We start from the raw sequence: 70,884 nt of genomic DNA on the forward strand, positions 1-70,884 counted from the left end.
GAAAGAGAAGAAATAATTTAATTGAACATGTACTTTTGTAGAGAAACATGCTCAAGAACGTCAACAATATAAAAACAGAAGGATGAATATCCGGAAGTGCCTCTTGATCACGTGGTATTTTTAAGAAAATATTTAATGAGAAAATCCCTGCACGACTGGTGCAGAGATTGTACCAGCATCTTGGTGAATGCCAAACGCACGCCATACCCCTGACCCACAACATGCAGAAAAGCTATTAAACCTCGGACGCTACTGTATTACCAAAGGATTCTGCAGATCCCAAAATATCCCGCTATTGCAATTTCCTTCTGTATCTGAGACCAAAGTAGAAGAGAACTCAATACCTACTCCAGTGTGCATGAGATCTATTCTTAAAATCAGTTTGTGGCAAAAGGAAGGGGACATACAGAATTCTTAAAGGACACAATAGTCTCCCGGGTTAAAATTGCATCTTAACATGTGCCTCAGTGGTTATCTTGAGGTTATCTTGAGATGATTTCGGGGCTTTTTAGTGTTCCCGCGGCCCGGTCCTCGACCAGGCCTCCACCCCCAGGAAGCAGCCCGTGACAGCTGACTAACACCCAAGTACCTATTTTACTGCTAGGTAACAGGGGCATAGGGTGAAAGAAACTCTGCCCAATGTTTCTCGACGGCGCCTGGGATCGAACCCAGGACCACAGGATCACAAGTCCAGCGTGCTGTCCGCTCGGCCGACCGGCTCCCGATCATGACACTCATGGTACTCTGGTCATGACACTCTGGTACTCTCTACTGTCAGAGCGGTACCTCTTGCACTGTGCCAAGATTTATTAAAGCTAGACGCCCCGACCATGTTTTGTACGTACCCAATAGCAATTTCAATTAAAATGGCAAGGAGCCGGTGGCTGAGCGGACAGAACACTGGACGCGTGATCCTGTAGTCCCGGCTTCGATCCCGGGCGCCGGCGAAACACAAGGGGCAGAGTTTCCTTCACCCTGATGCGCCTGTTACCTAGCAGTAAATAGGTACCTGGGAGTTAGTCATCTATCACGGGCTGCTTTCTGGGGGTGGAGGCCTGGTCGAGGACCGGGCCGCGGGGACACTAAGCCATGTAATCATCTCAAGATAACCTCAAGAAGGATACCTCAAGCGAATCGGCTTCACCCTCTAATAGAGGGTTAATTCTGATTATTTGTGTGTTATGAAGGTAGAAAATGACCAGGTCAGCAGGGAAGACCTAGACACTTGTTAAATGCGAATAACTGCCTTGAAGGGGCGACATATATTAAAACAACGACAACTTACACCTCCTTCATGGGATTCCTTCTATCCAGTGTGAAATGTAAACATGACAAATTCTTCTCGAAGATTGTTACTCCCTACCATAATCTACATTAACTTATGTGAATTCCGACTAACTCCCAAACATACTTACTCACAATCTGTCTCTTGACTAATCCACAATTTTTATAAAACAGCAACATTTAAATACCACCATTAACGCCACCCCTCATCTTTGCCATCATAAGTCCATTTATACTTATATGTCTATTTTTTTTATTATCCTCACACAAATAGAAGACATCGATACTTCCAACATCTGCCAAATTCTGAACATTGACGCACCACTGAAAGTGCCGCAAATATCAACATCACTTGTGCAGTCATCGAAAGGAAAAACCTTCATGCAAGCTGCACATATCGCGAAGAAGAAGAAGAAACACTAGAGAAGCTACCAATCATGCTCGCAGGTTTAGACAAAAACTATACCTAATGTCTTAATGAGTTTCTTCCATATTAATATGTATTTAATATTTACCAAGGTTTGAGACTAAAAGTTAATATTTATTTTAATCACGCATTGCTAATATTTTCAATACTTTTAATAAAAGAATTTTGATCTTCAAAACTAACTCAAATTAACATGTCCATCCAATTTCAGCACATGCACGAGCTACAGAAATGACAGTAACAACCTTCCTCAAGAATTTGTCATGTTAACATTACACACTGGAGAGAAGGAAGCTTATGAAGGAGGTGTAAGTTTTCGTTGGTTTTTATATATGTCGCCCTGATGCACCTCCTGGGAGATTTTATCCATACCTTCAGCTCCAAGACTATAGAATTGAAGTAGAACGAATTGGGTAGAACGAAATCACTGAAAGTCAGTAAGAGATAACAAGGAAACTTTCAGAAGTTCTGGGGCAATGATGTCTACTCACGTAAACTCGCTGTCATTCGTTCTAATAGCATGAAATTGGAAGAAATACTTTCCACCGTTGAGTGCTACAAATTCATCTGTCGCTGGATCCCATCCACCTCCTACGTTCGTTAGGACATCCTGTGTGAGGGAAGGAATGGAGAGAAGAGAGTAATTAAAGAAGTACATGAAAATCTGCTACCATTCCTAAGAACTTTTATGATCAATTTGAAACATGTAATATTTATTAAATGTTTTTATGCTAAAAGTGTATGCTCCTTGCTAAACCTAAAATGGATACAAGCGAAGTCACGAAGGCTTTCTGTAGCTTTCGTCACGCAGAATGGAACTTTGCGACCACTGGGAAGAATGATTAAAATTTTCTACCTGACGAATTAAAAAAAATCTACTATTCGGTAAATTGAAATGTTTAAGTAAACTTATGTCAAAGCGGGAATAGGCAAAATCGATATAGCTTCTGCCGGCACTTCCTTAACCTTTATGGTATGAGGTCTAATAGATGAAACCTTGAATAAAGAAGACGAAGCATTAAATATAGTTGGCTTAGGTGTAGCCGTTGCATTAGTAGTAAAGCTGGAAACCGATGCAAGTTCCGTAGTATGATGGGTAGTGGTAGCTATAACACGGGAAGGCTTTGCACGTTGGGTCTATTGTGTGCGATGCATAATGGGAGTAATCTCACGAATTATTGTAGTTTTACAGACGATGAGTCACAATAACATGGCTAAAGATATGGTGATCAAACTACTCATCATAAACTGAAAAAAACGACGACATTTTGGTTCGTCGTGGACCAGGACTTTATAATTATCCAGGACAGACCGAAACGTCGTCGTTTCTCCACTTTCCGATGTGTGATTGGGTCATCATGTAGACGTTTCGTAACAGTTCTCATTATAGCAGGAATACAAGTAGTATCTTGTATACAAAGAGCACTCAGGGCCAGAAACATCAGCATCTCTCCGCTACACATTTGCTGGAACAATCCCATTAAGTGCCCCTCCATAAATGAACAAGGTTATATTAATTTAGTTATGTAGTCAGAACTAATGGCAAAAGTTGTGTTACGGTAGGAGAATTAGAACTTAGAATTTAATACTGTTAAACTAGCAGATATAGAAACTAGTTAAATTGATAGAAATCTAAATTAGTTTCCATCAAGTCTTATCCAGCAAATCTATTATTTCTTTTCAAATATATAAATTAGAAGAAACATGCCATTAAATTCTTTGAAAATGCAGTACCAAATTTGGTTTAAAATTAGACCTCCAACTTAAAGACTACCAACAGACAAAATAAAACGCTAAAATATAAATTTACAAATGCAGTGGATTAATGTACCGACCTTTACGAGAGATATATATCACACTAAATATGCAAGACACAACTTTTCTTCATTTAACCAGAATACTCGGAATGATTAAATGAATGAGATGGTCTCGCCTTGTTAGCTCGCACCAAGATCACAAAATACAGAAATTTCCAATACGGTATAATTTGCTAAGTTGGCATAAACCAAGAATAATGATAATAAAAATATGAACAGTAATAGCATGAAATCGTTACCTTTTGAGCGAATTGAGATTTAAAAATAATATAAAATGTTCTAAGTCATTATGCTTTGTGAGTTATTACTTATCTAAAATTTATGGAACGTATTTCCTAACAGTTCTATCATATCATTTATTATACATTTAGTAATTCAATACCAATCTTTCATGTTTGATAAGTTATATGATGGAAAGGTCAGGAAATACGTTCCAAGAATTTTAGATATGTTCTACCTCTAATGACCTGCTGCATTTTCTATTATTTTTAATTCTCCATTCGCTCAACAGATGGCGTGTTGACGTTAATAATATTTTTATTATTATTATTATTATTATTATTATTATTATTATTATTATTATTATTATTATTATTATTATTATTATTATTATTATTATTATTAATGTTATAAGCCAACTTGGTAAATTATACCGTACACAAAATTCCTGACAGTTGTCCACTTGATACGAGCTTACAAGGAGTGACGGTTACAGCTGTTTGATCATTCAACGTCCTCCTGTCGTGAAAAGAAGAGCTTTGTGTATTTTGTTTAGTGTGATATTACACCGCGGTAAAGGTCAGTAGTTTGGCTGGATTTGCCGCTTTTGACTTAATTTGGCTTTGCTTGACGTTGGTCTTTAATTTTGAATTTAAGGCGATTTTGGCTTGCAATTTTACTATTTTAGTTTTTCTAAACTTGCTAGCAAAAAGATTTTAATGCTGGTTGATTTTTTTTTATATAGTACTAAAGTGTTTAATTTTTCTCGTCTAGGTAAGAGTTAAAACTTGTGCCCGTTAGCCTTAAACTACATAAGATTCTAATGATTACGCTTCATCTATTGATATTTAACAGATGCAGGTGTCTACCGGAGAGATACTAATGTTCCTGGTCCTGGGAGTTTCACTTCTGCACCAGAGTAGTTCCATTCCTGCTACTGTAAGACCATCTAACACGACAGTTCGTAGGACCACTCCAGTTATTCACCCAACGAAACTGACCAAACTTGTTAGAACTGCCAGCGTTACTGCTACCACACGCCGTACTAGGGTACTGCCATCGGCTTTAAATCTTACTGTTAACGCAACAGTCCCACTTAAACCAATTACACTTAATACGTCTAGTGTGTTAAAGGCTTCCTCCACTAAAGGCCATACCATAAAGGTCAGGGAGGCACAAACTGAAGATCTTTCAGCTTCACCTGTTCCCGCATTGGTGTAAGTACACTTGAGCAAACTTAACTTGACATTAGTAAAAATGTGTTAAAAGTATCGAATAACCCTCTTATTTTTTCCCCAGTGGTCGTAGAGTCGCATTCAGTGTGGCAAAGGCTACGGAACGCCTCCATGCCTTCGCTCATGTCCACTTCAGGGTAAGCATGAAACTTTAACTTCGCTAGTATTTAATGCAAATTAAACTTTTAAGTTAATGGCGAACCCGGTAGCTTTTTTATAAACTTTACTCCTTAAACTTTCCTGGTATTTAGCTCTTGATTACATCCACTCCCTCCCACAGGATGTCCTGACAAACGTAGGTGGTGGTTGGGACCCAGCGACAAGTGAATTCGTAACGCCCTATGACGGAAAATATTTCTTCACATTCCATGCTATTGGGGCAAACGACAGTGACTTTACGTGAGTAGACGTCGGTTTAAGAACTAAGTTTCCTTGTCTTGAGCTAAAGTTTATTTTTAATGACATTTCTTCCATAGAATGTCTCTGACGAGGAATCGAATGCCTGAGGTGACTGCGTATGGAACGACTACTACCTTCGAACATGGTTCAAATTCCATAGTCTTGGATCTGAAGACAATGGATAAGATCTCGCTGGAGCTCCATCAGGGCGCAATATATGAAAACCCTGGCAACGAATCCTACACTTCCTTCACCGGTTTCCTAATTTCCAGTGTGTAATAAGATCTCTGCACGAAACTCTGGTTGATTTATATAATAAACTAAATTGTAGCATTAAATGTGTTAATATCCAAAAGATTGAGTTGCCACTCGGTTTTTGGTGCTTGATTAAAGCGCCGATCTCGATTAGAGTAGGCTTCTTGGCTCTTAACAAATGTAAATGTGGGTTCGCTAATGCCTAATTATTAAATTAGGCTCTTCAGTTTTAAGTAACGGTTTAGGGTGTCAGACAGAATTTGCTAAAAATAGAGCATTTAAAATGCTATAGCTTCACTAAATAAGGGTTGGTAATTTCTTACCGGTAATTAGCCTCAAACATCAACATTAACCTTTGTCAGGGGCATTGGTAGATAAATTTAAAAGTGATAATGCTGGCTTCGGTAAATTTATTTATTGCGTAAACAATTTTAAATTTTATTTAGTCGTGCCAGTTTGCTTTTGCCTCATGGTAATCTTGGGTTTTCGTAGGAAGAAAATTAATATCTTCAGTAAACTGGGTAATGTCCATGAATAAACTCGTCTACTTGAGATTTGCTTTTCGTAGTTCATGATTTGTAATCTCTAACTCGAGGAATTTTGTCCTTAATGGTTTGGTGCTTTTTGATTACTTTTTCTCCTTAAACCCTACCCTCAAATGCTGCCACATCTTGATAATTTTAGTTTCGTCCTGCCGGCTTCGTTGCATAGTTCCCGGTTTTGTGCCCTCTTCTGATACTTGCTTATTTGTCGGCTTCCTTGCACCCCATTCAGACGTCCCATACTCTAATTTTTTTTTTTCGGGTAACGGTACATGTATGGATTTACAAACATAACGTTGGATTACTAGATAACTAATATAAAATGCCTAAAGCCACTAATACGCATAGTTTCAGGCAAGGTAAAGGCCTACTTTTTGGGCATACTTCCAGTGTTCCTACCAGTGGAAAATGGATGGCAAAGGAGTGCGATTGACTCATAAAAAGCACACGTGAACACGGTGTTGGCAGAATTCTCGAAATACTCGAAATCTACTGGTCAGTATCTTGCATTCTGGTCAGGATGCTACAATTAAGTGAATCTGTTAGTCACTGATTACTACATCGGTGCGTTAGGAAGCAACCCTAAATACCGTGTTCTGTAACTAAGAACAGTAGGGCTTTGGTCAAAGATGATGACATTTTTCAGTTCAAATTCTCCCCCCTTTTCCAGTGCGTTCCCGTCGTGATGGGACTTCGTGGACGGCTACAAAAGTGAGGCTCCATGAGTCTTCTGTCCTTTCGACCCCCCTCCCCATCCGGCCCATTGGCGCCGTGATGGGCTTACTGGACGGCTGCTGGTGTGATGCTCCGTGGGACAGTCCTGTCCTTTTGTGGCCTTGCACTCCTGCTGCTGTCTTCTTCTAATTGTGCCGGATCACTTTAACTTTTTTTAGTTTTTCTCCCCCCCCCCCCCCCCCCCCTCTTCTCCTATCTGCTTGTCTTTTTCCTGCCGACCTTTTGCTTGTTTTGGTTATTCCTTTGGACTTTTTCTATTTTGACGCCCGGGTGCTTGAGGAGGCATACTCTTGTACCCATAGAACTGTAGTACCTGACGTCTCGAGCCTTTTATTGGTTCCCCTATAAAAGGGGAACCTTTTATTGTCAATCCCCCTTTCGTCGCTCCAGCCGATCTCGACGGACTGACGGTTCTTAAGGTGGCGTTTGTGGGGCATATACTCACGACGCACCACTAGGGGGCCCCGGCATGATCGGCAATAGCTTCCTGTTGGGTGTCCTGCCTCTAATTGTGGCTCCATGGTGGGTATGGGGGGCACATTTGTGGATGAATTTCTTTCTCTTCGTCTATATGTCGTTGAATGTTGTACCCTCTCAGGCTCGTGGGGTGGGCGACCAAGCCCCCGAGTCGGCCTGTATTGGAAGACCGGGCTCTGTAGCCCCCGCTGCATTAGGCCCCGACCTTGCTCCTTTGACCGTCCTGAATTCTTCCCCCAGCTCCCCTCCCTCCTCTGTGGTTGGGTCGAGCCTCAAGCCCCCAGTGGTGACCTCTTCGTCCCTTGGTGCGGCTAAGTCTAAGTTGTGACTACTGCGCCTTTTGACCCCTCTCTCTCTTGGGGTTCTCAACGCCATCAGCGCCACGGCCGCACTCGCTCGTTTCCTTCCTGTACTGATGCGTATCAGGCCTTATTTGGTCCTGCTTCGTGGGCCAAATACTTTGATCTCCTCCCTCTTGATTCTGCGCCTCCTGACTCCATCGGCATCTCGTTGATTCAGTGGATGCGTCTGTTACTTTCAACACCACTCGTCTCGGTACACTCTTCGTTGCTGCTCCTTCTCAGGATGCAGCTTCCCGCTTGGCTGCCTTATCCGGCCTTGGCGAGATCCCTGTTCGGGTCTCAAAGAAAACTCGGTTGAATGCCAGTGTTGGCACTATTCTCCTCCCGTCACATGTTGCAACCAGTGTTCGGAATCTGCGGGACTGCCACGATGACATTCATTATATCCTTGATGCCCAAGGCCATTCTGTCCTCCAGGTAGACAAGTTTACTCGTCCCCCTCGTGGTCGTCGCCGTCAACCCCTTCGAGTTGTGAGGATCACCGTTGATGGTAGGACCCTTCCATCCTCTGTCATTCTTACTGGTGCCAGGTGCTCTGCCCAGGAGTATATTCCTTCTCCTCGGCTTTGTAACAAGTGCTGGAGGTTTGGGCATGGTGCCCTCCGCTGCTCTAGGACTGTCTCTCTCTGTTCTTTGTGTGGGGGCGAAGGTCACTCTAAGTCAGAGTGCACTTCTCCCCAAGCTCGCTGCCTCAACTGCAGTGAGGCCCATCCTACCTTCTCCCGTGCCTGTATCCATTACAAGCTTGAGGCAGCCGTCCTCAACTTGAAGCACCGGGAGCGTTTATCTTTTCCTGAGGCGAGGCGCCAGGTTCGCCGGCTCCCGCCTTATGCTAACGTCTCTTATGCTCGCGTGTTGCGCTTTTCCTCTCCTCGTCCTTCCCACCTTCATCAGACAAACAACCGTTTCCGGGCCTTGGACCCTAATATGCCCACTGCCCCCTCCTCTGTTCCTTTGAGTTCTGTCCCGAAGGGTCCCCCTCCTGGTCCTCTGTCTGGGGTTCCCCTTCTTTCTACCCGGTCTGTCATGTCTCCTGTGTCTTCTTCCTCGTCTCCCTCCAATCCTCCTTCCCATCCTTCTTCATCTATTGACTCTCCCCGCCACCTGTCGGTGCAGGCGGATGTCCATCGCTCTCCTAACGGCCGTCATGTGTGCTCTCGTTCAGCCTCTCCTGTTGAGACACTGGAATCCGTTGCCCGATATGTAGTTGCTGGGACACCAGTCTCTTTACAACAGAAGCGTAAGCCTGGCTCCTCTCCTTCCTTCTCCCCGGTAGGTAAGAAGGCTTCGCTTTCTTCCTCGGCCCCTACTACTGGCTCTATTGCTCCTTCCCCTCCCATTTCAGTGGTTGCGCCCCCTGTTCCTGCTATGGAGGTTTCTTTGGCTCCTGCTTCCCTCTCAGTTGCTGCCCTTGCTGAGGTACGCTCCCTGCTTTCTACTTCCCCTCTTCCTGCTGCTGTCCTTAACTGCTCCTCTCTGTTGTCTCCTCCGCTTCCTCCTCCTCCGGACCCCGCCCGCCCACCTCTGATTTGTTCTCCCGCTTCCTTTCCTCCGTCTTTGTTCAGTTTACCCATGCCCCCTAACCCTCACTTTGCTGACCCTGATATTCTTTAATGTGCTATGTTCCTCTTTCGCCTTTGTTTGTTTCTTGTTCTCTGTTGTTGTCCTTTCTCTTCTCGTCGATGTCTATTCCTCAATGGAACGTTCGAGGTTATTACGCCAATTTCCTCGAACTCGAACTTATAATTTCGCGGTTTTCGCCCCTTTGTGTCTGTCTCCAGGAGCCGATGCTTGGTGCTCGTCCTGGTCGTTTTCGTGGCTATTCCTTTCTCTCCCCTCCCCCCAGCCGTTACTGGGGTTCCTAATTCTTCTGCTCTCTTGATTCGCGCTGATGTTCCCTTTGTCCCCTTACTTTTTCCTTCGCCTCTCCATTGTTCTGCTGCTCGTATCTTTGTGGGGAAATGGTACACAGTTTGTTCCATTTATCTCCCCCCGGGTGTCCCGCTTTCTCTTCCTGATTTGAAACACCTGGATTCCATGCCGGAGCCTGTGTTCTTGCTGGGTGATTTCAATTGTCGTCATTCTCTTTGGGGTGATGTTCTGACGAATACCCGGGGTCGCCTTCTTGAGCCGTTTATCCTCTCTTCTTCCCTGTCTCTTCTGAATTCTGGTGAGCCCACTCACTTAGACTCTCGGACTCGCACCCTTTCCTGTCTTGATCGTTCTCTCTGCTCTTCTTCTCTTTACTTAGATATCACGTGGCATGTTTTTGATTACCTCCATGGCAGTGACCATTTCCCCATCCTTGTTTCCTTTTTCTCTTTTCGCCCTTCCCTCTCCTTCCCTAGGTGGCAGTTTGCTAAGGGTGACTGGAACCTATTTACCCTCAGTGCTGCTCTCTCTGACCTCTCCCTTCTGCCTCTCCCTCGTGCTCTCCTCCTTTTTCATGACACTGTCTTCGACGCTGCCCTCCGCTCTATTCCTCGCTCCTCCTCTCAGGGTCCACGGAAGTGCGTTCCCTGGTGGAATGCGGACTGTGCTCGGGCTGTCCGCTGTAAGCGTGCAGCCTGGAAGAGGGACCGCCATCGGCAGACGGCCGATTCTTTTCTTTTCTTTCGGAAAGCGAGTGCGGTGGCCTGTAGGGCCATCCGTACAGCTAAACGTGATTGTTGGGCATCTTAAGTCTCCACAATTACGTCCGAGACTCCCCTGCCACAGATCTGGAAGCGTATCCGCATGGTAGCGGGTAAGTTTGTTCCCGATGTTTCAAAAGTCCTTCCCCTCTGTGGTACTCTTGTGATGGACCCGTTGCAGGTTGCTACCGAAATGGGTTCCCACTTTTCTTCTGTTAGCTCTGGTGTTCATCTTCCCCAATCTTTCCTTCTTCGTAAACCTGTCCTTGAGTCTCGTCCTTTAGATTTCTGCACTCGTCTTCGGCTTTCCTATAACGATCCCTTCTCTCTCTCTCTGAACTTTGTTCTCCCCTGGCCCTTTGCGGTTCTATGGCGGCGGGCTCCGATGGTATTCATTATGAGGTGCTGCGCCATCTCCCTCCGTGCACGTCTCAGTATAATCTGTATAATCGGTCTGTATAATCGGAACTGGGAGTCGTCGTCAGTCCCTGAGGACTGGCTCGATGCCGTTGTCCTCACTGTTCGCAAACCAGGGTCTCTGGGAACTTCCCCTAAGGACTTCCACCCTATTGCCCTCACAAGTTATGTCTGCAAACTCTTTGAATGTATAGTTAACTTTCGTCTGATGTGGTTCCTGGAACACAATCACCTCCTCTCCCTTTCTCAATTTGGTTTCCGCAAGTGCCGCAGCACGACAGATGTCCTGGAGAACTTGGAGGTCTATATTCGTACTGCTATTGCTATGAGGACCTCCGTTGTTGCCGTCCTTTTTGACCTGGAAAAGGCTTACGACACCACTTGGCAATATCATATTCTATCCCAGCTTCATTCTTTTGGCCTTCGTGGTCATCTCCCTCTCTTTCTCCGCAGCTTCCCCTCTCGTCGTTCCTTTCGGGTGCACCTTGGTACTGCTCTCTCTGCCTCTTTTCAGCAATACGAAGGTGTGCCCCAGGGTAGTGGTCTGAGCACTACTCTTTTTCTGGTTGCCCTCAATAGTCTTCTTTCCTCTCTTCCTTCAGGTGTCTTCTCTGCTCTCTATGTCGATGATCTTACCCTTTGCTGTCAGGGTGATGATTCGCCTCTCCTTCAGCGCCGGCTTCAACTTGCGATTCATGCTGTGTCGTCTTGGGCCACCGATCATGGCTTCAAGTATTCTACATCTAAGACTTGTGCCATGTCTTTTACTCGGAAACGGGTCGTTCTTCGTCCCTCTTTGTCACTTTATGGTCATCCCCTTGAGTACAAAGTTTCTGCGAAGCTTTTGGGGCTATTCCTTGACACTCATTTGTCCTGGTCTCCCCATATCTCTTATCTCCGTGTTGAGTGCTCTAAGGCCCTTACCCTCCTTCGGGTATTGTCCCATACTTCTTGGGGAGCGGATAGGCGCACTCTCTTTGCTTTACATTCCTCTCTCGTCCTGTCTAAGCTCGATTATGGTTGCCCTGCTTACTCGTCTGCTTCTCCTTCTACTCGTCGCCGTCTTGATGCTTTGCACCATACTGGGTTGCGCCTCAGTTCTGGTGCCTTTCGTTCGACTCCCGTCCTTAGCTTGTATGTTGACACTGGCTTCCTGTCTCTCCAGGACCGCTGTGATCGCTACAACATCCTTCCTCTCGCCTCTGTCGTGCTTTAACTTTTACCCCTCTTGCAGTTCCTGCTCCTCTTCACCACCTCCCTCTTTCTGTCCGTTTATCTCGCTTACAGGATTCTCTTTCCGTTCGTGTTTCTAATGTTTCTCCACGTGTTGTTCCTTCTTTGCCCCCGTGGAGAGTTCCCCATCCGCAGTTTTGTACATCCTTGACCCGCATCATTAAAGCTTTTCCCTCTCCTATGTTTCTAAAACGCCTTTTACTTGAGCACTTTTCTTCTCACTCCCGCTCCGTTTCTGTCTTCACCGATGGGTCTAAGTCTGCGGACGGTGTTGGCTACTCTGTTGTTTTTCCTGATCGCACTTATATGTGTCGCTTACCTCTGGAGACTAGCATCTTTACAGCTGAGCTTTATGCTATTCTCAATGCTCTTCGTCTCCTGCTTTCTCGTTGTCAGTCTTCCTTTGTAGTTGTTGTTGAATCTCGTAGTGCCCTCATGGCTCTCGGGTCCTTTAATCCGGTTCATCCAGTAGTTGTCGAGATCCAGCATTTGCTGTTTCTTGTTCACAGTAAATTTAAGTCGGTTGAGTTTTGTTCGGTTCCCAGCCATATTGGTGTGTCTTTATATGAGCGTGTGGATGCTGCCACCAAGGAAGCTGTCCGCTCTTATCCCATCTCTCGTAAAGGTATTCCATATTCTGACTTTTACCCGGTTATCCATTCCTCTATCCTTACCCGTTGGCAGGCTTCTTGGTCGTCTGTTACTGGTAACAAACTACGTACTCTTAAATGTTGTGTCTCCTCATGGCCGTCCTTCTACCACCGTAACCGGCGATGGGAAACAGCTCTGGCGAGGTTGTGTATTGGCCATACTCGCTTAACCCATGGTCACTTGATGGAGCGCCGCCCTGCTCCTTATTGTTCTAATTGCATTGTCCCTCTTACGGTCGTGCATGTCCTTCTTGAATGTCCTGACTTCCAGGACGAGCGTGTGTTTTGCTTTCCGACCGCCCCTCGCGGTCGCCTGTCCTTCAATAGAATTCTTGGTGACTCGGATAATTTTGATATCATTCGCCTTATGCGTTTTTGTTCTCGTATTGGCATTCTTGGTGATATTTAGTGCCCTCTGATTATTCCGCACATTTGATGGTGCTACATAGCCTTGCCGGTTTGGTGCCTTCTTTGGATATTTACTTACTTACCTGCTTTCCGACCGTCCCCCACGGTCACTTGTCCCTCGATAGAATTTTTGTTGAATCGGATACTTTTGATATTGTTTGCCTTATGCGTTTCTTTTCTCGTATTGGCATCCTTGTTGATATTTAGCGCCCTCAGTTTATTCCGCACATTTGATGGTGGTACTTAGCCTTCCCGGTTTGGTTCCTTCTTTTGATAATTACTTCTTAGTGGAACGAGGGGACATTTTCATCGTCAATCTTTGCCTTTGTTACTGAGCCTGATCTCGAGAACTGACAGTTCTTAAGGTATATGCCTTAATGATTGCAGGGCGTATATCCACAATGCACACCTGGGGGGGGGGTGCCCTGTCTTGTTGGCTATCCTATCCTTTAATATTGGCACCATGGTAGGCATGGGGCCTTATTCGCAGATGAAAATTGTACCTGTTTATTTGCCAATATCTGACCCTCTTTTAACTTCTCACTTGTAGGGTGGACGATCAGGCCCCTGAGTCTTACTGTGATGGAAGGCCGGGCTCTGTAGCCCCTGCTACATTGGGCCCAGACCTAGCTGCTGCTGATTCCCGACTGCCCCCATCCACTCCGCTCCGACTTCTTTGGCAGGGATGAGCCCCAAGCCCACAGTTTTGCCCCTCATCACCTGGAGCGGCTCAGTCTCTTATTGTAAGAACTGCTTTCAACCCTCTTACTAGCGGTGCTCGGCACCGTCCCCTTTGCACTAGCATGCTTCCTTCCAGTTTTAATAATTTCCAGTCTGTTTGGTCCTCCTACGTGGATTTAGTATTTTGATCTCGATCATGTTGACTCTACACGTCCTGATTCACTCCTCCATAAACACAACAGTTGATTCGGTGGATACCTTTGTCACCTTAAACCCTACCTCTACTGGTACACGGGTCGTTACTGCCCCTTCTCGGGAAGAAACTGATAGCTTAGCCTCGTTGTTTTGCATTGTGGAAACCCCCTGTTCGGTTCTCCAAAAATGCCTGGTTAAATAGTAGTCGTTCACCTTCACCATGTTGTGAATGGTGATAGAAACTGAGACTGCCACGAGGATATTAAACATATCCTTGAGGTCGAAAACCAGAAATCTATCCTCTAGATTGTTACGTTCACTCGATCCTCTTGTCGTTCTTGTCATCAACCTTTTCATGCAGTGAAGATCACTTTTAATAGTAGGCCTCTTCCGTCTTCCAGAATTCTTGCTCGTGACAGAAGCTCCTTTCAGAAGCAGGCGATGAGTCACAATAACGTGGCTAAAGTATTTTGACCAGACCACACACTAGAAGGTGAAGGGACGACGACGTTTCGGTCCGTCGTGGACCATTCTCAAGTCGACTTGAGAATGGTTCAGGACGGACCGAAACGTCGTCGTCCCTTCACCTTCTAGTGTGTGGTCTGGTCAACTCCTTTCAGAAGCACATCCCCTCTCCTCGCCTCTGCAACAGGTGCTGGAGATTTGAGCATTGTCCCTTCAAATGCACAAGTGAGGTACCTCTATGCCTCCTTGTGTTGAGACTCAGGTCATTCTAAGACCTGAGTCTTAGAATGCTCTTCTTCCCAAGCTCACTGTATCAATTGCGGTGACTCCCACCCTGGCTTCTCCTGCGCATGTGTGCACACCACAAATATAAGGAAGCCATCCTCAATTTGAAACATCGTGATCATTAATCTTTTAATGAGGCGAGACGCCAGGTTTGACATCTGCCCTCTTTCTCTGGCATGTCTTATGCTTGTGTGTTGCGTTCAACTTCATCTCGCCTTCTCCCGCTTTCTCAGTTTCACACCCGTTTCCAGGCCCTGAATCCGAACCCTACCACCACCCTTTTTAGTGGGGAACGTAGTAAACACCCACTCTTTGGCGTTCTGAGCAAGAGGGTCTTCCTCTTGGTTCTCCGTCTGGTGTTTCCTTCCTTCCCTAGTCTTCCTTGTTGGCTTTATGATCTTTCCCTTTTTGCCCTAATCCCTCTTTTCAGCACAGACTCTTTCTTTTGGCCCTTCTCAATGCCTGTCCGTCCAGACTGTTGCCCATCCTCCTCCCAGCTATCTTCATGTTGACCGCTTCTGTTCTCCTTCTGTTGAGACTCTAGATGCTGTGGCCCAGTACACTGCTGTTGGTACTCTCTCTCTGGTCTCTCTCCGTCAGAAACGTAAGCCTGGCTCCTCTTCTTCTTTCACCCCAGTACGTAAAAAGGTATCGCTCTCTTCCTCTCCTTCCGACTTTCACTCTATCTCTCAATTTCCTCCCATTTCAGTGGCAGAGGCGTGTGTCCCTGTTATGGAAATTCCTTTGGTCCTTGACTCACTCTCTGATGCTGCCCTTGATGAGCTGCGCTACCCTGTTTGTGTCCCTGATTTCCTTGACCGCCCTCTCCGATGCCTCTTCCCACTCCAAACTCTCAGTCTGTCGCCAGTCCATCCTACTGCTCCTTTGACTCCATCGTCTTTGCTTGATTTACCAATGCCTCATAAGCCTGATTTCACTTATCCTGATCCTACCTGGTATACTGTGTTCTCTTTGCCTTTGTTTCTCTCTTGTTCTTTCTATTCTTGACAATGTCTATTCTTCAATGGAATATTTGTGGATTTTATGCCAACTTCCACGAACTCCAACTTCTGATAACGCAGTTCCCACCGCCTTGTATTTGTCTCCAGGAGCCGATGCATGGTGCTCGTTCTGGTCGCTTCCGTGCTTATAACTTTCTCTCCCCCTTCCAGCTTTTGCTGGGGCCCATACCTTTAGTGCTCTCTTAATCCGTCACGATATTCCCTTCGTTCCATTACTTTTTCAGTGGCACATTCAGTGTTCTACAGCTCATATCTTTGTGAGTGAATGATTTACAGTCTGTTCCATTTATCTCCCCCAAATGTCCCACTTTCCCCTCCTGATCTTAAACTGTTGAACTCCTTACCAGAGCCTGTGATCTTTTTGGGTGATTTTAACTGTCGGCATACCCTCTGGGGCGAGGTTCTGAATAAACACTCGTGGCTGCCTTCTCAAACCATTTGTCCTCTCTTCTTTTTTGTCACTAATGAATTCTGATGAACCCACTCATGTTGACTTCTGCACTCGTACCCTGTTCTGTCTTGATCTTTCTCTCTGCTCATCTTCTCTTTATTTCGACTTCTTATGGCAGGTTCCTGATGCCCTCCATAACAGTGACCATTTCCCCATTCGTGTCACATTATTATCTTTTGAAACTTCCCTCTCCTTCCTTACCTTCTTGGGACGCCTAACAGCTGAGCGGACGGCGCTTCGGACTCTTAGTACTGAGGTTCCGGGTTCGATCCTCGGAGAAGGTGGAGACAAATGGGCAAAAAGTTTTTTCACCCTGATGCCCCTGTAACCTAGAAGTAAATAGGTACCTGGGAGTAAGATAGTTGCTTTGGACTGCTTCCTCGGGGTGTGTAACAAAAAGGAGGACTGGTCGAGGACCCAGCCACGGGGATGCTTGGCCCCGAAATCATCTCAAGTTAACCTCAAGATAATTAATACCGACACACCTTTGTCCCAGATCTGGAAGTAAATCTGTAAGAAGATTGGGAAGTTTGTTCCCGATGTCTCGCCAGACAGTCACCTCCGTAGTTCTATTGTGGCAGATTCGGTGTAGATTCGGCATTCCCACTTTTCCACAGTTAGCTCTGGTTCTCATCTTCCTCTATCTTTTCTTATTCGTAACCCCTTTCTTGAAACTAGTCCTTTAGATTTTTGTACTCGTCTCGAGTTTCCCTATAACGATCTCTTCTCTCTCTCCAAACTCCAGTCTGCCCTGACTCTTTGCGGTTCTGCGGCAGTGGGCTCGGATGACATTCATTAAGAGATGCTTCACCATCTACCTCCGTGAGCGTTTCGGTATTTACTCAATCTGTATAACCGTATTTGGGAGTCGTCGTCAATCCCTGAGAACTGGCTTGAAGCTCTTGTTCTTTCTATTCGGAAACCAGGGTCTCTAGAGATATCCCTTTAGGACTTCCGCCCCATTTCCCTTTCGAGTTGCGTCTTCAAACTCTTTGAATGTATGGTCAATGTCCGTCTTATATGGTTTTTCGAACACTATCACCACCTCTTCCCTTCTGAATTTGGTTTTTGCAAGTGCCGCAACACGAATGATGTCTTGGTGAACTTGGAGGTCTATATTCTCACTGCTTCTGCTGCGAAGACCTCTGTTGTTGCTGTCCTTTTTTTACCTGGAACCGGCATATGACACGACATAGTTATACCATATTCTGTCTCAACTCCGTTCTTTTGGCCTTCGTGGTAATCTCCCATTCTTCCTACAAAGCTTCAAGCTTCCTTTCTAGTCGTTTATTAAGAGTGAGGCTTGGTAACACTTTCTCCGCCTCTTTTCGGCAATACAAAGTTGTGCCCCAAGGTAGTGTTGTGAGCACTACTCTTTTTTTTCCTGGTTGCTCTCAATGGTCTTCTTTCCTCCCTTCCGTCTGGTATCTTTACCGCTCTCTATATCGACGATCTTCCCCTTTGCGGTCGCGGTGATGACTATCCTTATTTCAGTGGAGGCTTCAACTTCCGATTGATGCCGTGTCGTCGTGGGCAACCATTCATGGCTTCAAGTCCTCTACAACTAAAACTTGCCTATGTCGCTTCATGTTAATTTTATGTACAAAGATTCTGCTAAGCTTTTTGAGTTAATCTTTGACACTTGGTGGTCTTGGTTGGCCTATAACTGTTTCCTCCGAGTTTAATGCTCTAAGGCCCTTAACTAACTTCAGGTCTTGTTCCATACTTCCTGTGGAGCTGATAGGCGCACGCTCCTCTCCTTACATACCTTTCTCGTGTTGTCTAAATTTGATTAAGGTTGTCCTGCTTACTTGTCTGCCTCTCCTTGTACTCTTCGCCGTCTAGATGCTCTGCACCATACTGGATTACACCTCAGCTCTGGTTTCTTTCGTTCGACTCCTACCTTAAGCCTGTATTTTGAAACTGGCATCCTGTCTGGACACGGTGGCCGTAATCGCTGCTGTCTTCGCTATCTTGTGCGGTCCCTACAACACCCTCACTCTCGTTTATGCCGTACTTTGAACTTTACCCCTGCAATTGTCCCTGTTTCCTTTCGCCACCTACCTCTTTCTGTACGGTTGTTTCGCTTGCCTGGTTCTCTTTCGGTTCGTGTTAGCAATATTTCTCCTCGTGTCGTTCCATCCTTACCCCCATTGAGGGTCCCTCTTCCTAAGTTTTGTATAACCTTGACCCACGTGACTAAAGCTTTTTACCCCTCCTATTGTTCTGAAACGTCTTTTCCTTTCACACTATTCTTCACACTCCTGTTCCATTTCCATCTTCAAAGATAGGTCTAAATCGATGGTGTAGGCTACTCTGTTGTTTTGACTACCTATATGTGTCGCTTGCCTCTAGAGACTAGCATCTTCATGGCAGAACTTTATGCTATTTTGTATGCTCTTCGTCAACTGCTTTATCACTGTCAATCTTCCTTAGTTTTTGTAGTTGATTCTCACAGTGCTCTTGTTACCTATCGTACGTTACGGCTCGTGATCCTACAGCAGCCAAACAGTAATAAGTCTAGGGATACGACACAACTGCTGTTCTCAATAGCGAATCACCAGTATAACCCCTTAATAAGTAATGAGCACAAAAATAGAATCTTCATAGGACTGAAGAATAAAGACAATATCTTATCTATATATATTAAATAAATCTCAATAGCAAACAGATGATTATATGGTCACAATATATCACTTTAAAAATATCACTGTATCTTCCAGACATTAAATCAATAATAATATATGTATGGCTATGACAGAACAAATGAACTTAACTTCAACAAGTTGTTATCTCCCTGGTTCCCGCTCAGCTACTGAACAACAAAATGCGAGTCAAAAAACACATTGCCTTGCCCCGCGAATAAATTGCCAAAGTTACAATATTTATTATTTCAACAATGGAGCACTACATTGTGACAAGAGTAATCTTAAACTAACTTAATGAATAATTAATACATATTGATATACAAAAATTAAAGTAATTATTCTTTACATAGTAATTAAAATATGCATACAGAAGGAAATAATGGCATGCACACCCCAGCAACGGACGATCCCACGACAATTTGCCAGATACAGTTCACTCAATTATTATTTCACTCTGTTACCCACTTATGATCACATATAAATCATTAGTTCCCATGGGAAAACTGATCACACAAAGAAATAACAATCATTCCCACGATACGCTGGGCCTAACGCCAACACTGTAACATGAATGTGCATTTGCATAGAACATATAAGTATAACAATATACATGCTTGTAATTTACATACAATTATAAATGTACATATTAATATATTTACTTACGTATCTTATAAGGGTACGTAACGCTTCCACCTCCAAGAAAAAAAATGCAATGGATTGAAGATCAATGGCATTTTTTCAGAAGTAAAAATGTTAAGTAAAAAGAAACATTTCATTTATGGTACATCAAAACTTCTTGACAAAGCATCAGCAATAACATTTTGTCTGCCTGGAATATGTTTGATTTCTACATTAAATTCCTGCAAAAACAATGACCAGCGCAGAATTCGTTGGTTCTTGACTTTCATCATATTTATAAAGATAAGGGGGTTGTGGTCTGTAAATACTAACACTTTATTTCCTGATAAGTAAATCTCAAACTTCTTAATTGACAATATAAGACCCAACGCCTCCTTTTCTACCACGGAATAATTTCTCTGAGCTGCATTAAATTTTCTAGAATAGTAATACACAGGATGCTCAATCTGGTCTAAACCAACTTGAATAAGCACAGCACCTATTCCAACATCTGACGCATCAATGTGTAATATAAATGGTTTATCAAATTGGGGACTAGCAAGAATAGGTGAGGTGGACAATATGCCCTTCAGGTTCTGAAAAGCATTCTGACAATCTTGTGTCCACTGAAACTTTACTTGCTTGCGTAACAAGTTTGTCAAAGGAGCAGCTACTGTTGAAAAATTTCTACAATAACGCCTATAGTATGCACACATACCAATAAACCGTTGGACTCCTTTCTTATTGGTCAACACTGGGTAGTCCACAATGGCTTGAATCTTATCTTGTAAGGGGATAATCTTACCTTGGCCTACCTCGTGTCCAAGATAAGTTATCGTACCTCTTGCCCAACTACACTTATTCATATTTATGGTTAACTTTGCGTTTTCCAACACTGTAAACAAGTTCTTAAGGCCTAAGAGATGATCTGCCCAATTCTTACTGTACAAAACAATGTCATCAAGGTAGGCCCTACAATCTGGCACATCCTTGAGTAAGAAATTCATGAATCTTTGAAAAGTAGCAGGTGCATTTCTCAAACCGAATGGCATGACATTAAATTCATACGCACCATCAGGTGTAACAAAAGCAGTAACCTCTCTAGCATACTCTGTTAATGGAATTTGATAATACCCTTTTGACAAATCAAGCTTACTTACATATTCGGCATGACCTATGGACTCTATACATTCTTCCAACAAGGGTAAAGGAAAAACGTCCACTGTAGTGTTCTTGTTCAGTTTCCTGTAATCCACGCACAATCTCCAGGTTCCATCTGGTTTTGGCACTAACAAACACGGAGAGCTCCAAGTACTTTGACTTGGCCGAATGAAATCATGCTGGAGCAGATATTCCACTTCTGCTTGCATAATTTTCCTCTTTTCGGGATTCACTCGGTACGGATGTTGTCGAATGGGGGTGCTGTCCAGGAGCTGAATGTCGTGTGTGATGAGGTGGGTCTGGGTAGGAACCTCCCCAAACAGAGATGTATGGTTGTCCAGCAGAACCTGGAACTCATCACGTTGTTCCTCCTGTAAATGACATAGCATCTCCCTGCCATTGGAACTGGAACTGAGAAGTTGGATATTAACATCATGTCTCTCACTACAATTATCCTCAGGTGGTAACTCTTCCCGACTAAAACAAGCTACTACACCAGGTCCAACATAAGCTTTTAATCTGTTAATGTGTACAGTCATTTGGGGTTCTGAAAGATTAGGGTTAATTAGTTTATAAGTTAGGTCTCCCACCTTGTCTACCACTTGGTAGGGTCCTGCGAACTTATGGGACATGGAAGTCCCCATACGAGGTTTCAACACCAACACCAAATCTCCGACATCAAACGACCTTAGCTTAGCTTTGAACTTCTTGTCATATCGTACTTTCATGGCTTGTTGAGTCCTTCCCAGATGTTCTTTCGCCATCTCACGAACCCGACACAACTTAGCCTTGACCTCACTCAAGTACAATCCGCTCTGATGAACAGAGACATCTCCCAACAACTTTTCTTGTAGCATTTTAAGAGGACCTCTTACTTGGTGACCAAACACTAGTTCAAAGGGTGAACAGCCCAATGACTCTTGTAGCCCTTCTCTAGCAGCAAACAACACAAAGGGGAGATTCTCATCCCAATTACGTGGATGAGTTTCTCCGGTTGTCTTCAGCATTTGTTTCAAAGTCTGGTGGAAACGTTCAAGTCCACCTTGGCTTTGGGGATGATATGGACTGGATAATTTGTGCCGAATCCCTCGGGATTCGCAAAAAGTTCTGAAAACTTTAGAAACAAAATTTCCCCCATTATCACTCTGAATAACTCTAGGCATTCCAAACAACGAAAAGAATCTTTCAAGACACTTGATGAGATTATGAGCCTTGGTATTCCGTAGAGCATAAGCTTCAGGAAATCTAGTAGTCATACACATGAGAGTGAACAAAAACATGTTACCCGATTTAGTCTTAGGTAAAGGACCCACACAATCAATTACAACATGAGTAAATGGTTCATCAGGAACTACAATAGGTTGCAATGGTGCTCTAGGTACAGATTGATTTGGTTTACCAACAATTTGACAGGGTATACAGTTATGACAATATCTGACCACGTCTTTCTTTAACTTTGGCCAGAAAAAATATTTACTTATCTTATGGTACATATTCGTGATACCTTGATGACCTCCCATGGGGTCATCATGTGCAGCCTGCAGGACCTGCCTACGATAATCATTGGGGACAACGAGTTGGGTTCTAATCTCACAATCCTCTGAAGAGGGAGTTCCCTTGGGTCTCCACCTTCTCATCAGAAGTCGATCCTTGAAGAAGAAACCCGTCCCTTCCTCCAATGCATCAATATTATCAGGAGCCTCAGAAATACACTTACTTAAACTAGGATCAGTAGTCTGTACAACACTTAAGGGCAATGACTCAGACTCAGCAGCGAGCGGGCAAGAACCTAGTAGCTTGATCTCTTTTCCCGATTGATCAGAATAAAATGGAGTCATAGCTACTTCGGCCTCACTCTCGACAACTGGCGCACTGGAGACAAGCGGGCAAGGTACAGATAGTTCAGCCTCCTCACCTTCACTTTCCTTGTGATTTAGGTTCGGCGGGGCTTCTACTACGGCCTCACTCTCATCATCCAGTCGAGTCATAAAAGAATCCTCAAGATCCACCTCCCACTCCTTTTCTGAAGGGGTCCTGGTCTTGGGAACAGCAACCTCAGTGAAGACAGGATTACTCTCACCTGTTTTTCCCATGGATCTAGTTACAACACAAGCAGGGTAAATAATATCATCATCTGCTTCCGGTTGAGCTAATACATTATGGGGTTTAGTTAACATGATGGGACACTTGGGCCCTACAACCATTTGGTTGCCAAAATCATTACCTAGAATAATGTCTACCCCAGGAATGGGCAGTTGTTTACTTACACCAACATTACACCATCCTGAAGTATATTTAGAATCAAGGTTAACTTGCAATAAGGACACTGGTTGCACACTACCGGCAATACCTTGGAGAAGCACAACTTCACCCAGATCTCGGGTGTCAACATCATCAAGTACCTTCTGGGTAATAAGAGACTGTGAAGCTCCAGTATCACGGAGTAATTGAACAGTCTTATGTCTACCATTAGTACATAATAAGGTACCTGTGGAAATATAGGGTTTGAATTCAGCCATCCAATTGGGACTGACTGTAATACATGAAGAATTAATAGGTTGCACTCCTTTACTCATAATAAGACCAGTTGGTCGGAGTTCAGGATGCAAACTAAAACATGAAGAAATCACATGCCCCCTTCTCTTACAATGGGTACAATGTTTGACAGTGGACACACTGGTAGAACCAACTGCCGGTTTAGAATTAGCATTACTAGGCTTAGATGATCCTGGCAATGGAGTAACCATCTTAGGGTTAGTAAGAGAAGAGTTCACGGGAGTAACTGTCGCACCAGGAGGAGACTTATACTGATAAGGAGTACGGTGAGCATTGAAATTTACTCTACGACTAGACTTAGGTGAAGTGGCCGTAAACGGGGCCTTAGTCAGCAACTCATGCTCATCCGCGAGCTTTGACAGCTCATCAATATCTGTTACATTCTTTTGTTCTGCCATAAAAGTAGACAACTGGTCTGGAAGACATGACAATACTTCTTCCATTATAAGAAGATTCTTTAGAGCATCAAAATCAGTGACTGCAAGTGACTTTAACCATCTGTTGCAAAAATTCGTCTTCTGACGAGTAAAATCTGCTATTGTCTGATCCCTTATCCTCCTTAGGTTTCTAAACTTTTGCCTGTGTGCCTCTGGATTTAACTGGTATGCATTGAGGATGCTTTTCTTTACAAAGTCATAATCAAAACTATGAGCGTCAGGTAGGGTTGTGAAAACCTCCTGACTACGCCCCTTGAATTGAGACTGCATAATGGCTACCCACTGATCCCTTGGCCAGTTCATACTGATGGCAATTTTATAAAAATGTGCAAAGAAAACCTCAGGATCTTCCTCATTGAACTTGGGCAACTCTATATACTTATTCATCCTGATGGGATTATTATCACTATTTGTTGAAACATTACTAGTATTTCCATGCCCAGCTGCCATACGCTGTGATTCAAGCCTGAAGTTAGTGTCAGCCATTTGTTGTTGAATCTCTAATTGCCTAGTTTGTTCCTCGGCTTGTTGCTTCTTTGTGGCTTCTATTTGCAACTGTACCGCAATTTCTAAACGCCTAGTCTCCAGCTCCCTTTGCTGAGCTTCAGCCTCTAATATTTGCTGTTGCTGTTGAGCTTCAATCTCTCTTTGACGAGCTTCAGCCTCTAATATTTGCTGTTGCTGTTGAGCTTCAATCTCTCTTTGACGAGCTTCAGCCTCTAATATTTTCTGTTCCTTTTGAGCTTCAAGCTTAGCATTGGCTATTTGCGCTTCTAACTCAAGACGCTTTAACGTCATCTGATCACTCGACTCCTCTCTTAACTCTTCTAGAATTTCTTCCTCTAATTCCCCATTCTCAACAAAATGCGTCACAATGACTTTCAATATTTGGGCTTTAACCATTCTATTGCTGGCGGTCAAATCCAACTGATTTGCCATTTGTATTAACTCAGTCTTTTTAAGGTTCTGAATCCCTTCAAAGTCTGGGTGAGCCACCAACGCTGCAACTTTCTCCTCCATCGTTACTAACACTTGGCACTTGATTCACAAAAATAATTAAAACAATGGCACTGCACTACACTTCACTGTAAAATTGTCACCACACTGAAAATTCGCTTGGCCTCACTGCACAAACAAAATATATAGGATGACTTACCTCAAAATCGTGAAACGTTGTTACTTGACACACAGGAAGGCTTGCTTGGCACATGGAATAGTTCTTAAGAAACACACAGAGACACTTGACACACTGGTACCTAGGAAGGCAAGGTTAGATTAGCATAGTTAAGTTAAAGTGGGACAATATTTCCCGGCACAGGCCCCCATAACTCTTTGTTACCTATCGTACGTTACGGCTCGTGATCCTACAGCAGCCAAACAGTAATAAGTCTAGGGATACGACACAACTGCTGTTCTCAATAGCGAATCACCAGTATAACCCCTTAATAAGTAATGAGCACAAAAATAGAATCTTCATAGGACTGAAGAATAAAGACAATATCTTATCTATATATATTAAATAAATCTCAATAGCAAACAGATGATTATATGGTCACAATATATCACTTTAAAAATATCACTGTATCTTCCAGACATTAAATCAATAATAATATATGTATGGCTATGACAGAACAAATGAACTTAACTTCAACAAGTTGTTATCTCCCTGGTTCCCGCTCAGCTACTGAACAACAAAATGCGAGTCAAAAAACACATTGCCTTGCCCCGCGAATAAATTGCCAAAGTTACAATATTTATTATTTCAACAATGGAGCACTACATTGTGACAAGAGTAATCTTAAACTAACTTAATGAATAATTAATACATATTGATATACAAAAATTAAAGTAATTATTCTTTACATAGTAATTAAAATATGCATACAGAAGGAAATAATGGCATGCACACCCCAGCAACGGACGATCCCACGACAATTTGCCAGATACAGTTCACTCAATTATTATTTCACTCTGTTACCCACTTATGATCACATATAAATCATTAGTTCCCGTGGGAAAACTGATCACACAAAGAAATAACAATCATTCCCACGATACGCTGGGCCTAACGCCAACACTGTAACATGAATGTGCATTTGCATAGAACATATAAGTATAACAATATACATGCTTGTAATTTACATACAATTATAAATGTACATATTAATATATTTACTTACGTATCTTATAAGGGTACGTAACAGCTCTCATGGCTCTGGAGTCCTTCAATCCAGTCCATCCTGTGGTAGTCGAAATTTAATCTTGACTGTTTCTTATCTCCAGCAGATTTAATACAGTGGAGATTTGCTGGATTCCCAGCCTTATTTGTCTGTATTTAAAAGAGTGTGTGGACGCTGCTACTAAGGAGGCTACCTGCACCTGTCCCATCTCCCATAAAGGTGTTCCTTATTCCGACTTCTACCCAGTTATTCATTCCTCAATCCTTGTCTGTTGGCAGGGTCGTTAGGTCTTCTGTTACTGGTAACAAACTGCGTGCTCTTAGGGGTTGTGTCCCATGGTTTTCCTCCTACCACCGTAACCGGAGGTGGGAAACAGCTCTTGCGAGGTTACATATTGGTCATACACGTTTAAATCACGGGTACACAATGGAGCGCCGCCCTGCTCATCATTGTCCAAACTGCATTGTCGTTCTTACAGTCGTGCATATCATTGTTGAATGTCCTTACGTCCAGGACGTGCATGTGTCTTGCTTCCTGACTGTCCATTCGTGGTCACTTGTCCCACGATAGAATTCTTGGTAAATCAGGATACCTTTGATATCGTTCGCCTTATGCGCTTTTGTTCTCATATTGGCATCCTTAGTGATATTTAGCGCCTTTCGAATATCCCTCACATATGATGGTGCTACATAGCCTTAACAACTTGGTGTCTCCTTTGGATAATTATTTAATATTCAGTGGTTGTTTTATCAGATACGCTAATAGCACAAAAAGCTAATATGGTGCCATCATACTTTCCTTGGCAAGCACTGTTCTCAAACTAGGCTTAGTAATCATAGTTTCTAGGGGCGCTGCTGTAAAAAGGTTACCATTCTCGTATTGCAAACGAATATATATATAGGTGTAGTAATATATAGTTGTAGGGACTTCCCACAACATTAATCGAGAAATAGAGAGATATGGTACACCTATTCATTACATATCGAAAAAGTAAGATGCAGCGAGCAAAGTGTGTGGCACAACTTACGTTGCATATTCCACAGAGTATGACGCACTTTTCGTTCTTTATACTGTGACGTGACATAGTAGTGCAGGTATACTGGGTAGATGTAATGTGGCACGCACCTCGCATTAATACAAATTTGCTGCTTTGGCTCCTTCAGTGTGAAAATTCCACAGGATATAAAGAATAATCAGATGAAAGCTTGACACAACTTTATTCAAATATTAAATTCGAACAAACACCTGAAAGATGATATCGGAAACCCGGTTAACATACACTTGGCTGGCACATGAGAAAACAGAAAGTATTAACATGAACAAACTTAAGGTAATACAAAGAAAATAATGGTGACAATAACATTTACAATGACACTGGCACCTGAACACAAGGAAAGACTCGAGTCACATGGATGAACAGAGTTGACCCAAAGCATCAGAAGAGACTACCGTTGTGAGTCAAGTGAAGAGTACTTATACCCCTGTAGGGACATCACATATTTGGCACTGAGGCTGGAATTAAATGCCTGCAGCATAAATGCTAGTTAACCATGAGATAACCAGAGTCGGCGAAAAGCATCCTGCCTGGGGTTCCTGGACTATGTGGAGGGTGATGGTGGTAGCTTCCTGGACATACGTCTGGGTGAAACATTTGGGTTGGACTGGCGTAATAGGTAATATGCAGAGTGATGTACATGAAGGTTAGTATGAGAAGACAGTTTCCTGTGCTATGCTGGGGAATTACATGACAATACCAAGTAGTAAGGTACACATTTCGTTGAACATTTAGTTTCGTTGAAGTTTTTTGACATCAGTCATATGCGTGTTTGAACGTTTTTAACATCAATTTTATGCGTTTCAACTGCTTTACATTACGTTTGTGTATGTTTTGACCTCTTTACATACATTTTATGTGTTTTGATCCATTTAACATTTGTTTTATAGTTAAAATCAACATATGATCTTCTAAGTGCGTGCACCAACCGCTATAGGAAGACGTAATTACATTTTAAGGGCCACTCCGCTCAACAGATGCCGTTATTAAATATTTGTTATTATGTTCCCCTCCCTTTCTGGCTCGTTGTCGCCGTGAGGGGGCTTGGTGGGCGGCTGCCGGAGTGTGATGCTCCATGGGTCAGTCCTCTGTCCTTTTGAGGCCTTATGCTCCGGCTGCTCTCTTTACCAATTTTGGTCAGAACTCTTTTCCTTTTCCTTGTGTTTCGTTTTTCTCCCCATCCCCCTCTTCTCCTTTCTAATTGTCATTTCCTGCCGACCTTATGCCTGTTTTGATTATTCTCCTGGACTTCTTCTATTTTGACGCCCGAGTGTTTGAGGAGGCATACTCTTGCACCCGTAGAACTGTAGTACCCGACGTCGAGAGCGAGGGGGAACCTTTTATTGTCAATTCCCCTTTCGTCACTGAACCCGATCTTGAAGGACTGTCGGTTCTTAAGGTGGCGTTTGTGGGGCGTATACTCACGACGCACCCCTGGAGGGCCCCGGCATGATCGGCGATAGCTTCCTGTTGGGTGTCTTGCCTCTAATTGTGGCTCCATGGTGGGTGTGGGGACACATTCGTGAATGAAAGTTTTTTCCTCGTTTTCACGGCTGATAATGTTTCCCTTGTTCCTTCTCAGGCTCGTAGAGTGGGCGACCAAGCACCCGAGTCGAACTGTGTTGGAAGACCAGGCCCTGTAGCCCCCGCTGCACTGGGCCCCGACGGCCTGACTACTTCCCCCAGCTCCCCTCCCTAATCTGTGGTAGGGTCGAGTCCCCAGCCCCCAGTGGTGACCACCTCGTCCCCTGGCACGGCTTCGTCTCTTATGGTGACTACTGCGCCTTTTACCCGCTCTCTCTCTGGGGGTTCTCAACGCTGTCCCCGTCATGGCCGCCCTCGCACGATCCCTTCCCGTAATAGTACTTACAACGCCTTGTTTGGTCCTGCTACGTGGGCTAAATACTTTGATCTCCACCATCTGGATTCTACTCCTCCTGATGATTTCTCCCTCCATAAACCACCTTGTTGATTCAGTAGATGCCTCTGTTACTTTTAACTCCACCACTTACGGTACGCATGTCGTCGATGCTCCTTCTCAGGATGCAGCTACTTGCTTAGCCGCTTTGTCCTGCATTAGAGAGACCCTGTTCGGGTCTCCAAAAACGCTCGGTTAAATGCCAGTGTTCGTACTGTTCTCCTCCCACACCATGTTGCAACTGGTGTTCGGGACCTCAAAGATTGCCATGAGGATATTAAACATATCCTCGAAGCCCAAGGCCATTCAGTCCTCCAGGTGGACACGTTTACTCGACCCCTTTCGTGGTCGTCGCCGTCAGCCCCTTCGCGTTGTAAAAATCACCTTTGATAGTAGGGCCCTTCCGCCCCTATTATTCTTGCTGGTGCCAGATGCTCCGTTCAGGAGTACATTCCCTCTCCTAGACTTTGCAATAAGTGTTGGAAGTTCGGGCACGGTGTCCTCAAATGCACCAGTACTGTGTATCTGTGCCCCTTGTGTGGGGACGATAGTCATTCTAAGTTCGAGTACACTTCTCCCCACGCTCGCTGCCTCAATTGCGGTGAAGCCCACCCTACCTTCTCACGCTCGTGTATGCACTACAAACTCGAGGAAGCCGTCCTCAACTTGAAGCACCATGATCGTCTGTCTTTTCCTGAAGCGAGACGCCAAGTTCATCGTCTCGCCCCTTTCGCGGGCGTCTCTTACGCTCGCGTGTTGCGTTCTGCCTCTCCTCGTCCTTCCTGTCTTCCTCAGACTCACAACCGTTTCCAGACCTTAAACCCGTCCACACCCACCACCTCCTTCCCTATTCCTTTGCCTCCTGTCCCGGATAGTCTCCCTCCCGGTTCTTCATCTGGGGTTTCCCCCCCTTTCTACCCAGTCCACCATATCTCCTTTGTCTTCTTCCCCATCTCCCCCCCACTCTTTCTTCCCGACCCTCCCCCCAGTCTCTTGACCCTCCACGCCACCTGACTGTTCAGGCTGATATCCATCATCCTCTCAGCAATCTTCGTGTTGTTCGCTCCCGTTCCTCTTCTCCTGCTGAGACCAATGAGTCTGTCCCCCGGTACGTTGTTACTGGAACGCCTGTCTCTTAGAGTCAGAAACGTAAGCCTGGCTCCTCTCCTTCTTCCTCTCCAGCGGGTAAGAAGGTTTCGCTTTCTTCCTCACCCCTTCCTCTGACTGTCACTACATCCCCTAACATTTCAGTGGTCGAACGCCCCTGTCCCAGATATGGAGGTTTCTTTCGCCCCCAAATTCCCTCTTGGTAGCTGCCCTTGCTGAGGTGAACTCCCTGACTTCTGCCCCCCCTCCTCCTCCAGCTGTCCTTGCCTGCCCCTCTCAGTTGTCTCTTCCTCCTTCGGACCCCGTCAGTCCGCCTCTGGTCTGTCCTCTTGCTCCCTTCCTTCTATCCTTACTAAGTTTACCCATGCTCCCTAACCCTGATTTTGCCGACCCTGCTCCTGATCCTGAGATTCTTTAATAAACTGTGTTCTTCTATACTTTTATTTATTTCTTGTTCTCTGTTACTGTCCTTTCTCTTTGGCAATGTCTATTCTTCAGTGGAATATTCGTGGATTTTATGCCAACTTCCATGAACTCCAACTACTAATTACACAGTTTTCAACGCTTTGTGTTTGTCTCCAGGAACCAATGCTTGGTGCTCGTCCTGGTCACTTTCGCGGTTATTCTTTTCTTTCTCCCCCCCCCCAGCTCTTGCTGGGGCCCATAACTCTACTGCTCTCTTAATTCGATCTGATACTCCCTTTGTCCCCCCTACTTCTTCCGTCACCTATCCATTGTTCTGCTGCCCGTGTTTTTGTGCGTAAATGGTATACAGTCTATTCCATTTATCTCTCTCCCCAAATGTCCCGCTTTCCCTTACTGATCTTAAGCACCTCCTGGACTCCTTGCCAGAGCCGGTGCTCCTTTTGTGTGATTTCAACTGTCGACATTCCCTCTGGGGTGATGTCCTGACAAACACCCGAGGCCGTCTTCTCGAACCGTTCGTCTTCGCTTCTTCTCTATCTCTTCTAAATTTTGGTGAGCCTACTCATGTGGACTCCCGAACTCGCACCCTTTCCTGTCTTGATCTTTCTCTCTGCTCGTCGTCCCTTTACTTAGATTTCACGTGGCAGGTTCTTGATGACCTCCATAATAGTGATCATTTCCCTATCCTCGTTTCATTTTTTCTCTTTCCACCCTCCTCTATCCTTCCCTAGGTGGCAGATTGCCAAGGCTGACTGAAGCTTATTTACCCTTCATGCTACTCTCTCTGACCTCTCCTCTCTGCCTCTTCCTCGTGCCCTCCTTTTTTATGACACTGTCTTCAACGCTGCCCTCCGCTCTATTCCTCGCTTTTCTTCCCGGAGCACACGGAAGTGCGTTCCCTGGTGGAATGCGGATTGTGCTCGGGCTGTCCGCTGTAAGCGTGCAGCCTGGAAGAAACACCGCCGCCAGCAGACGGCTGATTCTTTTATTTTGTTTCGGAAGGCAAGTGAGGTGGCTCGTAGGACCATCCGTACAGCTAAACGTGAGAGTTGGAAATCTTATGTTTCCTCCATTACGTCCGATACTCCTCTGCCACAGATCTGGAAGAAGATCCGCAAGATTGCTGGCAAATTCGTTCCAGATGTCTCGCCGGTTTTCCACCTCTGTGGTACTCTTGTGGCGGATCCAGTGAAGGTCGCGAGCGAACTGGGTTCCCATGTTTCTTCTGTTAGCTCTGGTTCTCATCTTCCTCAATCCTTCCTTCTTCGTAAGCCTGTTCTTGAATCTCTTCCTTTAGATTTCCGCACTCATCTCCGCCTTCCCTATAACGGTCCTTTCGCTCATTATGAACTTAAGTCTGCCCTGGCCCTCTGCGGATCTATGGCGGCGGGCTCGGATGACGTTCATTATGAGATGCTTCGCCATCTCCCTCCGTGCACGTCTCAGTATTTACTTAGTCTGAATAACCAGGTCTGGGAGTCTTCGTCCGTCCCTGAGGACTGGCTCGATGCCGTTGTACTCCCTATTCGCAAACCAGGGTCTCTAGGTACGTCCCCTAAGGACTTCCGCCCTATTGCTCTCATGAGTTGTGTTTGCAAGCTGTCTGAGCGTATGATAAATGTCCGTCTGATATGGTTCTTGGAACACCATCACCACCTCTCTCCTTCTCAGTTTTGTTTTCGCAAGTGCCGCAGCACGACTGATGTCCTAGTGAACTTTAAGGTCTATATTCGTACTGCATTTGCTGCGAAGACCTCCATTGTTGCTGTCCTTTTTGACCTGGAAAAGGCTTATGACACAACTTGGAGATACGATATTCTGTCCCAACTTCGTTGTTTTGGCCTTCGTGGTAATCTCCCTCTCTTCCTTCAAAGCTTCCTCTCTCGTCGTAACTTTCGAGTCAGGCTTGCTTCCACTCTCTCTCTCACTTTTCGGCAAAAGGTGTGCACCAAGGTAGCGTTCTTAGTACTACTCTTTCTGATTGCCCTCAATGGTCTTCTTTCCTCCCTTCCTTCTGATATCTTCTCCGCTCTTTATGTTGACGATCTTACTCTTTGCTGTCAGGGTGAGGATTCGCCTCTCCGTCAACGGCGGCTTCAACTTGCGATTGATGCCGTGTCATCTTGGACCACCAATCATGGCTTTAAGTTCTCTACTACTAAGGTTTGTGCCATGACTTTTACTCGAAAGCGGATCGTTCTTCGTCCCTCTTTGTCACTTTATGGTCATCCCCTTGAGTACAAAGATTCCACGAAGCTTTTGGGGTTATTCTTTTACACTCGTTTGTCTTTGTCGCCCCATGTCTCTTACCTCCTTGTTGAATGCTATAAGACCCTTAATCTACTTAAGGTTTTGTCCCATACTTCTTGGGGAGCGGATAGACGCACGCTCCTCTATTTGCATTCCTCTGTCGTCCTGTCTAAACTCGATTATGGTTGCCCTGCATACTCTTCTGCTTCTCCTTCTACTCGTCGCCGTCTTGATCCTCTGCACCATACTGGGTTGCACCTCAGCTCTGGTGCTTTTTGTTCAACTCCTACCCTCAGCTTGTACGCTGACACTGGCTTTCTGTCTCTCCAGGACCGCCGTGATTGCTACAGTCTTTGCTATCTTGCACGATCCTTACAGCATCCTCACTCTCGTCTTTATCGTGCTTTGACTTTTACCCCTCCTGTAATTCCTGTTCCTCTTCACCTCCTTCCTCTTTCTGTCCGTTTGTCTCGCTTACAAGATTCTCTTTCAGTTCGTATTACTAATGTTTCTCCTCGTATTGTTCCATCCTTGCCCTCGTGGAGGGTCCCCCTTCCTAAATTTTGTACTTCTCTGACCCGCATCACTAAAGCTTTTACCCCTCCTACAGTTCTGAAACGCCTCTTCCTTGAGCACTTCTCTTCTCACTCCCACTCTGTTCCCATCTTCACCGATGGGTCAAAGTCTGCTGATGGTGTGGGCTACTCTGTTGTTTTTCCTGACCACACTTATATGTGTCGCCTTCCTCCAGAGGCTAGCATCTTCACAGCAGAACTCTTTGCTATTCTCTATGCTCTTTGTCTCCTGCTTTCACGGTGTCAATCCTCCTCGTGGTGGTAGTTGACTCTCGTAGTGCCCTCATGGATTTAGGGTCCTTTAACCCAGTCCACTCGGTGGTCATCGAGATTCAACATTGGCTGTTTCTTATCTCCAGTAAATTTAAGTCGGTTGCATTTTGCTGGGTTCCCAGCCATGTTGGTGTCTCTTTAAGTGAGTGTGCGGATGCTGCCGCTAAGGAAGCTATTCGCACTTGTCCCATCTCCCATACAGGTATTCCTTATTCCGACTTTTATCCAGTTATTCATGCCTCATCCTTGCCTGCTGGCAGAGTTGTTGGTCTTCTGTTATTGGTAACAAACTACATACTCTTAAGAGTTGTGTGTCCCAGTGGCCTTCCTCTTGCCACCATAACCGGCGATGGGAAACGGCTCCAACGTACCTAGCCGTACGTGGCTAGGTTACGTACTGGCCTATACCTGTTTAACTTCCGGTCACTTGATGGAGCGCCACCCTGCTCCTTATTGTCCAAATTACATTGTCCTGCAATGCAAAATACTACGGTCGTGCATATCCTTGTTGAATATCCTGACTTCTAGGACGAGCGTGTGTCTGGTTTTCCGACCGTCCCCCGCGGTCGCTTGTCCCTCGATAGAATTCTTGGCGACTCGGATACTTTTGATATCGTTCGCCTTATGCGTTTTGGTTCTCGTCTTGGCATCCTTGGTGATATTTAGCGCCCTCTGATTATCCCGCACATTTGATGGTGCTACATAGCCTTCCCGGTTTGGTGCCTTCTATTGATAATTACTTACTTTTTATTATGTTTAGGCAATTCAGAATCTGTAAGGTAATTGTTAGCCATATTGAAAGAATCGTATTGTATTAGACACGAGTTAAAAAGGTAGTTTCTTGTGAGGGCGCATTCGTCATTGCCCCTCAATCAACAGCAATAGTTTCTGGTGATTTAATTGTCACAATAATATTTAGAATATAATTAGTGTCAATTATAGTTATGTTTACCTTACATGGGGCAGTCTACCCCCCCCTTCTTCCACTTCACGCCCACTCCCCTCCACCCTCTCTTCCCTCCACCCGATCCCCCTTCACCCCCTAAAGGATTGATGCCTGAAACTAAGCATCAAACATATACAAATACTTAAAGCCAGGTGTCTGGTAGACCAAATCTTCAAGGGAATATAAGGCCAGTAACTTTGTCCATCACCTGGCCTTATTCAGTAAGAGATATAATGTTCTGGGTCATTCATCATAACTATGCAATTCATCATATATGAGTGTAGTACTGCTTGGTCCGGCCGTCCATTGTCATGAGGTTAATTAAAAATTTATAAAATACTACCTAAATTCTCCCACGCCTTCGACCCGGTAGCATAAAAGTCATGGGTCTTGCCTAAATACCAAACAGTCTTAAGCATATGTTCGTCATAGCTGCGTCGATAGCCGATAACAGAGACTCGTTCATCAGTTTGGACTGCTTCGTAACCAAAAAAGTACCTTAACATGAATTGTTCATTAATATATCGTTTACTGAGTTTCAAGTGTTGGTCTGTTGCCTCTTATTTGTGCCTATAGTGGGTGGATGAAGCACTTACACTGCAGGGCTAAACATGCTGAATTAACGTTGAATCGAAATTGATTCAACTTAGAATCAACGTAGTTTGTCCAACATTGAGTAGGAGCTGCCTCGTATTGACCAATAGGCCTTCTGCAGTTACCTTTATTCTTATGTTCTTAAGTTCATTACTGTGTCCGACATTCCTGTGTCCAACATTCCTTTGATCAACATTCCTGTGACCAACATTCCCATGTCCAACATTCCTGTGTCCAACATTCCTGTGTCCAACATTCCCATGTCCAACATTCCTGTGTCCAACATTCCTGTGACCAACATTCCTGTGTCCAACATTCCCATGTCCAACATTCCTGTGTCCAACATTCCTGTGACCAACATTCCTGTGTCCAACATTCCTGTGTCCAACATTCCCATGTCCAACATTCCTGTGTCCAACATTCCCATGTCCAACATTCCTGTGTCCAACATTCCTGTGACCAACATTCCTGTGTCCAACATTCCTGTGTCCAACATTCCTGTGTCCAACATTCCTGTGACCAACATTCCTGTGACCAACATTCCTGTGACCAACATTCCCGTGTCCAACATTCCTGTGTCCAACATTCCTGTGTCCAACATTCTTGTGACCAACAGTCCCGTGTCCTACATTCTTGTGACCAACATTCCCGTGTCCAACATTCCTGTGTCCAACATTCCCGTGTCCAACATTCTTGTGACCAACATTCCCGTGTCCAACATTCTTGTGACCAACATTCCCGTGTCCAACATTCCTGTGTCCAACATTCCTGTGTCCAACATTCCCGTGTCCAACATTCCTGTGTCCAACATTCCTGTGACCAACATTCCCGTGTCCAACATTCTTGTGACCAACATTCCTGTGTCCAACATTCCTGTGTCCAACATTCCCGTGTCCAACATTCCTGTGTCCAACATTCTTGTGACCAACATTCCCGTGTCCAACATTCCCGTGACCAACATTCCCGTGACCAACATTCCCGTGACCAACATTCCCGTGACCAACATTCCTGTGTCCAACATTCCCGTGTCCAACATTCTTGTGACCAACATTCCCGTGTCCAACATTCCCGTGTCCAACATTCCCGTGTCCAACATTCCTGTGACCAACATTCCTGTGACCAACATTCCTGTGTCCAACATTCCTGTGACCAACATTCCCGTGTCCAACATTCTTGTGACCAACATTCCCGTGTCCAACATTCTTGTGACCAACATTCCCGTGTCCAACATTCTTGTGACCAACATTCCCGTGTCCAACATTCCCGTGTCCAACATTCCCGTGTCCAACATTCTTGTGACCAACATTCCCGTGTCCAACATTCCTGTGTCCAACATTCCTGTGTCCAACATTCCTGTGTCCAACATTCTTGTGACCAACATTCCCGTGTCCAACATTCCTGTGTCCAACATTCCTGTGTCCAACATTCCTGTGTCCAACATTCTTGTGACCAACATTCCCGTGTCCAACATTCTTGTGACCAACATTCCCGTGTCCAACATTCTTGTGACCAACATTCCCGTGTCCAACATTCTTGTGACCAACATTCCCGTGTCCAACATTCTTGTGACCAACATTCCCGTGTCCAACATTCTTGTGACCAACATTCCCGTGTCAAACATTCTTGTGACCACAATATACAAGAGGAACGCCAAATTAACGAAGGATATTCAAACTTTTCAAGAATATTTCTTAGCTTTCTATGATCGAATCGCTTCTTGATAAATGCTTCACCCACGAGTACAAATGCAACAAATTCCCAACAGAGCCTAAACATCCGATCTATGCCTAATTATGCATACAATTCTCATATCGTTTAAGTTACATTTGAGAAAAAAGATAATTTCAATGTCCAATGCGTTAAAATTAAAATAATATTTTGCCTATAATACTTCGAATAATTCCAACTCATTATTTTTTTTATTTTCTGTCATAATAATGTTAAATGTTAACCACAGCTAGCTATATATGTGTGAATTAAAAAGTCAAGAAAACTGTTGGCCAGCTTAGGTGATTTGGCAACTTTTAAGAGTACCGGTACCGGGCCCCAATTGTTTCATACGTCAGCAGTTGTCGACTGGCTGTGTTTGTGGGTGGACGTGTGTGTAGTCCTGCTCCTTGATGACACAAACCCAGCTCTTTTTTTAATTAAGGTATTGTTATCATGGACAGTGTTTCAACCGCAATTATTATAAGTCGTCTAAATATTTCATATGAAGCAATTGATTTCAGATATTTTAATTAGCTGGCATTTTTGTGGGATTTTGTTCAGAGGATAATAATGTACCTGGACGGAGTTCTGGGAGTTGTTCTACTCCCCAAGCCCAGGCCCAGGGACAGTCTTGACTCGAGAGCTTGGTCTAACAGACTTTCTTGGAGAGGCCCGCATGTCGAGCTAAAAGTTCATTGTTCTTCTCCACTCGTTTGCATTCAGAGCACTGAATAAGCACCATTCCTTGATCTCGACTCAACCCCGAATACACAGAGTATAGACGACCTAGTTTATTTAGATTTATCCGTAAAGCAACACTCCCACAGTGTTCTCATCGTTCACGAACGAACCATATTGTATATCTGTTTTTTTTATTCATTACATATATGTATTATGCTAGGAAAAGATGAAAGAGTGGGTCTTGCATCGGATGAATACAACGGTCAACCTTCCCCAGTCCCCGATAGACCCCCTTCCCCGATAGACCCCCTTCCCCGATAGACCCCCTTCCCCGATAGACCCCCTTCCCCGATAGACCCCCGTCCCCGATAGACCCCCGTCCCCGATAGACCCCCGTCCCCGATAGACCCCCGTCCCCGATAGACCCCCGTCCCCGATAGACCCCCGTCCCCAATAGACCCCCTTCCCCGATAGACCCCCTTCCCCGATAGACCCCCTTCCCCGATAGACCCCCTTCCCCGATAGACCCCCTTCCCCAGTCCCCGATAGACCCCCTTCCCCAGTCCCCGATAGACCCCCCTCCCCGATAGACCCCCCAAGTCCCCGATTGTAACCCCCACCCGCGCCCTGCATGTCCTCCAGTTACCCCACGTGTCCCCTCCCCCCCCCGTCAGTTACCCCACGTGTCCCCCCCCCCCGTCAGTTACCCCACGTGTCCCCCCCCCCCCGTCAGTTACCCCACGTGTCCCCTTCCCCCCGTCAGTTACCCCACGTGTCCCCCTCCCCCCGTCAGTTACCCCACGTGTCCCCCTCTCCCCGTCAGTTACCCCACGTGTCCCCCCCCCGTCAGTTACCCCACGTGCCCACCCTGTCAGTTACCCCACGTGACCCCCCCCCGTCAGTTACCCCACGTGTCCCCCTCCCCCCGTCAGTTACCCCACGTGTCCCCCTCCCCCCGTCAGTTACCCCACGTGTCCCCCCCGTCAGTTACCCCACGTGTCCCCCTCCCCCCGTCAGTTACCCCACGTGTCCCCCCCCGTCAGTTACCCCACGTGACCCCCCCCCGTCAGTTACCCCACGTGTCCCCCCCCGGTCAGTTACCCCACGTGTCCCCCCCCCGTCAGTTACCCCACGTGACACCCCCCCGTCAGTTACCCCACGTGTCCCCCCCCGTCAGTTACCCCACGTGACCCCCCCCCGTCAGTTACCCCACGTGACCCCCCCCCCGTCAGTTACCCCACGTGACCCCCCCCCCGTCAGTTACCCCACGTGACCCCCCCCCCGTCAGTTACCCCACGTGACCCCCCCCCCCCCGTCAGTTACCCCACGTGCCCCCCCCGTCAGTTACCCCACGTGACCCCCCCCCCCCGTCAGTTACCCCACGTGAACCCCCCCCCCGTCTGTTACCCCACGTGACCCCCCCCCCCGTCAGTTACCCCACGTGACCCCCCCCCCCCCCGTCAGTTACCCCACGTGACCCCCCCCCCGTCAGTTACCCCACGTGACCCCCCCCCCGTCAGTTACCCCACGTGCCCCCCCCGTCAGTTACCCCACGTGTCCCCCCCCCCGTCAGTTACCCCACGTGACCCCCCCCCGTCAGTTACCCCACGTGACCCCCCCCCCCGTCAGTTACCCCACGTGACCCCCCCCCCCGTCAGTTACCCCACGTGTCCCCCCCCCCGTCAGTTACCTCACGTGTCCCCCTCCCCCCGTCAGTTACCTCACGTGTCCCCCTCCCCCCGTCAGTTACCCCACGTGTCCCCCTCCCCCCGTCAGTTACCCCACGTGTCCCCCCCCCGTCAGTTACCTCACGTGTCCCCCTCCCCCCGTCAGTTACCTCACGTGTCCCCCCCCCGTCAGTTACCTCACGTGTCCCCCCCCCCGTCAGTTACCTCACGTGTCCCCCTCCCCCCGTCAGTTACCTCACGTGTCCCCCTCCCCCCGTCAGTTACCCCACGTGTCCCCCCCCCGTCAGTTACCCCACGTGTCCCCCCCCCCGTCAGTTACCTCACGTGTCCCCCTCCCCCCGTCAGTTACCTCACGTGTCCCCCCCCCCCCGTCAGTTACCTCACGTGTCCCCCCCGTCAGTTACCCCACGTGGCCCCCCCCCCCGTCAGTTACCTCACGTGTCCCCCTCCCCCCGTCAGTTACCTCACGTGTCCCCCCCCCGTCAGTTACCTCACGTGTCCCCCCCCCCCCGTCAGTTACCTCACGTGTCCCCCCCCGTCAGTTACCCCACGTGGCCCCCCCCCCGTCAGTTACCTCACGTGTCCCCCTCCCCCCGTCAGTTACCTCACGTGTCCCCCCCCCGTCAGTTACCTCACGTGTCCCCCCCCGTCAGTTACCTCACGTGTCCCCCCCCGTCAGTTACCTCACGTGTCCCCCCCCGTCAGTTACCCCACGTGGCCCCCCCCCGTCAGTTACCACACGTGTCCCCCCCCCCCGTCAGTTACCACACGTGCCCCCCCCCGTCAGTTACCACACGTGTCCCCCCCCCCGTCAGTTACCCCACGTGTCCCCCCCCCGTCAGTTGCCACACGTCCCCCCCCCCGTCAGTTACCACACGTGTCCCCCCCCCCGTCAGTTACCCCACGTGTCCCCCCCCTCCCCCGTCAGTTACCCCACGTGTCCCCCCCCCCCCCCGTCTGTTACCCCACGTGTCCCCATCTGTGATTCCTCTTTCTAGATCTATTAACTTCATTCTCAAGTCGACGTCGTCACATGGTGACATCAATGTACAATTTATGATTAAAGACGTTCGTGTGTACACTGTTAACGTGTTTCTCATTAATATGGTTACACAGTCGTAACACGTTACAACGTTAAATGGGTTTTGTGTCTGGTCTCTAATCCAGACTGAATCCTCTCCTATGAGGATATCTTTGAGAAGTTGACCATCTTCTCTTTCATTTCAGATGCAACGATTGGGTTTCGAGTTAGTTCTGGTGGTGGTCATTGGTGTGGTTGGGACACCCACTCCTGCACCACCATCCGACCCTCGCTCGGCCCTCGGATCTCCCTCGGCCGTCAGGTCTCCCTCGGCAGTCAGGTCTCCCTCGGCCGTCAGGTCTCCCTCGGCCGTCAGGTCTCCCTCGGCCGTCAGGTCTCCCTCGGCCGTCAGGTCTCCCTCGGCCGTCAGGTCTCCTTGGGACCTCGGGTCTCCCTCGGCCGGGGCCCCACCGCAAAGTTCCGCGCCTGCTCCTACACCGGCTGGGTAAGGGTTCATAAATTATTCTGCCTCTTCAAACAATTCAACAAATTCGCTAAATTTAACTACTCGTAAATAATATCTTTGCAAATATAAGACCAAAGTGAACATTTTTGTTATATGGCCATGTGTGTGTCTTTTTATTGCATTAATTACTAAGTTTAGAGTGCTTTTTGAAACTTTTAAGTGACTCCAGAATTCCGAATGACAATATAGTCGGATCATGAATGACAACATGCATATGTTTCTTAAAAACCCTTATTAGCAGTTCCTTAGTCATAATTAAATATCTCGACCGAACTTGGTATTTCATATTAACACTAATCTATAAACCCATTTTAGTGAGGGGTTGGGTGGGGGGGGGTTTGAAGAGTAGTGAGGGGTTGGGGGGTGTGTGAAGAGTAGTGACGGGTTGGGGGTGTGTGAAGGGTAGTGAGGGGTTGGGGTGTGTGTGTGAATAGTAGTGAGGGGTTGGGGGTGGGTGTGTGAAGAGTAGTGAGGGGTTGGGGGGGGTGTGAAGAGTAGTGAGGGGTTGGGGGTGGTGTGAAGACTAGTGAGGGGTTCGGGGGGGGTGTGAAGAGTAGTGAGGGGTTGGGGGGGTGTGAAGAGTAGTGACGGGTTGGGGGGTGTGTGTGAAGAGTAGTGAGGGGTTGGGGGTGGTGTGAAGACTAGTGAGGGGTTCGGGGGGGGGGGTGTGAAGAGTAGTGAGGGGTTGGGGGGGGTGTGAATAGTAGTGAGGGGTTGGGGTGTGTGTGTGAATAGTAGTGAGGGGTTGGGGGTGTGTGTGAATAGTAGTGACGGGTTGGGGTGTGTGTGTGAATAGTAGTGACGGGTTGGGGTGTGTGTGTGAATAGTAGTGACGGGTTGGGGTGTGTGTGTGAATAGTAGTGAGGGGTTGGGGGTGTGTGAATAGTAGTGAGGGGTTGGGGGTGTGTGAATAGTAGTGAGGGGTTGGGGGTGTGTGAATAGTAGTGAGGGGTTGGGGGGGTGTGAATAGTAGTGAGGGGTTGGGTGTGTGTGTGAATAGTAGTGAGGGGTTGGGGGTGTGTGAATAGTAGTGAGGGGTTGGGGGGGTGTGAAAAGTAGTGAGGGATTGGGGGGTGTGAAGAGTAGTGAGGGGTTGGGGGGTGTGAAGAGTAGTGAGGGGTTGGGGGGGTGTGAAGAGTAGTGACGGGTTGGGGGGGATAAATAGTGAGGGGTTGGGGGTGTGAGAATAGTAGTGACGAGGGAGGGATGGAGGAGGAGGAGGAGTGATGAGGGAGGGAGGGATGGAGGAGGAGGAGGAGTGATGAGGAAGGGATGGAGGAGGAGGAGGAGTGATGAGGGAGGGATGGAGGAGGAGGAGGAGTGATGAGGGAGGGATGGAGGAGTAGGAGGAGGAGGAGTAGTGACGGGAGGGAGGAGGAGTAGGAGTGACTGGAGGGAGGGAGGGAGGGAGGAGGAGTAGGAGTGACTGGAGGGAGGGAGGGAGGGAGGGAGGAGGAGTAGGAGTGACTGGAGGGAGGGAGGGAGGGAGGGAGGAGGAGTAGGAGTGATTGGAGGGAGGGAGGGAGGAGGAGTAGGAGTGACTGGAGGGAGGGAGGGAGGAGGAGTAGGAGTGACTGGAGGGAGGGAGGAGGAGTAGGAGTGACTGGAGGGAGGGAGGGAGGGAGGGAGGGAGGAAGGAGGAGGAGTGAATGGAGGGAGGGAGGGAGGAAGGAAGGAGGAGGAGTGACGGGTGGGAGGGAGGAAGGAAGGAGGAGGAGTGACGGGTGGGAGGGAGGAAGGAAGGAGGAGTAAGGGGTGGGAGGGAGGAAGGAAGGAGGAGGAGTGACGGGTGGGAGGGAGGAAGGAAGGAGGAGGAGTGACGGGTGGGAGGGAGGAAGGAAGGAGGAGGAGTGACGGGTGGGAGGGAGGAAGGAAGGAGGAGGAGTGACGGGTGGGAGGGAGGAAGGAAGGAGGAGGAGTGACGGGTGGGAGGGAGGAAGGAAGGAAGGAGTAGTAGTGACGGATGGGAGGGAGGAAGGAAGGAGGAGGAGTGACGGGTGGGAGGGAGGAAGGAAGGAAGGAGGAGTAGTGACGGGTGGGAGGGAGGAAGGAAGGAAGGAGTAGTAGTGACGGGTGGGAGGGAGGAAGGAAGGAGGAGGAGTGACGGGTGGGAGGGAGGAAGGAAGGAGGAGGAGTGACGGGTGGGAGGGAGGAAGGAAGGAAGGAAGGAGGAGGAGGAGTGACGGGTGGGAGGGAGGAAGGAAGGAGGAGGAGTGACGGGTGGGAGGGAGGAAGGAAGGAAGGAGGAGGAGTGACGGGTGGGAGGGAGGAAGGAAGGAAGGAGGAAGGAAGGAAGGAGGAGGAGTGACGGGTGGGAGGGAGGAAGGAAGGAAGGAGGAGGAGTGACGGGTGGGAGGGAGGAAGGAAGGAAGGAGGAGGAGTGACGGGTGGGAGGGAGGAAGGAAGGAAGGAGGAGGAGTGACGGGTGGGAGGGAGGAAGGAAGGAAGGAGGAGGAGTGACGGGTGGGAGGGAGGAAGGAAGGAAGGAGGAGGAGTGACGGGTGGGAGGGAGGAAGGAAGGAAGGAGGAGGAGTGACGGGTGGGAGGGAGGAAGGAAGGAAGGAGGAGGAGTGACGGGTGGGAGGGAGGAAGGAAGGAAGGAGGAGGAGTGACGGGTGGGAGGGAGGAAGGAAGGAAGGAGGAGGAGTGACGGGTGGGAGGGAGGAAGGAAGGAAGGAAGGAGGAGTGACGGGTGGGAGGGAGGAAGGAAGGAAGGAGGAGGAGTGACGGGTGGGAGGGAGGAAGGAAGGAAGGAGGAGGAGTGACGGGTGGGAGGGAGGGAGGAAGGAAGGAGGAGGAGTGACGGGTGGGAGGAGGAGGAGTGACGGGTGGGAGGAGGAGGAGTGACGGGTGGGAGGGAGGGAGGGAGGGAGGAGGAGTGACGGGTGGGAGGGAGGAGGAGTGACGGGTGGAAGGGAAGGAGGGAGGAGGAGGAGGAGTGACGGGGGGTAGGAGGAGGAGGAGGAGTGATGGGTGGGAAGGACGGACGGAGGGAGGAGGACGACGAGAAGGGAGGGAGGGAGGGAGGAGGAGGACGAGGAGGGATGGGTTGGTGGGAAGGAGGGAGGAGGAGTAGGGGTGACGGGTGGGAGGGGCGGGACTGGGAGAAGAGCATTTTCTTTTGCACACGTACGCGTGCTCTCGCGCACGTATGCGCTCGCGTACGTGCGCACTCTTGCGTACGTGCGCACTCTTGCGTACGTGCACGCTCTCGCGTACGTGCGCGCTCTTGCTCTTTCTCTCGTTCTTGCTCTTTCTCTCGCTCTCGCTCTTTCTCTCGCTCTCGCTCTTTCTCTCGCTCTCGCTCTTTCTCTCGCTCTTTCTCTCGCTCTCGCTCTTTCTCTCGCTCTCGCTCTTTCTCTCGCTCTCGCTCTTTCTCTCGCTCTCGCTCTTCCTCGCTCTCGCTCTTCCTCGCTCTCGCTCCTTCCCTCGCTCTCGCTCCTTCCCTCGCTCTCGCTCCTTCCCTCGCTCTCGCTCCTTCCCTCGCTCTCGCTCCTTCCCTCGCTCTCGCTCCTTCCCTCGCTCTCGCTCCTTCCCTCTCGCTCTCTCGCTCCTTCCCCCTCGCTCTCTCGCTCCTTCCCTCTCGCTCTCTCGCTCCTTCCCTCTCGCTCTCTCGCTCCTTCCCTCTCGCTCTCTCGCTCCTTCCCTCTCGCTCTCTCGCTCCTTCCCTCTCGCTCTCTCGCTCCTTCCCTCTCGCTCTCTCGCTCCTTCCCTCTCGCTCTCTCGCTCCTTCCCTCTCGCTCTCTCGCTCCTTCCCTCTCGCTCTCTCGCTCCTTCCCTCTCGCTCTCTCGCTCCTTCCCTCTCGCTCTCTCGCTCCTTCCCTCTCGCTCTCTCGCTCCTTCCCTCTCGCTCTCTCGCTCCTTCCCTCTCGCTCTCTCGCTCCTTCCCTCTCGCTCTCTCGCTCCTTCCCTCTCGCTCTCTCGCTCCTTCCCTCTCGCTCTCTCGCTCCTTCCCTCTCGCTCTCTCGCTCCTTCCCTCTCGCTCTCTCGCTCCTTCCCTCTCGCTCTCTCGCTCCTTCCCTCTCGCGCTCTCGCTCCTTCCCTCTCGCGCTCTCGCTCCTTCCCTCTCGCGCTCTCGCTCCTTCCCTCTCGCGCTCTCGCTCCTTCCCTCTCGCGCTCTCGCTCCTTCCCTCTCGCGCTCTCGCTCCTTCCCTCTCGCGCTCTCGCTCCTTCCCTCTCGCGCTCTCGCTCCTTCCCTCTCGCGCTCTCGCTCCTTCCCTCTCGCGCTCTCTCGCTCCTTCCCTCTCGCTCTCTCTCGCTCCTTCCCTCTCGCTCTCTCTCGCTCCTTCCCTCTCGCTCTCTCTCGCTCCTTCCCTCTCGCTCTCTCTCGCTCCTTCCCTCTCGCTCTCTCTCGCTCCTTCCCTCTCGCTCTCTCTCGCTCCTTCCCTCTCGCTCTCTCTCGCTCCTTCCCTCTCGCTCTCTCTCGCTCCTTCCCTCTCGCTCTCTCTCGCTCCTTCCCTCTCGCTCTCTCTCGCTCCTTCCCTCTCGCTCTCTCTCGCTCCTTCCCTCTCGCTCTCTCTCGCTCCTTCCCTCTCGCTCTCTCTCGCTCCTTCCCTCTCGCTCTCTCTCGCTCCTTCCCTCTCGCTCTCTCTCGCTCCTTCCCTCTCGCTCTCTCTCGCTCCTTCCCTCTCGCTCTCTCTCGCTCCTTCCCTCTCGCTCTCTCTCGCTCCTTCCCTCTCGCTCTCTCTCGCTCCTTCCCTCTCGCTCTCTCTCGCTCCTTCCCTCTCGCTCTCTCTCGCTCCTTCCCTCTCGCTCTCTCTCGCTCCTTCCCTCTCGCTCTCTCTCGCTCCTTCCCTCTCGCTCTCTCTCGCTCCTTCCCTCTCGCTCTCTCTCGCTCCTTCCCTCTCGCTCTCTCTCGCTCCTTCCCTCTCGCTCTCTCTCGCTCCTTCCCTCTCGCTCTCTCTCGCTCCTTCCCTCTCGCTCTCTCTCGCTCCTTCCCTCTCGCTCTCTCTCGCTCCTTCCCTCTCGCTCTCTCTCGCTCCTTCCCTCTCGCTCTCTCTCGCTCCTTCCCTCTCGCTCTCTCTCGCTCCTTCCCTCTCGCTCTCTCTCGCTCCTTCCCTCTCGCTCTCTCTCGCTCCTTCCCTCTCGCTCTCTCTCGCTCCTTCCCTCTCGCTCTCTCTCGCTCCTTCCCTCTCGCTCTCTCTCGCTCCTTCCCTCTCGCTCTCTCTCGCTCCTTCCCTCTCGCTCTCTCTCGCTCCTTCCCTCTCGCTCTCTCTCGCTCCTTCCCTCTCGCTCTCTCTCGCTCCTTCCCTCTCGCTCTCTCTCGCTCCTTCCCTCTCGCTCTCTCTCGCTCCTTCCCTCTCGCTCTCTCTCGCTCCTTCCCTCTCGCTCTCTCTCGCTCCTTCCCTCTCGCTCTCTCTCGCTCCTTCCCTCTCGCTCTCTCTCGCTCCTTCCCTCTCGCTCTCTCTCGCTCCTTCCCTCTCGCTCTCTCTCGCTCCTTCCCTCTCGCTCTCTCTCGCTCCTTCCCTCTCGCTCTCTCTCGCTCCTTCCCTCTCGCTCTCTCTCGCTCCTTCCCTCTCGCTCTCTCTCGCTCCTTCCCTCTCGCTCTCTCTCGCTCCTTCCCTCTCGCTCTCTCTCGCTCCTTCCCTCTCGCTCTCTCTCGCTCTTTCTCTCGCTCTTTCTCTCGCTCTTTCTCTCGCTCTTTCTCTCGCTCTCTCCCCCCCCCCCGGACCCCCTCCTGGCAAACCCTATCATGACTCAGTAGGAACAGGGACAAACCTGGCAGTGAGATTCGACAAGGGAATAGGGAAAATTCAATGTGAACAAATGAAGGAAATCTTCGGCCAAGTTTTCAATAAAATCAGGAAGGGGAGATGCAGGAAATGAATAATAAAGCAAGCATTCTGCGAAGGAGGAACGTTTGCAAATTAGCAAATTAAAACGCTCAAAGATGACAATACTGAGGCTGAGACTCGGATAATTATCCAGAGAGAGATTGGAAATGGTACATTGGAAGCGAATGATATTGTACATACAACATTTGCAGAATTGCTGAAAACGAACTTGGAAGCAATATCTACAGTGATGGACGTAGCCATGAAGTAAGCCTATTCTTGAATCTCGTCCTTAAGATTTCTTTACCAATCTTTGCCTTCCCTAAAACGATCCCTTCTCTCTCTCTCTCTCTCTGAGCTTCAGTCTGCCCTAGCCGTCTGCGGTTCTATAGCGGCACGCTCCGATGGTATTCATTGAGATGCTTCACCTTCTCCCTCCGTGCACGTCTCAGTATTTACCGAGTCTGTACAGTCGGGTCTGGGAGTTGTAGTCAGTCCCTGAGGACTGGCTCGAAGCCGTTGTCCTCCCTGTTTGAAAACCAGGGTCTCTCTGGTCATCCCCCCCCCCCCCCCCAAGGACTTCCGCCCTATTGCCTTCTCGAGTTGTCTGCAAGCTCTTTGAACGTATGATTAACGTTCGTTGGATGTAGTTCATTGAACACTATCACCACCTCTCCCCTTCTCAATTTGGTTTTTGCAAGTGCTGCAGCACAACGGATGTTCTGGTGAACTTGGAGGTCTATATTCGTACTGCTTTTGCTGCGGAGATCCCTGTTGTTGCCGTCCTTTTTGACCTGGAAAAGGCTTACGACACTACCTGGCAGTATCATATTCTGTCCCAACTTCATTCTTTTGGCCTTCGTGGGAATCTCACTCTCTCCTGCTCCAAAGTTTCCTCTCTCGTCATTCCTTTTGTGTGAGGCTTGGTACCACCCTCTCTGCCCCTTTTAGGCAGTATGAAGGTGTGCCCCAGGGTAGTGTTCTGAGCACTACTCTTTTTTTCTAGTTGCACTCGACGGTCTTCTTTCCTCTCTTCCTTCTGGCGTCTTCTCTGCTTTCTATGTTGACAATCTTACCCTTTGCTGTCAGGGTGATGATTCGCCTCTCATTCAACGGCGGCATCAACTTGCGATTGATGCCGTGTCGTCTTGGGCCACTGATCAAGGCTTCAAGTTCTCTGCGTCTAAGACTTGTGTTATGACTTACATGGAAGCATGTCGTTTTTCGTCCCTCTTTGTTGCTTTATGGTCTTCCCCTTGTGTACCGGGATTCCGCTAAGTCTTTGGGATTAATTTTTGACACTGTTTTGTCTTGGTCGCCCCATTTCTCTTACCTCCGAGTTGAATGCTCTAAGGCCTTTAACCTACTTAGGTTTTGTCCCATACATCTTGGGGAGCAGATAGACGCACGCTCCTCCATTTGCACTCCTATCTCGTCCTGTCTAAACTCGATTATGGTTGCCCTGCATACTCTTCTGCTTCTCCTTCTACTCTTCGCCGTCTTGATGCTTTGCACCATACTGGGTTGCGTCTCGGCTCTGGTGCCTTTTGTTCGACTCCCGTCCTCAGCTTGTATGTTGACACTGGCTTCCTCTCTCTCTCCAGGACCGCCTTGATCGCTACTGTCTTCACTATCTTGTGCGGTCCTTACATATTTCCTCTCGCCTCTGTCGTGCTTTAACTTTTACCCCTCCTATGGTTCATGTTCCTCTTCATCGCCTCCCTCTTTCTGTCCAGCTATATCGGTTAAAAGATTCTTTTTCTGTAAGTATTTCTGTTTCTCCTCGTATTGTTCCTTCCTTGCCCCCATGGAGAGTCCCCTCCCTTCCAAAGTTTTGTACATCCTTGACCTGCATCACTAAAGTTTTTACTCCTCCTACGGTTCTGAAATGGCTTTTCCTTGAGCACTTTGCTTTGCACTCCAACTCTGTTTCCATCTTCACCGATGGATCTAAGTCTGTGGACGGTGTAGGCTGCTACTGTCTTCCCTGACCGAACTTGTGTGTCGTCTCCCTTTGGAGGCTAGCGCCTTCACAGCAAAACTTTGGTATTCTCTATGCTCTGTCTCTCTTGCTTTCTCATTGTCAATCCTCCTTTGTGGTTGTAGTTGACTCTCGTAGTGCCCACATGGCTCTATGGTCCTTCAATCCTGTCCATCCGGTGGTCATCGAGATTCAAGATTGGCTGTTTCTTATTTCTAGTAAATTTAAGTCAGTAGAGTTTTGCTGGGTTCTCAGCCATATTTGTTTCTTTAAATGAACGTGTGGATGCTGCCGCTAGAGAAGCTATGCATTCATGTCCCATCTCCTGTAAAGGTATTCCTTATTCCTACTTTTATCCAGTTATTCATTCCTCCATGCTTGCCTATTGGCAGGGTTGTTGGTCTTCTGTAGTTGGTAACAAGCTGCATACTCTCAAACGTAGTGTCCCACCGTGGCCTTCCTCCTGCCACCGTAACCGGCGGTGGGAACCTGCTCTAGCAAGGTTGTGGATTGGCCATACACGCTTAACTCATGGTCACTTGATAGAGCGCCACCCTGCTCCTTATTGTCCAAATTTCGTTGTCCCTCTTACGGGCGTGCATATCCTTGTTGAATGTCCTGACCTCCAGGACGAGCGTGTCTTGCTTTCCGACCATTCCTCGTGGTAGCTTGGCCCTCAATAGAATTCTTGGTGAATCGGATACTTTTGATATCGTTCGCCTTGTGCGTTTCTGTTCCCGTATTGGCATCCTTGGGGATATTTAGCGCCCTCTGATTATTCCGCACATTTGATGGTGCTACACAACCTTCCCGGTTTGGTGCCATCTTTTGATAATTACTTATTTACTTTTATTTATATTTATACAAGAGTTTTTACATTCTTATACAGCCACTAGCATGCATAGCGTTTCGGGTAATCTTATGTTCCCCGGAATATGCCCCACCAAATCGTCTAATAACCAGGCACTCATTTTATTGTTGGGTAAACAGGCTACATTTAAGGATTGACCCCCAGTAAATCCTCCCCGGCCAGGATATGAACCTGGACAAAGCGCTCGCGAAACACCAGGCGAGTGTCTTACCACTTCACTATGGGAACTTCTTAATGGTTATTTCCTAGTGCGGTTAATATTTAATATTAAATATATTTTTGCAGGTTACTCACGCATGCATTGTTCACAAGCCTCATCCAGCTGTAAGGATGTGGGGAGCTTGCCCAAGATAAAGCAGGTATTACCCCATCTGGTTCCTGACGCAGAGGCCCTGGAACGGGGAAGCTGGTTGCTGTTGGGTCTCATGTTTTCCTCGTGATTTGCGTTCCTACCCCATTCAGGAACATTACTGCATATTTCTCAAAGGTGCAGTATAATATTTCCCACCGTCTATCTTTCAGAACACGCACAGCTTTCACAGTCAGGAGAGCGAAAAGTTCAAGCCTCTCAGCACCTACCAGGTTACAGTTCCAGGTAAGTTAAAACTTGTCTAATATATTTACACAGAATAAAAGCCCATAATTAAATTATCTCTGCATAAATAATTCTGATTATGTTGTAGGAAATTTTTTAAAAAATTTGAACAAGAAATTCTGAGAAGATGCTTCTATTTTTATTGCATCCAAAATATGTAATTTACATTCCACAGGAAGTACTAACTAACTCGGGTGGAGGATGGAAACAGGATTCCAGTGAATTTGTGGCCCCTATAAGCGGAGGATATTTCTTCACCTTCCACGCCATCGGCGGAGTGGTTAACGACTTCACGTAAATATGCCAGTACTGATCAGAAGTTGTAATGACATCTAACTCTACTGCTCTTATCTTGCATTCATTGGAATTGCTTAGGTGTAACAATCCTGTATATACACACATGGTTGACAACGACCTCTGTCTTTCACTGTCTAGGCTGGCGCTAATCAAGAACAGATTATACCAGGCGACTGCTTACGGAACTCTGATCCGCTACGAGCATGGGGCTAATTCTGTGTTTCTGGAGCTCGAACGTGGAGATACCGTGTATTTGGAGCTCCAGCAAGGCCGCATCTACGAGCAACGTTCTACTGAAACATACACCACCTTTTCCGGCTTCCTTCTCTTTGCCTATTAAGTCTCTCGTTCCACCCATAAATATATAAATAAATGTAAAAAATATTTTCTAGATTGTATTCAGTGTAACCTATTTGATAAAATATACAATTAACTTTTCTGATTGTTCATTGATAAAATGTTTAATTCAATCTCTATAAGAGAAGGCAGTCAGAGATCGGAGGCCCAGACTCTTTGGAACTAACCACATTAAACCTTCACTGGGTTAAGGTATCTTTTGAGAGCAAATGGTGTGCAGTGCGCTGTTCGATGCATCTTGCTCCACACATTCAGATTTATCTTGCTAATCGTCACGTCTTGAACTCCTTATAGGATCTTGTTCACCTTTTAGATAATTTTAACTATTGGCAAGCCATCTGGGTTACCAGTATCTGAGAGCGTCAAGTCCACTAAAGACTCACCATAGTCCGTGCTACTTTTGTTCTGAGTAGCTGAATCTTAAAACAGCAACAACTGGGAGCATCATTTTGAACCTTTTGGCAAAGAACCTCTTTTCTCCATTACCTTCCTTAATTGCAGCGAGGCAACTTCTGTAAATATGTGTACTTTCACCTCTTCCTGTATTTATTTTTCTGCTGCTGTTCCACTCATGTAGACCTGACGTGGAGTCACTGATGACCATAAGTGACCAGTTGCCACATCATCTTATCCCTCTTTTATTTCCGCCTTTCCCTTGCTGTCTGTTTTATCGGGCGGTCTTTAACTTTTTCACCTTTCTGATTTTCAGTTTGATCTGACACTGCCTTATTCTTTTTCACATCATCTTATTAGACGTTGCCCTTAGCTCTGCACCTCATTATGCCTCCTGCGGCAGCATAACTCGTCTCGTGTTGCTCATACCTTGCACCACAAGGAGGCTCCTGCTTCCGACATTTTAAAAGGTTTTGACCCTTCTGAATGCTTCGGCATTCGTTATTAAGTGTATTTTCCACTTAGAATTTCTCTCTGTTGCCTGATTCACAGAATGGTTTAGGTCTACCGACTGTGTTGGCTACACTAGTTTTCCCTGATCAAACCTTTATGTACCGCCTGCCTCCGAAGACTAGTATCTTCACTGAATATCTTGCACGATTTTCCGACGTCAACGTTCCTTTGTCACTGTGGTTGACTCTCCCAGAGACCTCCTGGCTCGGGAATAGTTTAATCCGTTGCATCCTGTGGTGACCGAAATGCAGTACTGGCCGTTTCTTATCTCCAGCAGATTTAAGACTGGGAACTCGGCAAACGTCGACAGCTATATAAGAATAACCTCAAATGAACCTGCGGACACCATTTCTCAGGAAGCCATTCATATTTGAACACTTCACCGAAAAGAGATTTTTTGTTCGAATTTCTGGCCGGTCATTTATTCTGCAAACTGCGACTGGTTGGTATGGTTGCAAGTTTGGCATTATAGGTAACAAACTCTGTACTCTTAACGTATCACCCTTGTCCTTTTATTGTACCACTATAATTGGTGGTGAGGAACTATTCTGGATAGATTCCATATCGCTGTCACACTTAACCCTTGGGCACTTAATGCAGTTCAGACTATAACGAACAGGAAGGTGTTCCATTGTCGTTTTTATTCTTGGTCCTACTTGTCGAGTGTCCCGATGTTGAGGACGATTCTGTCTTGCTTTCTTGGTGTCCCTCTGGGTCGCTTGTCCCTCACAGCATGCTTGTCCCTCACAGCATGCTTGGTGATTCTAATGTCTTTGATACCGCTTGAGATGGGTGCTTTTGCTCTCGTTCTGGCATCCTGAATCTTTATGCCTTTTATATATGCCGTGACAGACGGTGAGGGTGATCTCCCGGCTTATCTCCTTGAGATAATTGAGAGCAAAAACTGTTACCTTTCAAATTGAATAAAGACAACGGCAGAATTTTTGTTACAGATTTTTAAATTGGAATTAATGGTGTTGAATGAAAAATTATCTTTTACTTTTAATTTTCCCGATTTTTTTTTATTAAGCTGCTTTGTTTTGTGTGGATAGCTGGGCAGGATGATTCTTTTTGGTAGACATATTCCATTTAGGTATTTGTCTTCGGTAGACATATTCCGTTTAGGTATTTGTCTTCGGTAGACAAAATACTAACTTCTTAAAGGTATGTAAAGGTATTCCGTTTGGTTAATATATTCTGATATTGAAGACTGTATTACGTAAAATTATCCCTTATTTTTGTATTTCATAAAGTAATATTGTACTGTATGTAACATGAAGGAAAAGTTTACTTTTACTCCCCCCCCCCCCCTACCCTTTCTCCCTTTCCAACCCGTTGCCGTCGTTAGAGGTGGGGGGGGGGGGGGACGTAGTGGGCAATTGCCGGAGTGTGATGCTCTATAGAACAGCTTGTCCTCTACCCAATTGAAGCCTTATGATCCTGCTGCTGTCTTCACTAATTTTGTTGATGGCTTTTTTCTTTCCTCATGTTTCATTTCAATCCCCTCCCCCCCCCCTTTCTACTATATGATTAATTCCAGGCGAGTCTCTGCTGTTCTTGAGTGTTCCTTCCGTTCTCTTCTGTTTTGACGCCGGGTGACTGGGAAGGCACTCTTTCACCCATGAACTGTGGTACGTGACGTGGTCTAGAGAAGCGGAACCTTTTACATCAAGTAAGTAAGTAATTATCAAAAGAAGGCACCAAACCGGGAAGGCTATGTAGCACCATCAAATACGCAAAATAATCGGAGGGCGCTAAATATCACCGAGGATGCCAATACGAGAACAAAAACGCATAAGGCGAACGATATCAAAAGTATCCGAGTCACCAAGAATTCTATCGAGGGACAGGTGACCGCGAGGGGCGGTCGGAAAGCAAGACACACGCTCGTCCTGGAAGTCAGGACATTCAAGAAGGACATGCACGACCGTAAGAGGGACAACGCAACTAGGACAATAAGGAGCAGGGCGGTGCTCCATCAAGTGACCATGGGTTAAGCGAGTATGGCCAATACGCAACCTCGCCAGAGCTGTTTCCCACCGCCGGTTACGGTGGAAGGAGGACGGCCACGAGGAAACACAACATTTAAGAGGACGTAGCTTGTTACCAGTAAGAGACAACCAAGAAGCCTGCCAACGGGTAAGGACTGAGGAATGGATAACCGGGTAAAAGTCGGAATACGGAATGCCTTTACGAGAGATGGGACAAGAGCGGACAGCTTCCTTAGCGGCAGCATCCGCACGCTCATTTAAAGACACGCCAATATGGCTGGGAACCCAACAAAACTCAACCGACTTAAATTTACTGTGAACGAGAAACAGCCAATGCTGGATCTCGACAACTACTGGATGAACTGGATTAAAGCACCCGAGAGCCATGAGGGCACTACGAGAGTCAACAACAACCACAAAGGAAGACTGACAACGAGAAAGCAGGAGACGAAGTGCATAGAGAATAGCATAAAGTTCCGCTGTAAAGATGCTAGTCTCCGGAGGCAAGCGACACATATAAGTGCGATCAGGAAAAACAGAGTAGCCAACACCGTCCGCTGACTTAGACCCATCGGTGAAGACAGAAACGGAGCGGGAGTGAGAAGAAAAGTGCTCAAGGAAAAGGCGTTTTAGAACCGTAGGAGGGGTAAAAGCTTTAGTGATACGAGTCAAGGATGTACAAAACCGCGGAAGAGGGACCCTCCACGGGGGCAAAGAAGGAACAACACGAGGAGAAACACCAGAAATACGAACGGAAAGAGAATCCTGTAGGCGAGATAACCGGACAGAAAGAGGGAGGTGGTGAAGAGGAACAGGAACCGCAGGAGGGGTAAAAGTTAAAGCACGACAGAGGCGAGAGGAAGGATGTTGCAAGGACCGCGCAAGATAGCGAAGACAGTAGCGATCACGGCGGTCCTGGAGAGACAGGAACCCAGTGTCAACATACAAGCTAAGGACGGGAGTCGAACGAAAGGCACCAGAACTGAGGCGCAACCCAGTATGGTGCAAAGCATCAAGACGGCGAAGAGTAGAAGGAGAAGCAGACGAGTAAGCAGGGCAACCATAATCGAGCTTAGACAGGACGAGAGAGGAATGTAAAGCAAGGAGAGTGCGCCTATCTGCCCCCCAAGAAGTATGGGACAAGACCCGAAGGAGGGTAAGGGCCTTAGAGCACTCAACACGGAGGTAAGAGATATGGGGAGACCAAGACAAACGAGTGTCAAGGAATAACCCCAAAAGCTTCGCGGAATCTTTGTATTCAAGGGGATGACCATAAAGTGACAAAGAGGGACGAAGAACAACCCGTTTCCGCGTAAAAGTCATGGCACAAGTCTTAGAAGTAGAGAACTTGAAGCCATGACCTGTGGCCCAAGACGACACGGCATCAATTGCAAGTTGAAGCCGGCGTTGAAGGAGAGGCGAATCATCACCCTGACAACAAAGGGTAAGATCATCGACATAGAGAGCGGAGAAGACACCAGAAGGAAGAGAGGAAAGAAGACCATTGAGGGCAACCAGAAAAAGAGTAGTGCTCAGAACACTACCCTAGGGCACACCTTCATATTGCTGAAAAGAGGGAGACAGAGCGGTACCAAGGCGCACCCGAAAGGAACGACGAGAGAGGAAGCTGCGGAGAAAGAGAGGGAGATGACCACGAAGGCCAAAAGAATGAAGTTGAGATAGGATATGATAACGCCAAGTGGTGTCGTAAGCCTTTTCTAGGTCAAAAAGGACGGCAACAACGGAGGTCTTCGCAGCAAAAGCAGTACGAATATAGACCTCCAAGTTCACCAGGACATCTGTCGTGCTGCGGCACTTGCGGAAACCAAATTGAGAAGGGGAGAGGAGGTGATGGTGTTCCAAGAACCACATCAGACGAACGTTAACCATACGTTCAAAGAGTTTGCAGACACAACTTGAGAGCAATAGGGCGAAAGTCCTTAGGGGAAGTACCCAGAGACCCCGGTTTGCGAACAGGGAGGACAACGGCATCGAGCCAGTCCTCAGGGACTGACGACGACTCCCAGATCCGATTATACAGACTCAGTAAATACTGAGACGTGCTCGGAGGGAGATGGCGAAGCATCTCATAATGAATACCATCGGAGCCCGCCGCCGTAGAACCGCAGAGGGCCAGGGCAGAACGAAGTTCAGAGAGAGAGAAGGGATCATTATAGGGAAGCTGAAGATGAGTGCAGAAATCTAAAGGACGAGACTCAAGGACAGGTTTAAGAAGAAGGAAAGATTGGGGAAGATGAAGACCAGAGCTAACAGAAGAAAAGTGGGAACCCAGTTCGGAAGCGACCTGCAACGGGTCCGCCACAAGAGTATCATGGAGGTGAAGGACCGGTGAAACATCGGGAACGAACTTACCCGCTATCTTGCGGATACGCTTCCAGATCTGGGCCAGAGGGGTTTCGGACGTAATTGTCGAGACATAAGATGCCCAACATTCACGTTTAGCTGTACGGATGGCCCTACGGGCCACCGCACTTGCTTTCCGAAAGAAAAGAATGAATCGGTCGTCTGCCTACGGCGGTGCTTCTTCCAGGCTGCACGCTTACAGCGGACAGCCCGAGCACAGTCCGCATTCCACTAGGGAACGCACTTCCGTGGACCCCGAGAGGAAGAGCGAGGAATAGAGCGGAGGGCAGCGTCGAAGACAGTGTCATGAAAAAGGAGGAGAGCGCGAGAGAGGGGCAGAAGGGAGAGGTCAGAGAGAGTAGCACTGAGGGAAAATAGGGTCCAGTCCGCCTTAGCAAACTGCCACCTAGGGAAAGAGAGGGAAGGGCGAAAAGAGAAAAAGGAAACAAGGATGGGGAAATGATCACTCCCATGGAGGTCATCAAGAACCTGCCACGTGAAATCTAAGTAAAGAGAAGAAGAGCAGAGAGAAAGATCAAGACAAGAAAGGGTGCGAGTTCGAGAATCCAAATGAGTGGGCTCACCAGAATTCAGAAGAGACAGGGAAGAAGAGAGGAGAAACGGCTCAAGGAGGCGACCCCGGGTATTCGTCAGAACGTCACCCCAAAGAGAATGACGACAATTGAAGTCACCCAGCAGGAGCACAGGCTCCGGCAAGGAGTCTAGGAGGTGTTTCAAATCAGGAAGAGAGAGCGGGACACTCGGGGGGAGATAAATGGAACAAACTGTGTACCATTTCCCCACAAAGATACGAGCAGCAGAACAATGGAGAGGCGAAGGAAAAAGTAAAGGAACAAAGGGAACATCAGCCCGAATCAAGAGAGCAGAAGAATTAGAAGCCCCAGCAATGGCTGGGGGGGGGAGAGAAAGGAATAGCCACGAAAACAACCAGGACGAGCACCAAGCATTGGCTCCTGGAGACAGACACAAAGGGGCGAAAACCGCGAAACCAGAAGTTGGAGTTCGAGGAAATTGGCGTAATAACCTCGAACGTTCCATTGAAGAATGGACAATGACGAGAAGAGAAAGGACAAAAACAGAGAACAAGGAAGAAACAAAGGCGAAAGAGCAACATAGCACGTTAAAGAATATCAGGGTCGGGATCTGGGTCAGCAAAGTCAGGGTTAGGGGGCATGGGTAAACTGAGCAAAGACGGAGGGAAGGAAACGGGAGAACAGATCAGAGGCGGGCGGGCAGGGTCCGGAGGAGGAGGAAGAGGAGGAGACAACGGAGAGGATCCGTCAAGGACAGCAGCAGGAGGAGGGGGAGTAGAAAGAGGGGAGCGCACCCCAGCAAGAGCAGCAACCGAAAGGGAAGCAGGGTCCAAAGAAACCTCCATAGCAGGAACAGGGGGCGCAAGCACTGAAACGGGAGGGGAAGGAGCAACAGAGCCAGGAGGAGGAGCTGAGGAAGAAAGCGAAGCCTTCTTACCCGCCGGGGAAGAGGAAGGAGAGGAGCCAGGCTTACGCTTCTGACTTAAAGAGACCGGTGTCCCAGCAACTACGTACCGGGCAACGGATTCCAGTGTCTCAACCGGAGAAGCCGAACGAGAGCACACACGACGGCCGGTAGGAGAGCGATGGACATCTGCCCGCACCGACAGGCGGTGGGGAGAGCTGATAGATGGAGGAAGAGGATGGGAAGGAGGACCGGAGGGGGACGAGGAAGAAGACACAGAAGACACGACAGACCGGGTAGAAGGAAGGGGAACCCCAGACAGAGGACCAGGAGGAGGATCCTTCGGGAGAGAACCCGAAGGAACAGAGGAGGGGGCAGTGGGCGCATCAGGGTCCAAGGCCCGAAAACGGTTGTGAGTCTGAGGAAGGCGGGAAGGACGAGGAGAGGAAGAGCACAACACGCGAGCATAAGAGATATTAGCATAAGGCAGGAGCCGGCGAACCTGGCGCCTCGCCTCAGGAAAAGATAAACGCTCCCGGTGCTTCAGGTTGAGGACGGCTGCCTCAAGCTTGTAATGGACACACGCACGGGAGAAGGTAGGATGGGCCTCACCGCAGTTGAGGCAACGAGCCTGGGGAGAAGTGCACTCCGACTTAGAGTGACCTTCGCCACCACACAAAGGACAGAGAGAGACAGTCCCGGAGCAGCGGAGGGCACCATGCCCAAACCTCCAGCACTTGTTGCAGAGCCGAGGAGAAGGAATGTACTCCTGGACAGAGCACCTGGCACCAGCAAGAATGACAGAGGGTGGAAGGGTCCTACCATCAAAGGTAATCTTCACAACCCGGAGGGGTTGACGGCGACTACCACGAGGGGGACGAGTAAACGTGTCCACCTGGAGAATAGAATGGCCCTGGGCAGCGAGGATATGTCGAATATCGTCGTCGCAGTCGCGCAGGTCCCGAACACCGGTTGCAACATGGGGCGGGAGCAAAATAGTGCCAACACTGGCATTCAACTGAGCGTTTTTCGAGACCCGAACGGGGGTCTCGCCAAGGCAGGACAAGGCAGCCAAGCGGGAAGCAGCATCCTGAGAAGGAGCAGCAACGACACGTGTACCGAGACGAGTGGGGTTGAAAGTAATGGAGGCATCCACGGAATCAATGAGATGTCGATGAAGGGAGAAATCGTCAGGAGGCGCAGAATCAAGAGGGAGGAGATCAAAATATTTGGCCCACGAAGCGGGACCAAACAAGGCTTGATAGGTAGCAGAACTGGAAGGAATCGAGCGAGGGCGGCCGTGACGAGGACGGCGGTGAGAACCCCCAGAGAGAGAGGGGTTAAAAGGCGCAGTTGTTACAACTAGAGAAGGAGCCGCGCCAGGGGACGAGGTAGTCACCACTGGGGGCTTGGGGCTCGACCCAACCACAGAGGAGGGAAGGGAGCCAGGGGGAAGGAGTCAGAGAGGCCAAAGGAGGAGCAAGGTCGGGGCCCAATGCAGCGGAGGCTACAGAGCCCAGTCTTCCAATACGGACCGACTCGGGGGCTTGGTCGCCCACCCCACGAGCCTGAGAAGGGAAGCTAGAAGCAGCCGAAACAGGGGTTTTCATCGTGACGAAAAGAAAAATTCACTCACGAATGTGCCCCCACACCCACCATGGAGCCACAATTAGAGGCAGGACACCCAACAAGAAGCTATCGCCGATCTTGTCGGGGCCTCCTAGGGGTGCGTCGTGAGTATACGCCCCACAAACGCCACCTTAAGAAACCGACAGTCCGTCGAGATCGGGTTCAGTGACGAAGTGGGGATTGACAATAAAAGGTTCCCCTCGCTCTCGACGTTGGGTACTGCAGTTCTACGGGTGCATGAGTATGCCTCCTCAAGCACCCGGGCGTCAAAATAGAAGAAGTCCATGGAAGAACCAGAACGAGCAAAAGGTCGGCAGGAAACGGCAAGCAGATAGGAGAAGAGGGGGGAGAAAAACGAAACAGAAGGAAAAGGAAAAGGTGCCCAGCAGAATTGGAGAGGACGGCAGCAGGAGCACAAGGCTAGAAAAGGACAGAGGACTGTCCGAAGGAGCATCACACTCCGGCAGCCGCCCACGAAGCCCCCACACGGCGACAACGAGCTGAGCGGGGAGGGGGATTTTTTACATCAAACCCTGCCTTTGTTGCTGAGCTCGATCTCTATGCACTGGCGGATCTTAAGGTCAGGCCATCCTCATAAACGAAGGTCGAAGTCTATTCCATGCACCTGCCAATCCCACTGTTCATGAATGAAAAACGGTTTACACAAGACTCGACTAATGACGTCCAAGCACTTCCGGAACAAGTACTTGGCTGATGGCTTTTGTTCGAAACCCAACGCTGTAAATGCTTCACCCACGTATTACGAATATAAGTAATCGCCAACAGAACCTAATCAATGCCTAAATAAGCACAATATGCTAATATATAAATATATTAATTTACATTTTAGTAAAATCCAATTTTAAATGAACAGCATTCTTTGATAATTAAATGAACGGAATGATAAAATTGATGAATGCATCTTTTGGGGTTGACTGCTGGAAGGAATGGACTTGATCTGAGGACAGGTTGTAAGGTGACGATTGCCGGGTGGATATCCATGATGCACCCCTCGGGGGAGGGGGGGGAAGGCCTTCTTGTCAGATATCCTATCCTATGATTGTTGCTCCATGATGGGTATGGGGGCTTATTCGTGGGTGAAATTATTCATATTCGCTCTATGCCGATTTCTAAGTCATTCAACTTCCCTAATCACTTGGACGGCTGGACGGTAGAACGACGGACTCGCTTCATGCAAATCGGCGTTCAATCTCTAACCGTCCAAGTGGTTGGGTACTATTCCTTTCCCACGTCCGATCCCAAATCCTTATCCTGGTGCCTACCAAGTGGTAGGGACCGTACCTACCAAGTGGTAGGGACAAGTCGCAATGGCTTGGCGCTTTCTCCTGGTAATTTCCCTCAATGTCCCAGACTTGGGGGATTGGCGACCAGGCCCCCAAGTCGAACTGTGATGGAAGGCCGGGCTATGAAGCCCCAGCAACATTGAGCCCAGAAAATGCTGCTCCTGTCTCATCTCTGTGGCGGGGATGAGCCCGAAGCCCCCAGTAGTGACCACCTCATCACCTGGAATAGCTCAGTCTCTCGTTGTCACAACTGCGCCTTTTAACCCGTCTTACCAGGGGTGCTCGGCGCCGTCACTTCGCCACGCGCATGATTCTTTCCCAATCTAATCCTTTCCAGTTTTCTTTTGTTTACCGCCCCTCCCCCCTCATGGTCGTCGTCGTCGTCAGATTCTTCGCGTTGTGAAGATCATGCTTGATAGTCGGTACCTTACCGTTATTCTTTCTTGCTGCTGCCAGATGCTCTGTTCAGGATTACATTCCTTCTTCTCGTCTCCGTAGCAGGTGCAGGACAGGCATGTTCCTTTCAGGTGCACATGCGAGGTGTTCATGGCTCTTGTGTAGAGCCTCGGGACATAAGATGGAGTGCTCTCCTTCCCCAAGCTCTGTGCATCAATTGCGGTGACACCCACCCTACCTTCTCCCGTGCATGTATAAACTGCAAATTTGAAGCAAATCCTCAGTTGGAACCATCACGATCGTTTATCTTTCCACAAGGCGAGACGCCAGGTTCGCTTTCCCTCCGTTGCTTTTTGATTCAGCTACTCGGAACAAACGTTCCAAGCAGCACGGGCGTTCTCACTCACGGGTGAGTTCGTGGTGGACTTACCTGGCGGTGCAGCAGGGCTGTAACTGATTTCGTAAATTTTTCTCTGGCATGTCATACGTGCGAGTGTTGCGGTCCACTTCTCGCCCTCTCTCACCTTCTCAGTTCCGCAACCATTTCCAGGCCTTCGATTCAGACACCGCCACCCTCTCCCCATCTTCTGCTCCTTTGCATTGTGGAACTGAGGGCCTTTTCTTAGGTAATGAGCTTAAAGAACCAGAAGAGCCACTGAGATATGGACACATCCGTGACAGTGATATGATCACTATTAATATTAAGGTTCTGTTGCATAATTTCAACATTTCCATAAATATGGCAAATGATGATTGCCTTGTTGAACAGTACCCCCTCCCCGCTCAGCTCGTTGTCGCCGTGTGGGGGCTTCGTGGGCGGCTGCCGGAGTATGATGCTCCTTGGGACAGTCCTCTGTCCTTTTCTAGCCTTGTGCTCCTGCTGCCGTCCTCTCCAATTCTGCTGGGCATCTTATCCTTTTCCTTCTGTTTCGTTTTTCTCCCCCCCTCTTCTCCTATCTGCTTGCCGTTTCCTGCCGACCTTTTGCTCGTTCTGGTTCTTCCCTTGGACTTCTTCTATTTTGACGCCCGGGTGCTTGAGGAGGCATACTCTTGCACCCGTAGAACTGTAGTACCCGACGTCGAGAGCGAGGGGAACCTTTTATTGTCAATCCCCCTTTCGTCACTGAACCCGATCTCGCTGGACTGTCGGTTTCTTAAGGTGGCGTTTGTGGGGCGTATACTCACGACGCACCCCTAGGAGGCCCCGACAAGATCGGCGATAGCTTCTTGTTGGGTGTCCTGCCTCTAATTGTGGCTCCATGGTGGGTGTGGGGGCACATTCGTGAATGAATTCTTCTTTTCGTCAAGATGATAACCCCTGTTTCGGCTGCTTCTAGCTTACCTTCTCAGGCTCGTGGGGTGGGCGACCAAGCCCCCGAGTCGGTCCGTATTGGAAGACCGGGCTCTGTAGCCTCCGCTGCATTGGGCCCCGACCTTGCTCCTCCTTTGGCCTCTCTGACTCCTTCCCCTGGCTCCCCTCCCTCCTCTGTGGTTGGGTCGAGCCCCAAGCCACCAGTGGTGACTACCTCGTCCCCTAGTGCGGCTCCTTCTCTAGTTGTAACTACTGCGCCTTTTAATCCCTCTCTCTCTGGGGGTTCTCACCGCCGTCCTCGTCACGGCCGCCCTCGCTCGATTCCTTCCAGTTCTGCTACCTATCAAGCCTTGTTTGGTCCCGCTTCGTGGGCCAAATATTTTGATCTCCTCCCTCTTGATTCTGCGCCTCCTGACGATTTCTCCCTCCATCAACATCTCATTGATTCCGTGGATGCCTCCATTACTTTCAACCCCACTCATCTCGGTACACGTGTCGTTGCTGCTCCTTCTCAGGATGCTGCTTCCCGCTTTGCTGCCTTATCCTCCCTTGGCGAGACCCCCGTTCGGGTCTCGAAGAACGCTCAGTTGAATGCCAGTGTTGGCACTATTTTGCTCCCGCCCCATGTTGCGACCGGTGTTCGGGACCTGCGCGACTGCCACGACGATATTCGACATATCCTCGCTGCCCAGGGCCATTCTATTCTCCAGGTGGACACGTTTACTCGTCCCCCTCGTGGTAGTCGCCGTCAACCCCTCCGGGTTGTGAAGATTACCTTTGATGGTAGGACCCTTCCACCCTCTGTCATTCTTGCTTGTGCCAGGTGCTCTGTCCAGGAGTACATTCCTTCTCCTCGGCTCTGCAACAAGTGCTGGAGGTTTGGGCATGGTGCCCTCCGCTGCTCCGGGACTGTCTCTCTCTGTCCTTTGTGTGGTGACGAAGGTCACTCTAAGTCGGAGTGCACTTCTCCCCAGGCTCGTTGCCTCAACTGCAGTGAGGCCCATCCTACCTTCTCCCGTGCGTGTGTCCATTACAAGCTTGAGGCAGCCGTCCTCAACCTGAAGCACCGGGAGCGTTTATCTTTTCCTGAGGCGAGGCGCCAGGTTCGCCGGCTCCCGCCTTATGCTAATATCTCTTATGCTCGCGTGTTGTGCTCTTCCTCTCCTCGTCCTTCCCGCCTTCCTCAGACTCACAACCGTTTCCGGGCCTTGGACCCTGATGCGCCCACTGCCCCCTCCTCTGTTCCTTTGGGTTCTCTCCCGAAGGATCCTCCTCCTGGTCCTCTGTCTGGGGTTCCCCTTCCTTCTACCCGGTCTGTCGTGTCTTCTGTGTCTTCTTCCTCGTCCCCCTCCGATCCTCCTTCCCATCCTCTTCCTCCATCTATCGGCTCTCCCCACCGCCTGTCGGTGCGGGTGGATGTCCATCGCTCTCCTAACGGCCGTCGTGTGTGCTCTCGTTCGGCTTCTCCTGTTGAGACACTGGAATCCGTTGCCCGGTACGTAGTTGCTGGGACACCGGTCTCTTTAAGTCAGAAGCGTAAGCCTGGCTCCTCTCCTTCCTCCTCCCCGGCGGGTAAGAAGGCTTCGTTTTCTTCCTCAGCTCCTCCTTCTGGCTCTGATGCTCCTTCCCCTCCCGTTTCAGTGCTTGCTCCCCCTGTTCCTGCTATGGAGGTTTCTTTGGCCCCTGCTTCCCTTTCGGTTGCTGCTGTTACTGGGGTGCGCTCCCCTCTTTCTACTCCCCCTCTTCCTGCTGCTGTCCTTGACTGCTCCTCTCCGTTGTCTCCTCCTCTTCCTCCGCCTCCTCCGGACCCTGCCCGCCCACCTCTGATCTGTTCTCCCGTTTCCTTCCCTCCGTCTTTGCTCAGTTTACCCATGCCCCCTAACCCTGACTTTGCTGACCCTGATCCCGACCCTGATATTCTCTAACGTGCTCTGTTGCTCTTTCGCCTTTGTTTCTTCCTTGTTCTCTGTTTTTGTCCTTTCTCTTCTCGTCGTTGTCCATTCTTCAATGGAACGTTCGAGGTTATTACGCCAATTTCCTCGAACTCCAACTTCTGATTTCGCAGTTTTCGCCCCTTTGTGTCTGTCTCCAGGAGCCAATGCTTGGTGCTCGTCCTGGTCGTTTTCGTGGCTATTCCTTTCTCTCCCCCCCCCCCCCCAGCCATTGCTGGGGCTTCTAATTCTTCTGCTCTCTTGATTCGGGCTGATGTTCCCCTTGTTCCTTTACTTTTTCCATCGCCTCTCCATTGTTCTGCTGCTCGTATCTTTGTGGGGAAATGGTAAAAAGTTTGTTCCATTTATCTCCCCCCGAGTGTCCCGCTCTCTCTTCCTGATTTGAAACACCTCCTAGACTCCTTGCCGGAGCCTGTGCTCCTGCTGGGTGACTTCAATTGTCGTCATTCTCTTTGGGGTGACGTTCTGACGAATACCCGGGGTCGCCTCCTTGAGCCGTTTCTCCTCTCTTCTTCCCTGTCTCTTCTGAATTCTGGTGAGCCCACTCATTTGGACTCTCGGACTTGCACCCTTTCTTGTCTTGATCTTTCTCTCTGCTCTTCTTCTCTTTACTTAGATTTCACGTGGCAGGTTCTTGATGACCTCCATGGGAGTGATCATTTCCCCATCCTTGTTTCCTTTTTCTCTTTTCGCCCTTCCCTCTCTTTCCCTAGGTGGCAGTTTGCTAAGGCAGACTGGACCCTATTTACCCTCAGTGCTGCTCTCTCTGACCTCTCCCTTCTGCCTCTCTCTCGCGCTCTCCTCCTTTTTCATGACACTGTCTTCAACGCTGCCCTCCGCTCTATTCCTCGCTCTTCCTCTCCGGGTCCACGGAAGTGCGTTCCCTGGTGGAATGCGGACTGTGCTCGGGCTGTCCGCTGTAAGCGTGCAGCCTGAAAGAGGCACCGCCGTAGGCAGACAACCGATTCTTTTCTTTTCTTTCGGAAGGCGAGTGCGGTGGCCCGTAGGGCCATCCGTACGGCTAAAGGTGAATGTTGGGCATCTTATGTCTCAACAATTACGTCCGAGACCCCTCTGGCCCAGATCTGGAAGCGTATCCGCAAGATAGCGGGTAAGTTCGTTCCCGATGTTTCACCGGTCCTTCACCTCCATGATACTCTTGTGGCAGACCCGTTGCGGGTCGCTTCCGAACTGGGTTCCCACTTTTGGGCCCACTTTCCCAAAATGGGCCCACGAGGGCCCATTTTGTACTGTTCAACAAGTAAGTAAGTAATTATCTCAAGAAGGCACCAAACCGGGAAGGCTATGTAGCACCATCAAATACGAAAAATAATCAGAGGGCGCTAAATATCACCAAGGATGCCAATATGAGAACAAAAACGCATAAGGCGAACGATATCAAAAGTATCCGAGTCACCAAGAATTTTATCGAGGGACAGGTGACCGGGAGGGGCGGTCGGAAAGCAAGACACACGCTCGTCCTGGAAGTCAGGACATTCAAGAAGGGCATGCACGACCGTAAGAGGGACAATGCAACTAGGACAATAAGGAGCAGGGCGGCGCTCCATCAAGTGACCTTGGGTTAAGCGAGTATGGCCAATAATCAACCTCGCCAGAGCTGTTTCCCACCGCCGGTTACAGTGGAAGGAGGACGGCCACGAGGAAACACAACATTTAAGAGTACGTAGCTTGTTACCAGTAACAGACAACCAAGAAACCTGCCAACAGGTAAGGACTGAGGAATGGATAACCGGGTAAAAGTCGGAATACAGAATGCCTTTACGAGAGATGGGACAAGAGCGGACAGCTTCCTTGGCGGCAGCATCCGCACGCTGATTTAAAGACACACCAATATGGCTGGGAACCCAACAAAACTCAACCGACTTAAATTTACTGTGAACAAGAAACAGCCAATGCTGGATCTCGACAACTACTGGATGGACCGGATTAAAGGACCCGAGAGCCATGAGGGCACTACGAGAGTCGACAACAACTACAAAGGAAGACTGACAACGAGAAAGCAGGAGACGAGGAGCATAGAGAATAGCATAAAGTTCCGCTGTAAAGATGCTAGTCTCCGGAGGTAAGCGACACATATAAGTGCGATCAGGAAAAACAAGAGTAGCCAACACCGTCCGCCGACTTAGACCCATCGGTGAAGACAGAAACGGAGAGGGAGTGAGAAGAAAAGTGCTCAAGGAAAAGGCGTTTTAGAACCGTAGGAGGGGTAAAAGCTTTAGTGATACTGGTCAAGGAAGTACAAAACCGCGGAAGAGGGACTCTCCACGGGGGCAAAGAAGGAACAACACGAGGAGAAGCATTAGAAATACGAACTGAAAGAGATTCCTGGAGGCGAGATAACCGGACAGAAAGAGGGAGGTGGTGAAGAGGAACAGGAACCGCAGGAGGGGTAAAAGTTAAAGCACGACAGAGACGAGAGAAAGGATGTTGTAAGGACCGCGCATGATAGCGAAGACAGTAGCGATCACGGCGGTCCTGTAGAGACAGGAAGCCAGTGTCAACATACAAGCTAAGGACAGGAGTCGAACGAAAGGCACCAGAACTGAGGTGCAACCCAGTATGGTGCAAAGCATCAAGACGGCGAAGAGTAAATGGAGAAGCAGACGAGTAAGCAGGGCAACCATAATCGAGCTTAGACAGGACAAGAGGAATGTAAAGCAAGGAGAGTGCGCCTATCTGCCCCCCAAGAAGTATGGGACAAGACCCGAAGGTGGGTAAGGGCCTTGTAGCACTCAACACGGAGGTAAGAGATATCGGGAGACCAAGACAAACGAGTGTCAAGGAATAACCCCAAAAGTTTCGCGGAATCTTTGTATTCAAGGGGATGACCATAAAGTGACAAAGAAGGACGAAGAACAACCCGTTTCCGCGTAAAAGTCATGGCACAAGTCTTAGAAGTAGAGAACTTTAAGCCATGATCGGTGGCCCAAGACGACACGGCATCAATTGCAAGTTGAAACCGGCACTGAAGGAGAGGCGAATCATCACCCTGACAGCAAAGGGTAAGATCATCGACATAGAGAGCGGAGAAGACCATTGAGGGCAACCAGAAAAAGAGTCGTGCTCAGAACACTACCCTGGGGCACACCTTCGTATTGCTGAAAAGAGGGGGAGAGAGCGGTACCAAGGCGCACCCGAAAGGAACGACCAGAGAGGAAGCTGCGGAGAAAGAGAGGGAGATGACCACGAAGGCCAAAAGAATGAAGTTGAGATAGGATATGATAACGCCAAGTGGTGTCGTAAGCCTTTTCCAGGTCAAAAAGGACGGCAACAACGGAGGTCTTCTCAGCAAAAGCAGTACGAATATAAACCTCCAAGTTCACCAGGACATCTGTCGTGCTGCGGCACTTGCGGAAACCAAATTGAGAAGGGGAGAGGAGGTGATGGTGTTCCAGGAACCACATCAGACGAACGTTAAACATACGTTCAAAGAGTTTGCAGACACAACTTGTGAGAGCAATAGGGCGAAAGTCCTTAGGGGAAGTAACCAGAGACCCCGGTTTGCGAACAGGGAGGACAACGGCATCGAGCCAGTCCTCAGGGACTGACGACGACTCCCAGATCCGATTATACAGACTCAGTAAATACCGAGACGTGCTCGGAGGGAGATGGCGAAGCATCTCATAATAAATACCATCGGAGCCCGCCGCCATAGAACCGCAGAGGGCCAGGGCAGAACGAAGTTCAGAGAGAGAGAAGGGATCATTATAGGGGAGCTGAAGATGAGTGCAGAAATCTAAAGGAAGAGACTCAAGGACAGGTTTACGAAGGAGGAAAGATTGGGGAAGATGAAGACCAGAGCTAACAGAAGAAAAGTGGGAACCCCGTTCGGAAGCGACCTGCAACGGGTCCGCCACAAGAGTATCATGGAGTTGAAGGACCGGTGAAACATCGGGAACGAACTTACCCGCTATCTTGCGGATACGCTTCCAGATCTGGGCCAGAGGGGTTTCGGACGTAATTGTTGAGACATAACATGCCCAACATTCACGTTTAGCCGTACGGATGGCCCTACGGGTCACCGCACTCGCTTTCCGAAAGGAAAAAAGAATCGGTCGTCTGCCTACGGCGGTGCTTCTTCCAGGCTGCACGCTTACAGCGGACAGCCCGAGCACAGTCAGCATTCCACCAGGGAACGCACTTCCGTGGATCCCGAGAGGAAGAGCGAGGAATAGAGCGGAGGGCAGCGTTGAAGACAGTGTCATGAAAAAGGTAGAGCGCGCGCGAGAGCGGCACAAGGGAGAGGTCAGAGAGAGCAGCACTGAGGGCAAATAGGGTCCAGTCTGCCTTAGCAAACTGCCACCTAGGGAAAGAGAGGGAAGGGCGAAAAGAGAAAAAGGAAACAAGGATGGGGAAATGATCACTTCCATGGAGGTCATCAACAACTCGCCACGTGAAATCTAAGTAAAGATTAGAGCAGAGAGAAAGATCAAGACAAGAAAGGGTGCGAGTCCGAGAGTCCAAATGAGTGGGCTCACCAGAATTCAGAAGAGACAGGGAAGAAGAGAGGAGAAACGGCTCAAGGAGGCGATCCTGGGTATTCGTCAGAACGTCACCCCAAAGTGAATGATGACAATTGAAGTCACCCAGCAGGAGCACAGGCTCCGGCAAGGAGTCTAGGTGGTGTTTCAAATCAGGAAGAGAGAGCGGGACACTCGGGGGGGGGGGAGATTAATGGAACAAACTGTGTACCATTTCCCCACAAAGATACGAGCAGCAGAACAATGGAGAGGCGAAAGAAAAAGTAAAGGAACAAAGGGAACATCAACACAAATCAAGAGAGCAGAAGAATTAGATGCCCCAGCAATGGCTGGGGGGGGGGGGAGAGAAAGGAATAGCCACGAAAACGACCAGGACGAGCACCAAGCATTGGTTCCTGAAGACAGACACAAAGGGGCGAAAACCACGAAATCAGAAGTTGGAGTTCGAGGAAATTGGCGTAATAACCTCGAACGTTCCATTGAAGAATGGACAACGACGAGAAGAGAAAGGACAAAAACGGAGAACAAGGAAGAAACAAAGGCGAAAGAGCAACAGAGCACGTTAAAGAATATCAGGGTCAGCAAAGTCAGGGTTAGGGGGCATGGGTAAACTGAGCAAAGACGGAGGGAAGGAAACGGGAGAAAAGATCAGAGGTGGGCGGGCGGGGTCCGGAGGAGGATGAGGAGGAGGAGGAGGGAGGAGGAGGAGACAACGGAGAGGAGCAGTCAAGGACAGCAGCAGGAAGAGGGGGAGTAGAAAGAGGGGAGTGCACCCCAGCAAGAGCAGCAACCGAAAGGGAAGCAAGGGCCAAAGAAACCTCCATAGCTGGAACAGGTGGCGCAATCACTGAAACGGGAGGGGAAGGAGCAACAGAGCCAGAAGTAGGAGCTGAGGAAGAAAGCGAAGCCTTCTTACCCGCCGGGGAGAGGAAGGAGAGGAGCCAGGCTAACGCTTCTGACTTAAAGAGACCGGTGTCCCAGCAACTACGTACCGGGCAACGGATTTCAGTGTCTCAACAGGAGAAGCCGAACGAGAGCACACACGACGGCCGTTAGGAGAGCGATGGACATCCGCCCGCACCGACAGGCGGTGGGGAGAGCCGATAGATGGAGGAAGAGGATGGGAAGGAGGATCGGAGGGGGACGAGGAAGAAGACACAGGAGAATTGACAGACCGGGTTGAAAGAAGGGGAACCCCAGACGGAGGACCAGGAGGGGGACCCCTCGGGAGAGAACTCAAAGGAACAGAGGAGGGGGCAGTGGGCGTATCAGGGTCCAAGGCCCGGAAATGGTTGAGAGTCTGAGGAAGGCGGGAAGGACGAGGAGAGGAAGAGCGCAACACACGAGCATAAGAGATGTTAGTATAAGGCGGGAGCCGGCGAACCTGGCGCCTCGCCTCAGGAAAAGATAAGCGCTCCCGGTGCTTCAGGTTAAGGACGGCCGCCTCAAGATTGTAATGGACACAGGCACGGGAGAAGGTAGGATGGGCCTCACCGCAGATGAGGCAGCGAGCTTGGGGAGAAGTGCACTCCGACTTACAGTGACCTTCACTCCCACACAAAGGACAGAGAGACAGTCCCAGAGCAGCGGAGGGCGCCATGCCCAATCCTCCAGCACTTGTTACAAAGTCGAGGAGAAGGAATATACTCCTGGACAGAGCACCTAGCACTAGCAAGAATGACAGAGGATGGAAGGGTCCTACCATCAAAGGTGATCTTCACAACGCGAAGGGGGTTGACGGCGACGACCACGAGGGGGACGAGTAAACGAGTCAACCTGGAGGACAGAATGGCCTTGGGCATTAAGGATATGCCGAATATCATCGTGGCAATCCTGCAGATTCCGAACACCGGTTGCAACATGGGGTGGGAGGAGAATAGTGCCAACACTGGCATTCATCTGAACGTTCTTGGAGACCCGAACAGGGATCTCGCCAAGGCAAGATAAGGCAGCCAAGCGGGAAGCCGCATCCTGAGAAGGAGCAGCAACGACACGTGAACCGAAACGAGTGGGGTTGAAAGTAACAGACGCATTCACGGAATCTACAAGATGCCGATGGAGGGAGAAATCGTCAGGAGGCGCAGAATCAAGAGGGAGGAGATCAAAGTATTTGGCCCATGAAGCAGGACCAAACAAGGCCTGATACGCATCAGCACGAGAAGGAATCGAGCAAGTGCGGTTGGGGCGCGAACGGCATTGAGAACCCCTAGAGAGAGGGGTCTAAAGGCGCAACGAAAGACTTAGCCACACCAGGGGACGAAGTGGTCACCACCGGGGGCTGGAGGCTCGACCCAACCACAGAGGGAGGGGAGCTGGGGGAAGAAGTCAGGACGGTCAAAGGAGGAGCAAGGTCGCGGCCCAAAGCAGCGGGAGCTACAGAGCCTGGTCTTCCAATACAGGCCGACTCGGGGGCTTGGTCGCCCACCCCACGAGCCTGAGAGGGTACAACGGAAACATTCAACGACAGAGACGAAAAGTGACAAATTCATCCACGAATGTGCCCCCATACCCACCATGGAGCCACAATTAGACGCAGGACACCCAACAGGAAGCAATCTCCGATCATGCGGGGGCCCCCTAGGGGTGCGTCGTGAGTATACGCCACCTTAAGAACCGTCAGTCCGTCGAGATCGG

The 70,884-nt window shown here is 48.8% G+C and overlaps 3 protein-coding genes across 3 annotated transcripts; all 3 read left to right on the forward strand.

The window, feature by feature from the left end:
• The first annotated feature begins 4,188 nt into the window (after nucleotides 1-4,188).
• On the forward strand, nucleotides 4,189-5,719 carry LOC138369864 (complement C1q-like protein 2). Its single transcript, XM_069333606.1, has 5 exons — nucleotides 4,189-4,326; nucleotides 4,603-4,964; nucleotides 5,047-5,119; nucleotides 5,263-5,381; nucleotides 5,459-5,719. Exons 2-5 carry the CDS (start codon nucleotides 4,603-4,605, stop codon nucleotides 5,658-5,660), a joined length of 756 nt encoding a protein of 251 aa, XP_069189707.1. The 5' UTR covers nucleotides 4,189-4,326; the 3' UTR covers nucleotides 5,661-5,719.
• A 29,431-nt stretch (nucleotides 5,720-35,150) lies between these two features.
• Nucleotides 35,151-36,656, forward strand: LOC123765659 (mucin-17-like). The gene has a single exon (XM_045754342.1). The coding sequence runs from the start codon at nucleotides 35,151-35,153 to the stop codon at nucleotides 36,654-36,656; it is 1,506 nt and encodes a 501-aa protein (XP_045610298.1).
• A 3,573-nt stretch (nucleotides 36,657-40,229) lies between these two features.
• LOC123765638 (complement C1q-like protein 4) lies at nucleotides 40,230-50,464 on the forward strand. Its single transcript, XM_069333607.1, has 4 exons — nucleotides 40,230-40,540; nucleotides 49,710-49,782; nucleotides 49,958-50,076; nucleotides 50,218-50,464. Exons 1-4 carry the CDS (start codon nucleotides 40,242-40,244, stop codon nucleotides 50,417-50,419), a joined length of 693 nt encoding a protein of 230 aa, XP_069189708.1. The 5' UTR covers nucleotides 40,230-40,241; the 3' UTR covers nucleotides 50,420-50,464.
• Nucleotides 50,465-70,884: the final 20,420 nt, after the last annotated feature.

This window comes from Procambarus clarkii, chromosome 30 (assembly GCF_040958095.1).
Source record: "Procambarus clarkii isolate CNS0578487 chromosome 30, FALCON_Pclarkii_2.0, whole genome shotgun sequence".
NCBI classification, from domain to species: domain Eukaryota; kingdom Metazoa; phylum Arthropoda; class Malacostraca; order Decapoda; family Cambaridae; genus Procambarus; species Procambarus clarkii.

Coding starts and splice junctions, on each gene's coding strand:
- LOC138369864 (XM_069333606.1), top strand. CDS start 4,603: ATGCAGGTGTCTACCGGAGAGATACTAATGTTCCTGGTCCTGGGAGTT. Junction 5,120..5,262: donor TCGCTCATGTCCACTTCAGG/GTAAGCATGAAA, acceptor TCCCTCCCACAG/GATGTCCTGACAAACGTAGG. Junction 5,382..5,458: donor GCAAACGACAGTGACTTTAC/GTGAGTAGACGT, acceptor TTTCTTCCATAG/AATGTCTCTGACGAGGAATC.
- LOC123765659 (XM_045754342.1), top strand. CDS start 35,151: ATGTCCAACATTCCTGTGTCCAACATTCCTGTGTCCAACATTCCCATG.
- LOC123765638 (XM_069333607.1), top strand. CDS start 40,242: ATGCAACGATTGGGTTTCGAGTTAGTTCTGGTGGTGGTCATTGGTGTG. Junction 49,783..49,957: donor CTACCAGGTTACAGTTCCAG/GTAAGTTAAAAC, acceptor TACATTCCACAG/GAAGTACTAACTAACTCGGG. Junction 50,077..50,217: donor GGAGTGGTTAACGACTTCAC/GTAAATATGCCA, acceptor TTCACTGTCTAG/GCTGGCGCTAATCAAGAACA.